Genomic DNA, 71,516 nt, shown 5'->3' with positions numbered 1-71,516 from the left:
ACGTACGTGTCACTAGATTCCGCTTAGATACCTGGCCGAATTCGTGATATAAATAGAGACCACCAATAATTAACCTGATTAATTGCCGCGCGCAATCACCTAACTCTACTTAATTACAGCCTTCCAGGAGGAGAGGAATTAACCTTTCTTCTCCATCAATCTCAGCGTCGTCCGTGTTCGACCGATCAATGGCGGCACCGGCAGCACCGCAGGAGACCAACGCCGCCGCCGGTGAGATGGTCACGCTGATCAGCTCGGACGGAGCTCGCTTCGAGGTGCCAGAGGCGGCGGCGAGGCTGTCGCAGACGTTGCTCGACGAGATGAAGAAGGACGACTACCGCGCCAGCAACGGGATCCCTCTCCCCAACGTCGCCGGCGACGTCCTCGCCAAGGTGATCGAGTACTGCACCAAGCACGCCGCCACCGCCGCCGCCATCAACGCCGACACGCCGGCGAAGACGAGCAAGGAAGAGGAAGAGCTGATGGTGAAGAGCTTCGACGACGAGTTCATCCTGGTGGACAACCACATGCTGTACGGCTTGCTCACGGCGGCGGACGCCATGCGCATCCAGGGGCTGATGGACCTGGCATGCCAGCGATTGGTGGACATGCTCAAGGGCAAGACGTCGGAGCAGATGAGGCAGACGCTGGGGATCACCAACGACTTTACGCCGGAGGAAGAAGAGGAGTTTCGCCGGGAGGACGAGGAACAATGGCTCTGATCCTATTCTTACATGTATTAGATCGATGAGCAACTTTAAGTATATGCAGTTATGCACCATGTGTTAGTTAATTACCGGTTTGGTAGTATTAGTTAATTACAGTCTATGCAGGTTCGTTCATAATATGTTCAATGTTAGATGTAAAGAAACTAATTGGTGCTATAAGTGTTACTATATTTTCCTCTACTAGCAAGGGGACGGTATCACGTACTCATGTCTCCAACGGGATCGCTCGCCCCATGTCTCCAACGGGATCGCTCGCCCCCGTTTCCATTACGATCCTCGAGCTTTCACGTCCGATAAAACCACAGTGAATACTGCCAAAGGACTCAATCGCAGTCAATACTGCCTACGGACCCAATCACAGTCAATACTTAGTTTTGTTTATTAAGGGATATCATATATCAGTTTTCGGTTCAGAGACGAATTTATAACTCAGTGACAAGATAAGAGATCTCAGCGAACTTTTTCCAAAGTGCTGACACAACTTGCGATCAATAATAAAAATAATAATAATAATCATAAGGCTTCCATTCGTCCGTCGTTTGAGTCCAAGTCCTTAAAAAAAATCCCCGAGCTAGATCCCCAAATCAATAAATCAACAAGACAACCAAAAACAGCATGAAAACGCCAAATTTAATCTAGAACTCATGAATTTGATTCCCAAGAAAGCTAATCCCCATCATACGATGATTACTAAATCAACATCCCAAATCACAAAATTCTCAAAATATTCACAAATCAAAACCGCCGCCACGGTGCAGAGAACCACCATCGGCTCCACGTCGGGGAGGTGAGGGGGCAGCTGCTGCCACCACGCCGAGGAGGGGAGCAGCCGCCGCCACTGCCATGCCGAGGAGGGGGAATAGCAGCCGTTGTCGACTCCACATCAAGGAGGTAAGGGGGCAGCCGGGGAGGAGGGGGGGGCAACTGCTGCAACCACGCAGGGGAGGGGAGCAGCCGTTGTCAGCTCCACGTCGGGGAGGTGAGGGGGCAGCAACTGCCACCACGGCAGGGAGGGAAGCAGCCGCCATGGTGGTGTTGATGAAAAATTCGCGATCAGCCGATGGTGCTGGATCTGTGTTGGCGCGAACTAAATCGACAAAAGAAATGGCTTAGGAAATCTGCTTAGCTCTAGTTCAGATCCAAAAATTGATGAGATGCGGACATGCTAGTCAGTTTGATCTAGTAACTGACAAGATATGTAAACAACAGATCAAATAGCCGATCGGCTGACAAGCCGATGGAGTAGTTCCAGCCGATGCCGATACTAGCCGATGTCGATAGGGTTTTGAGCAATCGGCTATATGTCTAATGTAGATAACCATATAAAGACAATCGGCTGATGATAATGTAATATGACAATAATATAACCTAATATAAACCAATCAGCTACTAATAAAATGATAGAATAAGTGATCCGATGGTTAAAGCATATATCGGCTGGTGTTCCGATGTTATTAAATCCAAATGATTAGATAAACAATGAAACCTTTGTTGCAATCGGCTAAATCCAACTTGTATATGATCCTTGTAAGCCGATGCAACGTCCAGATAACTCATCGGCTGAAACCCCGATGAAACCTTTATTATAATCAAAAACTGGTTAGCCTTTATGATTCTAAGCACGACTAGGGATGATGCATCGCAAAGTATGCTAAGAAGCATAAAGTCTAAACAATCAAGTCTTTGATTAATTTTCATGGTGGTGGATACCTTATCTATTCTAATCTGGCAAAGAAATTTAGCCGATATCGGCAAAAGCCCTAAAGCATATCCCAGCGGATACAAGTAAATCTACCTATCAAACTAGATTAACGAAAACATATGATAAATAGATAGGCAAATATATCAACCGAACCAAAGCGATCAAAGAGATCGAAGCGATGCAGCCTTGAACAACACCAACGTAACATAGGAATTACCCCTCCGTCGGAGATCAAAAAGCCGCAATGCAGCCCCGCGTCGGGTGCCAAGTTCCGCGGGATGATAAATAAAAACCTCAGAAAAGAGGGTGGTGATGCGCCGAGAGAAGTTTTATTGATTGAGAGATAGTTTACAATGATCCCGGGTGTATATATTTATACCTATGGGTAGATACTAGTCCTTCTTGAACAAGAAAAAAACTTTCCTAAAGATAAATGGAAAGCACAAAGTCCTTATCGGACACTAAACACACTTTCTTTTTTTTACGTAAAACAGTAGGAGAGACTCCTACTGTACTATATTTTAAAATAATAATATAAAATTTACAATTAATATTTACAAGAAGTTACAGAGCTATTAATTAAAATTGGCTAGCTATGATTGCCACGCTGGTTTATTTGCTTCTTTTGCTCTATGTATATGCAGAGCAAACTCCTTCTGAAATTCAGATTTCCATTTTTCAAACCTAACGGCGACATTGTTGAAAATAAGGTCATTTCTTCTACACCAGATGTGCCAGCAGCCGATTGCCAAGATTTCAAAGAAGAATTTGTGCTGAAAGGAGATTTGAGCTGATGAAATCATGTTCATGAAGTCCATGGCTAAATTCCATTGAATACCAACTTGATGCCAACACTGCTGTGCAAATGGACAGGAGAAGAACAGATGTGACATGTTTTCTGTGGTCATGGAGCTGCACATCACACAATTAGTCCCACCCTGGATGTTGAATTGCTTCTTTTGTAACAGTTCTTTTGTGTGGAGCCTATTTAATAACATAAGCCAAAGAAATACTTTAAGTTTCATTGTGCATTTGCTCTTCCAAAGAAGTGATAGTGGCCTGGCAGTTTCAGCATGTTCAAATGATTTGTAGATTTTGCAGTCTATCAGCTAGCAGCCCCCATTCCTGATTCGCTTGGCTGGAAAGAGGGAGGTGAAAATTCTGTTGAAGGTCGGTTGTCATCAAGAAATTTTGACAAGGGTCTCCTTTCGCATAGGAGAAAAGAACAGGGAACTCATTTTCCATGAGATGGTTATTCCAATTATCTTTCTAGAAAAGAGCAGAGTGTCCAGTTCTAATGGTCACAGATGTGAGACAGTGAGAGCTCTGAACAAGGGTATTAGTCAAAAGTGTGCTTCCACTAGAATGAACCTTTTTCCTTGTGTGCATGAGGAGGTTTGTCTAAACTATTATAGTACTTGTTCCAAATGAGATGAACCCAGTGTACTCTCTCGTTTACCACGTGCACGCTTTTCAAACTGCTAAACGGTGTGTGTTTTGCAAAAAAAAATTATATGAAAGTTTTTTTAAAAAATCATATTAATCCAATTTTTTTAAAAAAATAGTTAATACATAATTAATCGTGTAATAATACATACTCCGTTTTGCGTGCCGGGAAGGAGGGTTCCTCTCCTCCTGAACACAGCCTAAATGTTTCATGAGTAGAGCAGTGTTCTGAATTTCCAAATTGATTATACCCAAACCTCCTTTTTTTTTTCTTTGGTTTGCAAACTATGTCACATGCAGCCAGGGAGTGAGTTATTGTTTCCAAGTTATTGTTTTTCCTCCAAAGGAAGTGTCTTCTTGGTAATTAATAGATAAAGGGAAACTAAAAGATAAAAGGAAACTAAAAGACTCTTCCTAATTAATAGATAAATTGCCTTGCCGCATTCTCTTTGAACTCGGTCTCCTCTGGATAAACTTCCTTTAATTGATTAATTTCCTTAACCGAATCTACCATGGATCCGACTATCGGCGACTTGATAATTCCCATCAGTCGATTTCAGAACTCTGAAGCCGATACTGACTCTTGGCCGATCATGACTTTGGGGCTTACCAAATTTAGATGTTAATAGGTGGTCAGGAGGAACAGCAGCCGCCGTCAGCTCCACGTCGGGAAGGGGTGGGGGCAGTCGGGGAGGGGCGACGCAGCTGCTGCCACCATGCCGGGGAGGGGAGGAGCAGCCGCCGCCATGCCAAGGAGGGGGAGCACAGAAGCCACCGCCGCCGCTTAGGTTTGAGGAGGCGAGAGAGGAGGCGTAGAAAAAGAGAAGGAAAAAAGAAAGAGGTGTGCAGGCGGAGTAAAGGATGGGAGGGAAAAGAAAGAGGAGACGTGCGAGCGGAGAAAAAAAGATTCGCTCGGCTCGATTGGATAAGATCGTGTAGGTTTGTTAACTGGAACCAGCACCTACGATACCTACAATTAAATTAATTGGTATATGTCTTTTTAGCAAACCGATATCTACAGTGTTGGTTTTTAACCGGGACCTATAGTTATGAAAGATTCCAGTTCTATATTTTTTCCATCCCGTGAAAATAGGGAAAAGGTCCATAGGTACCGGTTTTAAATTAACCGGTTTCTACTGGGTACTAAGTATTGACATATATCAGATATCTGTGAAAGAACAAACTCATTCTCCACAGATCTTTACCTCCCGTTGTAACGTACAAGCATTTTTTTCTATATACTAATAGAAATTGCAAAAGATAGCACAAAATTCACCAGTGTGTTATCGATCGATATCGCCAAACAATATATATAATACTTCCAAGAGTCAAAGCATCGCCATCTATATCGATCAGCCCGTTGGGTTCGATTTGAAGAAAACTTGGGAGCCAAATCAATGGCGACAGCGACGGACAGTGGCAAGATGGTTGAGTTGATCAGCTCTAACGGAGAATGCTTCGAAGTGGAGGAGGCGGTGGCAAGACTGTCATAGACAGTGGTGAAAAGGATGAACAACGGTGACCACCACGCCGGTGACAACGGGATCACCATCCCTAACGTCACCGACAACGTCCTCGCTGAGCGGTACTGCATGAAGCACGCCGCCTTGAGCTCCGGCACCGACGACGTGAAAGCAATGCACGAGGAAGAGCTCCATAAGTTCGACAGGGTGTTCGTCAAGGTCGACAACGACAGGCTGCGGCGCTTGATCAGTGCAGCCAATGTCATGGGCATCGACGGCCTGATAGATCTAGCCTGTCAACGCATGGCCAACATGCTAAAGGGAAAAAGGCTGAAGCAGATGAGGCAGACGTCCGGAATCGACAATCACGTCAGAGAAGGAGGAGGAGATCCACAGGTTGGAGGAGAATAAATTTTAAGTTCCACATATGTTAATTTTTAACAGAAATACTATACAACGGTATACCATTCCAACTAAATTCCAACTAAAAATCTGATATAATGATGACCCTAACATGCAAGGTATCATGTCTGATACCGTAGGTACCATGATGATGTTAGCGTGATAATTAGGTACCAGATCTAGTACCTTCGGTATCAAACATGATACTCCGTAGGTATCAGATCTGATACCTATATTATCATGCTGACGGTCTGGAAATATGGTACTGGAGGTATCAAATCTAAAAATTGTGTTGACGTAGCTATTCCATTAGAACGGTATACAGTTTTTTAGTATCTCTATAATTTTAATTACTACTAGTGCTTAGATTTCAGGCACTACTTTCTCTGTCTTCATAAGAATCTAGCACCTGTGAACGCTTTAGTTGCATACCATAAGAAAATAAAGACAACTCACCTATGTCGTAGATTATAGATTTATAGTACTTAGAAGAACAATTTTCACGGAAAACCCTGATCACCCAAGTACCAGATCATAAGTGATCCATGATAATACCCGCTTGTGATAGGTTTGATCTATGGTGGGAGGCACGGGTCGCCTATGTAAAAGGTTTATCATAGGTGGCCCCAGTTCGCTGGCCACCTGTGAAAACACATCTCTTTTCAATGATGAAAGTACTCCCCGCAAGACTAAAAACAAAAAAAAAGCATCAAGAGTGGGTAAAAGATAACATAGTTAAATCCATCGTGTGTATTATATTTAGTTCCCCATGGAGGCTACAAAATCCCACATTAATCGGAGAAAAAAAAGAGAGGAGTTTGAGTAGAAATGCATTTAGGCATTATTGAAATTCGGAACAAAAAATATTGAAAGAAGAGTCCATGTAGAACACAATTAGAGATTAATTAAATTTAGAATAAAAAATATAATAAATTCCAAAATCATAAAAATAACAATGATAAGAGTTCAAGTAAGATTACAATTTACAAACAACAGAAAATGGAAATAAGAAATAACAAATATTGAAAGATTTACTCAATATAGAACATAATACGAGATTAACGAAAATTAGAAATAAAAACTAAAATTAATTCCGAAATTAGAAAAAAAATAAGAGTTCAACTAGGAATACGGTTTATAAATAACTAAATCCGGAATAAAAATAAAGACTCTTGAAAGAAGAGACTATCTAGAACACATCAGGAGGTTAATGAAAATTCGGAATAAAAAATAAAATGAATTCTAAAAATAGAAAGTAATTATAGGAGTTCAAGTAGGAATACAATTTATAAATAACAAAATATTGGAATGAAAATATAAAAAAATTAAAAAATAGTCCATCTAGAATACAACGATGAGAAATTGCAATGAAGAGAAGAGAAGCAACATGCTCGTAAAGGAGTAGGGTGGTGGCAATTGATGGGACATAAGAAAACTATAAACAAAATCCTAAATAGAATCACACTGATGATTAAGAGGAGGGATGATGGCAGGCCGTTAAGTAACCGATCACGGCAGTTGGCGGGACTTCTACAAAGTAAAAAAAAAACCACAACGACAATCATTTTCGATTTTTAAAATCTCAATGATAATAAAAAGGAGAGGCAGTGGACGGGCCGTACAGGAGTACAGTACTTGAGCTACCAATGGTTGGCGGACTTTTACAAAGTAAAAAATGAACTCCAATAATAATTATATTCGATTTTTAGAATCCCAATTACAATAAAGAGGGAGGCAGTGGAAGGGGGGCATAGAAGAGTACAATGATGATGTTTTACAGGACTTCTAAAAATTATAAAAATAAAACCCAACGAAACAATAAAAGGTCTTGTTTTTTAAAGGTTTTAAGGAGGACAAATAGAAAATATGGTAGATCGAGCAAGCAAATAAATGGGCAATAAAAAGTAAGAGGTAGTGATTGGTGTGACATTTAGAAATCAGGGGATGATAATTAATGTTCGGTCTTTCAATGTCCTAAGACAATAAGATAGCTATTTAGCAAATTTTAAGTAATATTATATGTAAAAAAAATAGATAATTTTGTATGGATGCTAGTCGCGTAATTGTACGGGCCACCTAGCTAGTTAATTTATTTACAACTTTTATATATTTATTCTTAGCTACTTAAAAGCTAATACTGAAAAGGAAATTTTGTCAAAAATATTTTAAATTCAACATCAAAATTAAGTTTAAAAATTTAAATTTTGACTTTTGCTTTGATTTATTAGATCAACCGATGTGGCCAGTGTTCAAATGACTAGAGAAAGAACAAGGCGCTGAATTGCTGATCACCTGACGTGTTGGCCAGCCAGTTCAGCCCGTGTCACACGAGTAAAGTGGTCAGTGGCAGGTAGGGGTGAAAATGGTCGGATCACACCTTTCCCATATCCTAAACCATATCTTTTCTTTAAATTTGGAACTAGGTACGGGATAGTGAAAATGGTCGGATCACACCTTTCCCATATCCTAAACCATATCTTTTCTTTAAATTTGGAACTAGGTACGGGATAGTGTCAGATAACATATCACTCATTCGTATCCTATCTCATATTATTTTCTTTGAATCGGATTCGGAAACAGATATTTATTTGTATATTTAATTCATAGATATTTAATGTAAGAAGACAATTAAAGTGCTAAAAGAGATACATCAAGGAACAAATTATATAATAATACATGTGAGCTTATTATAAAAATAATAATCAACTAATATTTTATTATGTTTATGGGTGAATTTATAATAAATTTTCACATATGTTTTATAACATGAGACATATGGACGGATACCACTCTTCCCACATCCTAACCCATATTCTTTTACGGATTCAGGTTCGAACTTGGATATTATCGGGTATCCCATTTTCTCTCACATATTCTTCCCACGAGCCTCAGGTCAGGCGTGGTCGGGAAATACCCCCCTTCCCGTTTTCACTCCTAGTGCCAGGCTCCTGGTGTAGTGGTGTCAAGGTCTTCAGGACTAATGATGAGGACGGGGTCTACTCCACTGTTACATGAAAAAACAATCTAACACTAGATGTGACATATCTTACTACTACGAATCTAGACATATCTTTGTTGTACTAGTATGTGTCATATCGAATCTTATATTCCTTTTTTGGGATGGAGGGAGTATATATTTAGACCTTATTTAGATGGGACTAAAACCTCGTAGTCCCTATCACATCGAATGTTTGGACACTAATTATAAATATTAAACGTAGACTATTAATAAAACCCATCCATAATCTTGGACTAATTCGCGAGACGAATCTATTGAGCCTAACTATTTCATGATTAGCCTATGTGATGCTACAGTAAACATTATCTAATTATAGATTAATTAGGCTTAAAAAATTTGTCTCGCGAAATAGCTTTCATTTATGTAATTAGTTTTGTAAGTAGTCTATATTTAAAACTCTAAATTAGTGTCTAAATACAGGGACTAAATTTAAGTGCTTGGATCCAAACACCATAGTTGAAGTTTTCGTATTATGTGTTTTTAAAATAATTTTTCGAAAAGTGCCAAATGTCAAGGTTGCTTCAACTAGACCAACATGAATAGAACTGTAGGATATATGTAGCATGGATGTTTATGTCTACATCTTCTACAAATAACCTACTGGTGGCAGTGGTACGCAGTTAATAAGATGCAGTATTCAAGGCGCTGACCGCACACAATAGATTTGGAAATGAGGACACACACATTTAGGTATGAACAGCAAGAGCTGGATTTTATTTCATATATATAGCTGCATTCTTCAGCGAGATCGTTGAAACACAGGGAAATTAAGCAAAGGTCCAAGACCGATTCGGTTTATTTATTCCCGAGATGAACTAGTTGTTCACAAGGCAGCAGTTCTCATCGTCAGAGCCACAGCAAGCCTTGGCACACTGGATCATCGGCCTAAGTCTGAAATAGCAGCATCTGCATCCTGCGATCAGTTCATTGCACAAGAAAAATCAATGATTCTTTCCAAATAAACAAGAAAAGTGAAATCTTCTCACCTGTGTATGTATAAAGGAAAACTTCGCATGTATTGCCACTACTACAAAACCCATAACAAACGGCCTAAACCAATACATGTGAGACTTTTCATTCTCTCTCATCCGCTCTTGTGGATCTAAAATTAAAAACTAGCGCAACCTCTTAAAAATTTGGCACCTATATGAGATTCCCAATCGACACCCATGGGATAAGCTATACTAGTGTCACAGGTCTGAACAAAAGTTTAATTTAGCTTTAAAATATACAATATGCGATGGAACAAGGGTAAAATGACCAAACTAACCTTGAGGATGGATCCCCTCCATCCTTGCCTTGGCCGGCATTGCCGCGGCGAAGATCACCATAACCATGGCCCAGATGAAGAGAGCAAGGATGGTGTTCCTCTTCATTACTGTCTCACAGGTAACTCAACCTTGCTCCACTTCCAGAAATGTTGATCAGTACACTGTGTGTGTGAAGTTGCTTTGGCTTTGCTACTCTCAGAGTCACTTATTTATATGGAGCAACAGATTCCAATCCAGTGTATCACATGCAAAATTTGGAAAAAGGGAGTGGACGATAAGATGGACGACAAGATCATGCGACCGCAATGTTGGAATTTCCATCGAAAGTGTATATCCATGTGACACAAGAGACAATGATGAAAGGAGTAGAGTTTGACTCTGTGAGGACATGGCATGGTAGTGCTAGCTAGTGATATGTCCATAGCCAGCCAAGCCATGTTTGGCTCTAAGTTTGGTTTGGTGGAGTAGCACTAGGTCCAATTTAGTAGGCAGCAGGAAGTCAGCAATGTGCATCACTTAATGATGGGTTTCTAAATGATTGGATTTTCTTTTTTATTAGAACTATAAAACAGAAAATGCGTTTGCAGCAATTAGAAAATTTGTTTTTCAAAACTGGAAATTTCATTTTGTTATGAAGACGAGAAACTAGTAGTTATCTTTTTGTATTTTTAATTTAAAGAGATTAAGAAATTTGGTAAAAAATTTAGAATTGCATCGAAATAGCAAGTAATGGCAAGTATTGAATACGTGTAACATTATAATGGCATAGTTACATATAGGTGAATAGCATTGAATTATAATGTTGTGAATCCAAAATTTAACCAAATTTTCAGACTATTTTGTGTATAAATTTATGTTCAGAAATATTAATATACAGATCAGAACATAAATAAAACGTAAATACTTACGGAAGAGACACTTAGTTCCCACGCTGAAAAGAAAGCAGCAACAGAAAAATACGATCCTAGCAGGCTTCAGCTCCACTTCATAGGTAAAACTCGACTGGGGTATAAGTCTTGGTTTTTCTACCACTTCTAAAAAGGAAGAATAATAGCAAGACTGAGTACAACCAACTTACTCAGCAAGCCACGCTAATGATGTAGGCATGCAAGAGGAGACAAAGGAGGGTTTGTGGCTATTTGCTTGAATGCAGTTGTAAACATTTGTAGTTGAAAACAATAAAACAGTTAATTAATTAAGACAAGATTAATGTCCACTTAACAATGCTACACCACGATAAACAGGTCCAGCCAACCACCTGAACTATACCAATTCATTAAGTCAAGTTAAATAATAGAGTGAGACTAAACATGGTGAAGCTGGTCGATCGCCCATAACCGCAAGCATGTCCATTCGAATAGTTTTACTCTGGCTGGAAGTGTACAACTATACCCACAAGACGCAATCCACCGGCATGTCACCGTGCTTCCGCAGGCATGTCACCATGCGAGTGATTGCAACAAGTCCCTTCGCATAACTCCCCTAACCAAGTGCACCACATTGCAGGTTTCACCCGTACCTTTAAAACCAAGGTGGGCAATCCCTCTTGTGCTACAATGAATCCGGAAGCTGCATAGACCGCTGCCCAGTCCATCCAAACTCCATCACGCCCACCCTTATTTGGGTACATCGAAAAGGGAAAAGCTATACTAGAAGTTCAGCAATTGCCCATGCTTTCTTGTGGTAAGCATGGTAAGTCTTATAGGGTTTCACGTGAATGTCCTTTATTGCCATGGGCGCGTGTGTTCGTGACAAACAAAATCATACACCCACAACCCAACATTAAACCATATTTTAGGTGGATAATTATGACCAATAAAGCATGGCTAGATGTCTCGAGCTTGCAGCTCGTCAAGATACTAAATGTAAGTAGTGTGATTATCCCATTAGATGAACTAGTGGTAATTAAGAATGGCTAAGAATATACACAATCTAGTCAAATTATCACCCAAGTATAGCAGTGGAAGAGGAGCAGTGGCCGAGGCGCTACGCAAAGCAGCGAAGCTTATGGCAATGGTGGCATAGTGCGGCGACGGCACTAGCCGTGGCAACGCTAGGTCAGAGCACGGCGGCGAGCGGTGGCGCTAGGGTGGTGCAGTGAGGCGGTGGTTTCAGGGCATGGTGGGCTCGGGATACTAGGGAAAATGGGAGAGGGAGCTCAAGGAATGAGCTTTATAGCCTCGAGAGGGTGAATGGGAGCCGAGACGAGGCGAGAACTGGCGGTGAAGGAGTGGGTCGACAAGGTGGGGAGAAGTAGGGTTTGATCCCACCGGATTTCATGGGAAGAGAGGGGGTGTGGGCGCGGGAGCGTGTGGGGACTCATGTCCACACACGTGCGGGATCTGGGAGGCACACAGGAGAGGCTGATGTGGGGTGGAAGCGGTTGCAGCTGACTGGTCTGAGGCAGGGGATGACCCTGATAGGTGGGCCCTACCTATCGGCGGCTGAAGGGAGAAGGGAGGTGAAGTGGACTTCACGAGAGAGAGGAGGCAAATAGGCCTCAGCAGAGAGTAGATGGGCCAACCAAGGAGAGGAAGGAGAGCCGATCCGTGAAGAGGAGAAGCTCGCTGGACCCGCGAAGATCGAGGAACGAAGAGCAGACTTGGGCCAGAAATGGCCCAAGGAGAAGGGGATGATTTTAATTGGTTTTTTCATTTACTTAATTGATTAAAAGAACTTTTTACTATTACAATTACACTGATATTCCCGACCCTAAAGTACTTTGACTTTTAATATAAATTCTAGACTACATTATTTAATGGTTTTTAATCCAGAAATAAAATTGCGGCGTCGTGACAATTCTTGGTCAGCAATGACAAGGCAGGTTGGCAAGGCGATGCGGCTCCTCTCTCAATGGTGCAACAGAGAGGCTGTAGCGCGGAGGAAGGCGGAGGTGGCGTGGATCTGGTGAGGACGTTGCCCCGTGAGCAAGCGAAAGCCAGGAAAGCGTGGCAACGAGGCGAGGTAAGGAGCCAACATGGATCTAACAAGGAGCGACACGTGACGATCACTGGTGCAGGCTCCCTCGTCAATGGTTGGCTGCACGGTGACGAGAGGTGGCGCCTTAGCATCACGGTTGGCGATGTAGGTTGCCAAATCCGTCCTTGGCCGCAGCTTCCTCGGGCATGTCCCCTTGCTCAGCCTCCGGCATCTGTTGTCGCTACCCACCGAGTCTGTTGTCGGTTGCCTCCAAAGATAGATATCAGTTACTTCTGTGGACAACAGACATCTTCCTGGAGGTGATGTCACAATATCCTTTGCATCCGTGCCATAGGATGGACTCTCTCATTGAAAACCTAGAGATAGTGATATTCAAGATGTCGCAGCCTTCTTGAAGGCGTTGTATTGGAGGTTCCCTATTATTGTTATATCCTTGTGGTGTCTTCATCGGATCGGATTCGTTTGGTGGTGGTAAGATCTGGACTAATGACTGATATACAGTTGAGCTAATCTCCATTATTTCTTCCGCTTTGATTTGACGCCATATGATAATGGTGATAGGTACAAAATTTAATTATAATACAAGTATCGACCATTCATTTAAAAGATTATGCTTTTCTGCTTTGAGGAAGACAAGAACCAGCTCGGTTATACACACTCTAGCCAACCATGCATGGAGATCTATATTTTTAAGGGTGGTTTTCTTAGCGGTTTTATTGTTTCTAACCAAGTTATAATTTTGTATTTTTTTTACTTATTCATCCAGCAATTCTGTAATAATTGGTTGTAGTTTAGTAAAGGCCAGAATGAATTCCATATAAAAAAAGTAACTCTTATTTAGACAATGTTTTGTAATTTATAGTCGCACATCATGAATTGGAGTTGAATGGACTATTTGCTATGGTTTTCTTTAGAGAAGCTCTGATTCACATTTTTCAATAATTATATATATGTGAATTTTTCTCACATACTTTGGCTAGCAATCACACGAATAGTCCCTACATGGCAATTTCTACAGTTTCTGCCTTATCCACCGTCCAATCTCATCGGACGGTTCTTAGTTGCCTTCTCGGCCCATCAGGCCCAGCACCCAAACCGCTGTGCTCCCTTCGTGGCGGCGACGCCGACGAGGCGTACGCGTCTTCTCCGCCGCCGCCGCCGCCGCCGCCGTCCGTCCGTCCGCCCGGTCGGCCAGCCGGCAACGGCCACCCGTGAGCGACATCCGCGACCAGCGAGAACCGCTTCCTTTGGTAGTCCGTGCCCGACGCCAACAAGCGGAGGAGGTGTCCCCTTGAACCTTTCTACCACTTGAATCTTGCAATCTTTTTCTTTTCCCCTTGCAATACGATTCTCCGTTCAATTGTCCCCGCCTCGGATTCTTGTATCTCGACCCGTCGATTGGATCTTGTTTCATTTTCATACGAATTGTCCATCGGATTGGACGCGTGCGCTAAGGTAGTTTGTAGTACAATTTTCCCCCTCTCTATTCGGAGAAAGGCCGTTCATAGTTTCTTCTGTTTATCTGGAATCAGGAGATTCATGAATTGCGATTTCGCGTTCATATTTCTGGAAATGGAGTTAATGCAATTGTGGTTATGCTTCTATTGTTGGTACCGTGTTTGATCAGATATCCCACAATGGGCATCAGTAAGACTGAAGTGAATCTGCTGCGGTTGCTTGACTCGGCTCCGCGGCAGCAGAACCAGGCTAAACTCATTCATGTAAGTATAGCTGTATCTCGGAATCCTAGCAGTTTTATTGTCCTAGTGGATTTCGCCCCCTAATTTTGGTCTGCACCCAGATTTCAGTCTGATGAGAATGGTGTATTCTGAATAACGTGCAACCAGTTTTAGAGGAAAAAGAATATAAACTAATCTTTTGCTGTTTTACCATTTGCTAATTGAATCGGTGATCTGCCAGCTTTTGTTGGATCCTATTTAGTTCATGTGTAACATTCGAGACATGATTTGGTGCTCTCTGTGGGACAACTGCATTTCACGTTTTAGATTATAAAGTTCAATTCCGTTTTCCTCTTAGCATGTGCAACCTTCAATCACAGTATGTCACCACATCGAGGGAACTGTTGGAGAAGCTGGCAGCGGAAAATACGTCAGAAGGGATATCAAGGTACCTGCTAATTTGCTTTTATCATAATGTTCAACTGGTAACATTTTGGAATAATAAAATAGAATGGCGTAGCCTACAATCTACTAGTAGGCTTGTGTTAGTTGGTGCCAATGTTAGTATTGCTGGCACTAGACAAACCATTTAGTCAGATTTAGTCGTCAGTACTTTGGATTGCTGCGTCTGAGGACTGAATCACACAGGAACAAAAAAGAAGCAGTGGATAGCTAGTTGTCTACCAGCAATACATGTTTGGAGCGTCATAATTAAATATTCTTGAAAAAGGGTAACGTGGAAGATAGTGGTAAACTCATGTTATTATTGCTAAAAAAATGACTACAGTTGTTGTTTACTAATTGGGCTGATTGAAAAGTCAAAACATCACATTTAGCTGGAGACTTTCTAGTGAAAATGGACATAATTTATTTCTTTTATCATTCAGAGGTCATGATTTCTTATTACTAGACTGGACATAGTTGAAGGTACTAAGGAACTTCCTAATTTTTTTAAAAAAAAATGACCAATTTTGGCTTCTTACAATGATAGACAAGTTATTTCAAAATTATCATTTATTCATCTTTCTAGAACTGTTGAATGAAGCGATATAATGTAGCCAATGGTTCCTCATACAGATAATTCATGTAAGACTAATTGCAGGAATAGTGATATGGACCAGTTTTAATCATGAATACCTAATTAAAATATAATACATATATATGGAGAATCATTTTTCCGGTGCAGCCTTTAAATAATACTTAGTTTATAAATTAGATATTACTTTTTGGTTTACTGGATTTTTCATACTCTTTCTGCAAGGCAAGCTTCTTGTACCAATATCTAGAGTTTCATATTTTTGTTTCTTCCTTTCAATTCATAATATCTTTTTTACAGATTAATTTCCTATGAAATTTGCTGGAAGACTCATTCCTCCATATGTTTACCTCTACTATCTTCTTGTATTTGTATAACTGTTACATCTTCATTCATGGACAACTTCCTCTTGATTCAGTATTGCAAAAGGAAGGCTAAATGAGTATTCAGAGAGGATTGAGGAACTTGCCGCAAGGCTTGCTTCTCTAGTGGTATGTATTTTGTTGTTCAATTCCTCTTTTTGAGAAACTAGTAGATTTTACTCTGTTCTTTCTTTTGGGTTCAATTTAAACAGTGTCTTCATTACTATATATTGTACCAACCTGTATCTTTTCTACTTCTGACCATTTGATGTACTATGTATAAATAGACTAGACTATAAGTTCTCTTAGTTATGTTTACAATGGCCTAGATTTTTTTTTTTTTTTACAAATTATCCTAATCAAACACAACTGCTCACATGCAAAACATTGTCAACTTTATGTTTTCTGTTCAATCTCTCCTGTTTTGATTCCAAGTTCCAACATAAGTGGTTAAATTGTTGTCTGTTTATTTACCCTGTATAAATGTAGTCCTAGGTCCTCAGTTACCTGAATGCAAAATGCTATTATAATCATATAGCGTGTACGCAGGCACTTTCTCTAACTATGTTTATGCTGGTTTAGCCTGGTTACGAAAATGCTGTTGAAGCCATCAGAAAAGAAGAAAGTTATCTTGAAGGGGAACAAATTAGAAGTCCAATAGCCTTATCCCCTGGATTGAGGAGGCTATTGATGTTAGTTAATTCTGTACCCTTCCTTGCACTAAATTGGTCATGGAGCTCATTCATTTTTTGGTAATTAATCTTATTATTATGGTTAAGCAGAGCTCTGCAAGAGATTGAACAACCTACCAATGCAAAAGAAAGAAATGTTGCAGAACCTCTTAGATTAGATGAAGCAGCCCAGGCAAACATAGAGAAATATAGGTATGTTCAGAATTACTAATTTCTCCTTACGAATTACCAGTAACCATTTTCAGTCCTTTTAGCTGGTCGCACAAACTAAGGTTATCTTTTCTCTTTATTTCTTGCTAAGCACCTGCCGTGAGGGATTTACTTAAATCAATGAATATACTGATTGTTCTTTTATACTGATTGTACTTTTATTGGTTTCATTGTCTTTGCAGGAATCTGCAAGAAGATTTGACTGATGAGATTGTTGAATTAGCACGCCAGCTGAAGGATAGCAGTCTTATGATGAACCAGTCTGTGCAAGCAACAGAGAAGGTAGACTTATTTTTTTGTTGGTACTTGATACTCTTATGTGAGTTAGCTCTTCTGCTGGTTATAACTTGGCAAACATTCAACTCTTTTTACCACTACTATAACTATTCCTGAATGACAATTCCATGATACACCAACTTATTTGTATTAAGCAAGCTATAAAAACAATATGAATTTCCTTGTGTGAACGCTGTTCTAATTTTGAAATATTAGTGTTATGTAACTGAATTTTGATGTTGTTCCCAAAGACCTTGTGGACTTGAATTAATTCCCACCAGCTGATAAGTGATAATGCTGCATCAATTTAGAGCAACAGTTTAGGTGTTTTTAATCAAGAAAATGTGAAACTACCTTAGCTTCACGCATCTTTGGGGAAAACATTGGGAACCGAATTACGTACATTCTTGTATCACTTTCCCAATTTACTGCTCGATAAGTGAAATAAATACTCTTTAACATGTGCACCTATATGTCAGAGACCCAATCATGTACCACCCCCTCCAACTATTTCTATCATTCATGCATATTCTCTTCAGCGTCCACTCTAATATTTAGTATGTAATAAGGGGCAACCAATTGAATAAAAAAAATTCCATTTTATGTTGACAATATTTGGATCACATGTAGGACTTCTGGACTTGTATATAGGTTAAGTTCAATAAATGACAGCTGATAACATGGTTTGATTAAACAAATTGTCATGTTCTGGTGTAAAAGGATCTTACACAAAAAAAATTAAAAAAATATGATCATCAAAGGATTGAAACTTTGAGAACCCCTTGGGTGTGAATGAACTCCTTTTGCTTGCTGAAAGCATATAAAAATTGTCCACTTACTGTTGTTGCAGATACTTGATTCAACTGAAAGGGCTGTGGCATATAGCTTGGCAGGCACTGACCGTGCAAATGCACGAGCTGTGGAGGTGTCTTCGTTAACCTCCAAAACAACTTGTTTCCAGTGGTTTCTGCTTTTTGTAATGACCTGTATGTTCATCATGGTTGTTCTACTTATACGGGTAACCTAAGGCGTGGCATTCACTGAAACAAATGTGACCAGTTACAGTACATTACTGCTCGAAGATAGACCTCCATTACAAAATGCTGTACTGACTAGTATAAGTGATAGATGCTGCGACTTTCTTTAGTCAGCTAGCTAGAAGCTGTTAATAAATGAATATAGCAGGCTTTTGGCCATGTATAACCATGCTGACCGAGTTTGAATCCATTACCTAAAAAAAAATGTATATAGCAGGCAACCGCTGATATGATTTTTTTTCCCTCATTTTTTTGAAGTGAATGAGTTGTTCGGTGCTCATATTTTTGTAAGCCGCTGATATAGCAGGCAGACGCTGATATACTTCTTAACTTCCATTTGATGTATGATCAATGTATATATACTAAATTGCAAGCATATGTGTTGCCTTCAAACGAAAAATGTTTTCTAATATCAGGTCCATTTATAGCTACATTGTGAATTGTGATTGCTGAATAGCCTTTCACAGGTTGGAAAATTGTGTAGTTCTGAGATTCTCAAAGTAAGACTTCTATCCAAAATGAAAATGGTACTACGTTCACTTGTATGATCCTGTAGATTAAGAGTTTCTTTCTTACTTTCTCTTTTTTTCCCCAAAGTGAAGTTTCACCTGGCATTGTTGTGTTTTTTCATATCAATGAATCTTGCTTGCTCTACCCTCAAAGGCATATGACATACTCCCTCTATCCAAAATATAACAACCTATGGCATTCAAATTTTGTTCAAAATATAATAACTTCACCCATATTCCATTTTCAACCAATCACAACATTTCACCATTTAAATTGTCCACCAACTCTCTTGTAAAACAATCACAACTTTTTGCCATTTAATACAACACATATTTTCTTAGGGCATGTTTAGATCCATTTGGAATGGCAAATAGCAAATGGCAAAAGTTTTGGTGACAAAAGTTTTGGCATTGCAAAAGTACTAGTTGGTGTTTAGATGCATGTTAAAGTTTTGCCATTCTCGCACTAAAGTGAGAGAGAAAGAGAGAGGGAGTGGTCCCAAAGCATTTTTTGGCACAATTTGCTACTATGGACTAGCAAATGCCAAATGCCAAATTACCAACTTTTTCTACTAGTGTTTGATCCAAAATGGCAAAAAGTGCTACAAAATGGCAAAACTTTTGCCATTTTGCAGGATCTAAACAGGGCCTTAATATCCATGTCCAAGTCTAAAACTCTATTTTGGGATGGAGGTAGTACTTGTTTACACAAGTGCTAGGTCCCAAATTTTTTATATTTTAATCTATGCCAATGCGTTTTGATATATTTAAAGGCATCTTGTTCCTTTTCTTTAATTTTTTTATTCTATTCATTTGTTGATGTGGGTAGAATGTGCATTCTGGGCATTAAAGGCTTCTCATTTTTCGTTTAGTAAAAGAAAGAATAACTACATCATGAAATAATATTTTTCTATCATTCATTTGAAAAATCTTCTTTCGACTTATATAGGGCTCCACCGCTAATTTATTCCCACAAATTATATTTCACACTGGAGCCTCGAATTCCTAGGTACTGCCGGGGGCTCCTAGCTAGCGCATGCGCGATGCTAGCGAGCACCTCCCCTTAAGGTTTAACTATATCTATTATCTATTAATCTATTACTTAACACTTAACATTAATGATACTAGTAGTAATTAGGAAAGATTCTGAAGATTTTCTGAGAGATATTTTTACTAAAAAATTGAAAAAAATTTAAGTTAGATTCGAAAACTTTTGATTTAAGTTTTAAATTTTAAAGTCAAATTTTGAAAACTTTCAACTCAGATTCGAAAACTTTCAATTCGAGATTTAAAAACTTTCAACTCAGATTTAAAAACTTTCAACTCGAGAATTGAGATTCGAAAACTTTCAAGTCCGGATTTGAAAATTTTGAAAACTTTTAACTTGATATTTGAAAACTTTCAAGTCCGGATTTGAAAATTTTGAAAACTTTCAACTTGAGATTTGAAAATTTTCAACTCGAGATTTGAAAACTTTCAACTCGAGATTTGAAAACATTCAAGTCCAGATTTGAAAATTTTAAAAACTTCCAACTCAGATTCGAAAATTTTCACTTGAGATTTGAAAATTTCAAGGCCAAACTTGAAAATTTTCAAGTCAATATTTAAAAACTTTTAACTCAAAACATTTAAAAAAACACGTGTGCTAAAAGATTAAAAAAAGCGCAAAAAAAAAAGCAAAAAGAAACACCAAAAGAAAAAACGCGGAAGAAAAAAAAGGAAAAAACCGGCATTAGAGAATGGTTACAGAAAAAAAAATCTCGCGCGCGCGTGTGGGCCTTGTGGGCCGGGCGTGCGCGCCGGCACAGCGCGCGAGTTTGCAAAACCAGGTACTGCCCTGGTTTACACTTGCTAGATTGCTCCCATAATTAGCGAGCACTTTTGTGTGCATCACAGTTGCTGGCCTATCACTTTTGAGCTCATAGATCATTACCTTATCACCAACTTAAGTACGGTCAGATTAGCAAGTTACAACATCTTATAAGTACTAGCTAAATATCCATACTTTACTATGGATTACTAGGGATAGATATGAATTACATGCATGCTATATTATCTAAAAATATAGAAATAGTCATGCCTTTGAGGGGACCTCGCCTGATATTGCTCTTGTGCAGGATATTAGGGATGAGGCCGTGTTTGGCGGGATAAGGGTTTTATTAGTTTTTTACCATAAAGTTTGCTTGGTCCTGGACGTAATTTCCTTTTCTAGTTTCTGGTTGATTGTTGTGTTTATAACCCTCTTGTAGGAGAGTTTCTTGACTCCCCTCCTTTTTTTTTTCTTATGTACTTTTTCGAGGAAAAAAAAGTATTATTTAAAAACAAATTAATTGTGAGGTTTAAAGAACAATCCGTCACTAAATTATATTTTAAGATGAAATAAGACAAACAATATATGGAAGAACTATTTTTGTAATTTTAAAGTAGACGCAGGAGTAATTGGTAAACAAATAAGGTTAGTGGGGTGGTAAATTCACTGTGAAGAGCATAGATAGAAATCCTGAAACACAGGATCTTGGATTCAAAAGATCTGCTCGTAAGCAGGAAAGAAATTGTGAAAAATGACAACGCAGGAGTCCACACCGACACAGACAAAACTTGATATCTGCAGTCCAACATCTACAATGGACCAGTCCAAGTCCAGCAAAGCGGCTACATCTTATCAACAAATTTCAGGTATGGCACATCACTTACAAATGCTAACTCGGTCATCCTTTACAATATATATACACCGCAGATCACTGCCATATTTGCATAGAGATCTCCTGAAAGCTCTGCATTCTGAAGCATCAAGAGAGGAGAGAACAAGAAAGAAACATGAGGAGGAACACTGTTCTTGCCCTTGTGTCCTGGCTCATGCTGCTTGCACTCTTCATCACCACCGCCACTGCATCGCTGCGTATGTCATATATCAGGAAATTTCCTGTTTATTCATCTATTGGATTTTTTTTCTATAAGTGTTCCAGAAATATAAACATGTCAATCATAATGTCAGTTAGATGCTCTCTTCATTGGAAGTTTGATTCTTTTGTGGTAATATTGCAAGCTGGCAGTTAGAGAGTCATGCTCCTCTGCTGTTGGCATGTTAGCATCATGTCATGTCCATTTTATGAACTTCATCTTGGAAACATTTCTTTTCAGCGTGCAGGTGCTGCTGGCTGGTGCAGCATCCAAAGGTGACCTGTGGCCATGCCTGCTGTGGCGAAAACTGCTGCCCTCCTACTCCACCGCCATCGTCGCGCTGAATGGAAAAAAAAATGCCTCAGGCTTGTTAGTCAGTAATATGAAATATGAAATAAAGTCTACTGGAATAATGTTGTACTCAGCTGCTCTTCAGTGAACATCTACACTGATATGCACCAATGAAACACCTTACATCAAGAGCTTAAGGCTGCAAGAATGCAATATTTTCCTTTAAACTGGTGGCAAATACACAAATGAGAAATTTCACCACCAGGTCAATTTTAATGCCCGACACAACAATCTAATCTTCAATTCTTCATATATGGCTAGAATGCAATATTTTCCTAAAACTAGAAGTCAATAATACAATATACTTTATATTCACAAGGACAACATATCATTCTGGTATGTTCAACAGATCATTTTCGACATCAGGCTGAACATATCATTCGAAGGTACATGAACACCCAAAAAAACTAAGATCTGTTAAATTGTAAATTGCTGGCAAAAACATGTTTCTTCAGAATCAGGAGAAATTTCAGCACAAATCAACTTTCATATATATATGGCTAGAATCTCTTTTCCTAATCTCACACAATCTAATTTTCATATATGGCTAGAATGCCGTGGTTTCCTAAATCTACTAGAAGAATACCTTCTATAACACAAGGCCACAGAAAGTATGCCGATGTGTCCTAACAGATCATTTTCGACGTCAGACAGAACCCAGCATTCTAAGGTACATGAACACCCAGAAAAATAGAACCCACACCCCACAACAAACCCCACAACCGCAGCCACAGGAGGAAACTGCAGAGCTTTTACTATCATCAATTCCAACAAGAAAGCGACACTCGCCCATGGATGGATCAAGGTAAGTTATCATCCCATTCCCATCGAAATCGCAACTCTTAGCATCCTGCTTCTGTTGCTGATAGTAGCTGTTGAAAGCATAAGAAACGTTGGCCTTCTCTCCAATGCCATAGCAGGAACCTCCATAGTCGAGTGTGGTACAATCAGCCATAGAGCAAGCAAGCTTTAAGTGATTTGCAACATTATCAAGATTCTGGGCAGGGTTTGCGATGCACCACCGTGATGGAAGATATGGCACCTCTCTAGCATTCTTAAGTACCGGATTCCCTAAACCAAGATTCAATGGGTACTTGGCTTGTCCATCAAATGAGAAGATCCCCCAGTGTCTCTCAAAGTTTCCAGGTAGTATGCTCTTTTGCTCTTCATCAAAAAGGCTGAAAAGATAGACATCAGCTGGAGGTACACCAGGACGAAGCGGAGTTCCTTTGTTGTTCATAACACGATTCATAAGACCTTGGTTGAATGCCCTTGCTGCAGTTAAGTTTGCACTCGGTGCTCCTTCAGTTGGCCAGCCAACTTCACCAATTGCAATCGGTAGCTGTCCGTATCCAATTTTACCCAGCGCAGCAACTAATGTGTCAAAGTTGCCATCAAAAGCATTGTAGTATGTGTTAGGACCATCTACAACCGGGTGAGTAGATCCCTCGAAGAAGGCATAATCTTGTGGAAAGTCAGAGCTCTGATAAAGACTGAGAAAAGGGTATATATTGACCACAAATGGCGCTCCACTAGAACTGAGAAAAGCGGCGAGCTGGGTCATTATCTGAGTCAGTTCAGTCCTAAAAACTCCTTGTGATGGGAGAGAAGCACTCTGATAAGCATCAGCATTGCATGGGACAACAAGCTTCACATAGCTAGCAAGATTAGCCTTCACCAGCGATTGCTGAATGTTTGTCATTGCTGGAATAACATATGACTGGAATTGACCCTGGTAGCTCGTCAAGAACGGCTCATTTCCCACGGCAATGTATCTGTATAAAATTCATAGGGTAATTACTCAACAGCACATAACTAAATGAGATAAAATGTAGTAATAGCCAATTCCAAAATGACATTGCCAATAACAAACCGATATACTATTGATATTTCTAAGATAAAAATAGGCAATTACAACTAAATCAAATCAAGATGATGCAGATTTCCACCCAATCCCAAATCGAAGTTTCAATGTAATTATTGAAGGCAAAAAAAGTTGTCACCAATCTTCATGTGTACAAAAAGGTGAATGAGATCTTCGACATAAAGCGATCAAAATAGTCTAAAGCAAAGCGAATGTACATTTAAGTAAAGCTAAAGAGATCCAGGAACTACGCCCAAATCAAATCCAACAATTTGTAACCAAACTAAATGCAAAGAATCCTACATTGGCCACCCAAACCACAAAAAGGAACAGTGATAAGTACCCTGATCTACAGAGAATCACTGCAGGAGATCTCAGAATCAAGACTGAAGCGGCGGGAGGCACTCACCGGATGTCGACGCCGCCGCGGCCGACGTAGCGCGAGACGTTCTGCGCGACCCAGGCGTCGGCGGCGGCGGGGGATCCCGCGACGGCGGCGAGCTCGGCGTTGGTGACGCCGACCATGACCTGGAGGCCGCTGCCGGCGAGCGCGCGCAGCACGGCCGGGTCGGCGTCGAAGAGCTTGACCTTCCCGATCCGGTTGGCGCGGAGCAGGTCCACCACCACCGGCGGCGGGACGCGGTGGGACGACAGGGTGCCCCAGTTCACCCCGACCGCCGCCTCCGCCGGGGGCGCGGCCATCGCGGCCAGCAGGAGGGCCAGCAGCGCCGCCGCGAAGGCGCCCATCGCCGGGCGTCGGCGGGGTGGGTGGGTGGATTCTCGCGTTCTTGGATGGAAAAGGGTTTGGATCTTTGGGTGGGATTCGGCGAGAGCTTTGAGTTGGTGAGAGAGGAGAAAGGGACGAAGGGAGTGTGGTGAGAGTGAGGTACTCCAGTACCACTAGTAGCTGGGATTTGTGTGAGCTCGAAGCTTCTCAAATGGCGAGCTAGTGGAGTGGAGTGTAGTAGTGGAGAGAAGATAATTTGGTAAAAAAAGGTTGTCGCTGCTTTGTCATCGGAGTGAGGCTGACAGCTGCAACAGTAGTGTATGAATGCGAGAGCCGTTGGGTTGGAGAATCGAGGAATGCAGTAAGAGCAAATTCAACAGTAGAGTTAACTGCCGGCTTCAAAATTCAGTGTATCATTTAAGAGATAACTAAACCACGGTAGATATAACAATTGACTACACTCATGCTTTAACCAAGGCATCCTGTCAGGTATTGGTAATTTCTGCATGTTCAAGTTCTGATTCTCTATTGGTTGTCCCAAACTGCAGGGGGCCAGAGTGCCTAGGCGCTCGTGCTTGAGCCGGCGACTGGATTGTCGTCCCATTTGCTCTCTCTGATTTTTCTCTCTCTATCAGTATATGTTAAAATATTAGATAAGCAGGCTATTAGACCTGCTATGTACCTGCTCTAAGGGCACTGGCAGGTGAAAAATGTCTCCTTCCCTGCTATTGCTCGCTGCTGAAAAAAAACAATCAGTTCATTTTTTTAATAATGAAAATGATTCATTTTGGTATTGCTTTCGTCCTAAAATATACACCCTATGTCTAAAATGACAACTTCTAGAGATGAATCTGAACATATGTATGTCCAAGTTTATATCTAGAAGTTAGTTTTTTATAGAATAGAGGGAGTAGATATTTAGTAGAGGATGTGTTTATATTTTGGGACGGAGAAATTATCTGTTAATAGACACACGGTAAAAACAAGATAAATTAAAAAAACTCCATGTTATGGGACAACTCTCAAATTCCTCATGATGATATCCAACTGAATATCTAATAAAAAAACATAGAATCTAAAATAATATTCTATATGAACTACGTCATCTAAACGGTAACAAAAGACCCGTGGCTACCAAATTCAAAACTGTAGTTCTACTATACATAGTATCCTACTACTCCTATGAAATCATCAAGGATCAAGAATGCATCTAACTGAAAGACACGAAGATAACCTATATGAGGTTAAACAATTTTTTATTGTTGACAACTATATTATTGCAACAACACCAAATTGATCAATATAAGACACTACTTCCAAATAAAATCAGTTTTTAGATCTAGACACTTCCCTTAGCCTATTACCAAAAATATTTTTAGCATTTCAAGGAGGGGGTGTTGAAAGCAAAAGGACGCATCCCCAAACACAATGTGCGACATGTTATCCAAAGAAAAGATGTTAAAGCAATCATTTCACAAATGTCGTGTTCTATTGTTTTCAGCGTTCAGTGATGGCTTACGGGGACAGGACAGCCTAAGCCTATCCTGCTTGAGAGATTGTGTTTACACCTGAATTTGACACGTAAAGTCGAAATAGGGAAAATTACCAAAGTTTGAAAATCTACCGGTGTTTCCTCTTGGAGGCCGGCTGACTGCCATGTATAGGCCGGTCAGACCGCCGGCATGTGGCCGGTCTGACCGACAGAGTCCGAGCCCGAATCAGTTTTATCGGGTCTCGAGTTTTCTTTGCTTGGGAAGGCATGTTTCGGGTTTCCTTTGGTTTCTATCCCAAGTTGGACGTGGAGGAGGGCCTGTAGAGGGCAAGACCAACCCCTATATAAGGGACAAGGCCCGTTCAATTGTAAAAAAATATCCTACAATCAATCAATCGAATCGTTTTTTTATATTGCTTCTAGTTCTAGTTTAGTTTGTGCATCTTTGTCGAGTGCGCCATAAATCGTCCGTCGCCACTGCGAGAGTGCGACACCTCTTTGTAGGTTTGTCCTGAAAACCTTCCGTTTTGCCCACGAGTTGGGTAGTTATCCACCATTTCATCTAAATCGGCTCCGTTAGCCGATTTAGTTTATCAAAACCCATCTTGATGTAGCGCTTGCTAGATTAGGGTGGTTGGCGACTCTACGATCACCGCAAGACGTTTAGGTGCTGTGATCGTGCTTGTCAACTTCACAAAAAGTTGCCAACACAATTTTTGGCGACTCCACTGGGGAAATTTGCTCAACGTCATCTCAACTTCGACTCCGCCATGTCAAAGCAAAGCAAGCCGGAGGTGGATGGATCCAATGTCATCAAGATTTCTTTGGATGATCTAGATAAGGAGCAACGTCAAGAATATGGAGCGTCAATTCAAGGCGTGGCAAGAGGAGGCGTTGACCACCAAAATTCATCAAGGAATGATTCGCAAGCCCGGTCCTCCTCTCCAACTTGCTACTAAAGAGGTAAAAGAGGTAAATCCTGAAGAACTTGCAATTCCTGTTCAAAAACTCGTAGCAAGTACTGTTGTTGTTAATAAGAAACTTCATACTGCTATGAAAGCTTGTTTTAATGAGAGCATTAAGGATTATATGAGTTCTAAATTCGGCTCTTTCATAGCCGATTTACCACCTAAAACCTCTGCAAGCACTAGCCAAGCCCCTGTTAATCAAATATTTAACAAATCCGACGAGGCAAATATGCAATCAGTCGGTGAGGGAGAAACGGCGCAGTCGGTCGGTCTGACCGGGCCTGGTGGCCGGTCAGACCGCGGCTTCTCTCTCAGTCTGATTGACCAAACGGCCAGTCCGACCGGGCAACCTCACACTGGTCAGACTGGACAGATGGCCGGTCTGACTGCTCTGACCGCACCTCTGGACGTCGGTCAGACCGGGCCCTAGGCTGGTCAGACTGGCGTAATCGTGCTGATACCGAGGATTGATCCTATAACTAATAATGGGCTTTTATACCATATTCCAGTACATGATCCTCCTGTAGCTACTGTTAATCCCCAAATTCCCCCACATATCCCTAATGCTTACAATGATCCTAATAGAGGGTATCCTCATCACATTGGATATGGCCAATATAATAATATTGTGCCACAACAACCACTTTTTAGGCCACCAAACCCACCACCGAATCCACCAAGGCCTGAAACTATGGAGGATCGGATTAGGACTATCATTAGGGAGAATTTTGGGATTGAGGTAAGGTATTGTGCTAGGGTTTACCAAAAGTCGTATCCTGATTACTATAATAATGTCCCATATCATCGTGGCTATAGAGTTCTCGAATTTACCAAGGCTATGTTCGGGAGGCATGGAGATGATGGGTTGAAGAAGACCAATATGATTCTCAATGGTTTCAATAGTGAACCAACGGAGGCGAAAGGTGTCTTTTCGGTGGAGCTTACCGTAGGAAACAAGACGTTGCCAACTGCTTTCTTCATCGTCGATGTGCAAGGTAACTATGGTGTTATTTTGGATTGTTGTTGGATTCATGCCAATTGTTGTGTGCCCTTTACCTTGCATCAATGTTTATTTCAATAGGACGGCGATGATATTGAGATTGTTCAAGCGGATACATCGGCCGAGGTTGCAATGGCCGATGCTTCAATTGAGTGGCAAAATGGGAATATTCAATGCTTATCGGGGTTAGATCTCTCTAGCTATGATTTTATTAGTGTTTCTAATGGTAGTTTTTGTCATGACCGGAAATAACCCAACGGGCGTTCCTTACGTGCGTGTATTATTCCTTGTCCCAGGAGGCAAGGTACACCAAAAGTTGATACAATTCAGAGTTTAACAAGCGGAAGCGTAAATAATTAATACATGGGCGGCGAAGGCCCAGCACACAGGAAGACAAACAAAAAACAGCGGAAGACTAGGGCGACGACCACAGGCGCTTGACGGCAGGCACGAGCTAGACACCAAAGCCTTCATCTTCCAGGAACTCCTCTTCTGGGTTTGGGAAAAAATTGAGCAAGACTGAGTACAACCACCGTACTCAACAAGACACACCCACGAGTGCAGAATAAATGCAAGGGAGTACAAGGGAGCCATAATATAGGGGGTTAGGATTTGCAATAAACAGCATTAAAAGTCACTTAGTTGCTCAAAGCTATTTTTTAAATACGATCCTAGAGCTATGCAATATTATTAATCAAGGCCGTGAACCCACACGAACCTGCCTTAACCCAAGGCCTACGATGATTCAGACCGAACTGGCAACCCGACCCTGGGTCCCAGCTCGTCCCAAGCCAACCCAGGCCAACCATTCCACCTTTTAGTTGTTAAGTAGGTTTTAAGAATTAAAACACTAACTTGGGTACATTGCTAGGCTTGCCCATAACCGAGGGCGCGGCTATTCGAATAGGTTATACTCTGATCAGAGGTGTACATCTTTACCCACAAGACACATCTTCCTCACGTGTAACCACGTGCCACATACCACCACGGTATACGGGCGGAAGACGTGACATAGTTTCCAACCCATCCTAGCCATAGACAAGAGTACCGACCCAACCCCACCTACGGCCAGAACCTCCGGGACAGGTAGGCAGGACTGAGCCCCTAGCAGCAGGACACCAGCCCTGTGCCATGACATCTCGACTACCGGGCCGCAGCTCGTGTAGCCTTCATATGCCCTAGAGATGTCCATCGACCCCCGACTTCGTCCATCTCCATCCGTGTACTTTTGTTTATAACCAGACTGAGCCACAAACTAAGCCTTACCCACTAGACATGTGGAAGTACGGTAGTGCTTTGCAACAGAGGCCCGAAGACCGGTCCTTATATGGCCGAGGTGCTACTATCAAAACCATGCACCCCGAGCCTAGCCTAAAACCATTTTGAGGATTTTGAATAGAGGGGGAGGTATGAATCCAATTCCACAATAATCCAACCATTCCATAGTGTCCAGGTGATGAGAATATTCCCAAAGTCTAGAGTTGTAAAACCACCTAATGTTGCCTAATTAACCAGCGAAGCATCTACCTAAATTCATACTAGTGGTACCATGAGTAGAGTGTCCACTAGTTGGGGTTTTGTTTATTCTAGGGTGAACAAGGTAATAATAACAATAGCAATAATAATAAGGTCATAACAAAGGAAAATAGGCATGGCTAAATAAAACAGTGATAATGCGGGAATTTAAATAAAGCGATAATGCAATAATTTAAATCAAAATAATTTTATAAAACGGGATTCAATATGTTCAAGGATGATGTGACTTGCCTTGCTCGCTTTCCCAAACGTCAGCTTCAACCTCCACGAAGAGCGGATCTTCCGAAGTTGCAGCGTCTACACGACCAACGGAAAAGAAAAAGACTTTTACTCTAATAAACTCCATATAACAAGCAGGAAAAAAGCACAAAAATGGGTTCTTGACTTCTTAAGGAAAAATTAGAGACTTGAACGGTCCAATTCCGAGTTCAAATGGCCAAGTTATGGCCATTTGAAGTTTATATGCTCTTTAAATGAATATTTGCGAATTTCTTCATTTAAATTTTAATTTAAAAATGGTTTATTGCGTCAGCTGACGGGGGGGGGGGGGGGGGGGGGGGGGCGCGCGGACCGGGTCGACGGGGTCGGCGGCGTTCCGGCGGTCGGCGACCGAAACGGAGAGGTGGACGAGGTCGGCGAGGATGCGGCGAAGCCGAAGGAGGCGGCGCCGAGGCTGGAGACGGTCCGGGGCGACGACGGCGGCGGACCGGAGCTCGGCGGCGGCGGCGGAGAGAGAGAGCGACGGCGCGAGCTCGATTCCGGCGAGGAGACGGCGCGGCAAAGGGTGGAAACGGGCGAAGGAAGTGCGGGGAGGGTTTAAATAGGGTTGGAAGGGGGAGAGGGCGGCCGGGGAGGAAGGAAACCGGTGCGGGAGGTCCGGCCGCCATCAATGGTGCCGGCGAGATTTGCGGGGGCAAATCCGCCCGTTTGAATGCGAGAGAGAGAGAGGGAAAAATGGGGGGAAAGGGAGAGGGGATCACGGGGAATATTTCCCCCCACTTTATTGCACGCGGGGACGGCGGGAGGCGGCGGGATTCGCGGCGGCGGCGGCGCTAGGCGCGGGCGAGGCGGCGGGAGCGGCGGGAGGACGGGGATGACAGGTGGGCCCCACCCGTCAGCGAGGGTGGCGGGCGGGCCTGCCCGTCAGCGGCGCGCGCGCGGAGGGGCCGTGTGGGCCGCGGGGAAGAGGAGAGAGGGGGAGGGAAATGGGCCGAGCCGGCCCAAGAGAGGGAAGGGGGGAATTTTAGGGTTTTTCTTTTTATAAAACCTTTTCAACTTTGTTTATTTCTTAACAATTATTATTTGTGCTCTGAAAATTCCACTAAAATTTATTTACACATTTTAGGCTTTTAGGAAATATACAAAAATCCTCTAAGCCTTATTTGACTTTTACTTTGCACATTTTAATTTTTTTTGGAGGCTTTCACAAGGATTTTAATTATTCTAGGCATAATTTTAAAGGATATATTTTAGGGTCGTTTTGGGACGTGACAAACCTACCCCCCTTAAACGGAATCTCGATCCCGAGATTCGGAGGAACTGGTGAAGAGATCTGGATGGGCTGCCTTCAGCTCGTCTTCATGCTCCCAAGTAGCTTCTTCCTCGGCATGGTTGCTCCATTGGACCTTGCAAAAACGGATTACCCGGTTCCTGGTCCTGCGCTCCATGCTGTCCAGAATCTTCACCGGCTTCTCTACATAGGTCAAGTCTTCGCGAACTTCAATTTGCTCTGAATCGGCCTGCTCGGACGGCACTCGAGGACATTTCTTGAGTTGCGACACATGGAACACATCATGCACGTTGCCCAAGGAGGCGGGCAGCTCCAACTGGTAAGCAACTTCTCCGCGTCGAGCAATGATGCGGAAAGGTCCCACGAACCGAGGTGCGAGCTTCCCTTTCGTCTGAAACCTGTGTACTCCCCGCAATGGCGTGACCCGAAGGTACACAAAATCGTCCACTGCGAATTCTAGGTTACGGCGTCGGTTGTCTGCATAACTCTTCTGCCGGGACTGTGCCACCTTTAGATTATCCCGAATGGTTCTGACTTTAGCTTCAGCTTCTCTCAGGATATCAGTCCCGAACACTTGGCTTTCCCCAACTTGGTCCCACAATAGCGGTGTTCGGCATTTGCGGCCATACAACGCTTCATAGGGTGCCATTTGTATGCTGGCTTGGTAGCTGTTATTATAGGAGAACTCGGCATAGGGGAGACTCTTATCCCAGGTCTTCCCAAAATCTAGGACACATGCGCGAAGCATATCTTCTAGGATCTGATTTAGACGCTCGGTCTGTAGATCTGTCTGCGGGTGATACGCGGTGCTGAAATTTAATCGGGTACCCAACTCTTCTTGGAGCTTCTTCCAGAAGTGAGAGGTGAATTGGCTTCCCCGATCAGATACAATTTTCTTAGGAATGCCATGGAGACTCACGATCCTAGCAAGTAGAGTTCAGCTAGTTTTTTCCCCCCATAGGTGGTCTTTACGGGAATGAACCGGGCTACCTTGGTTAGTCGATCCACGACTACCCATATAGAATCATATCCGCCCTGGGTTTTTGGAAGTCCGGTGATGAAATCCATCCCAATTTCATCCCATTTCCATTCTGGTACTTGGAGAGGTTGGAGAAGTCCGGCCGGTCGTTGGTGCTCTGCCTTGACATGCTGGCACACATCACAAAGGGCCACGAACTCTGCAATTTCCCGCTTCATACTAACCCACCAGTATTTCTCTTTCAAGTCTAAGTACATCTTCGTGCTGCCAGGATGGATGGAATAGGGACTTTCGTGAGCTTTCTGAAGTATCAACTGTTTAAGTTCCCTGTCATCTGGAACGCATACCCGATTTCCGTTCCATAGGGTTCCGTGTTCATCCTCTGTGAAACCAGCGGCTTTACCCTGTTTCATATTCTTGAGGATCCCATGCATATCTGGATCATTCTTCTGAGCCTCGCGGATTTGATCGAGCAAGGTAGGCTTGGCTTCCAGCGTAGCCAAGAATCCACGACCAACTATGCTTAGGTTCAGGGCTTCCATCTGTTGATTAAGTTCCGGTGGAATGCCACGGACGCCAAGAGTGTTGCAATGACTTTTTCGACTTAGAGCGTCGGCGACCACGTTGGCCTTGCCAGGATGATAGTGAATTCCCACATCATAATCCTTGATGAGTTCTGACCATCTCCTCTGCCGAAGATTCAGATCCGACTGAGTGAAGATGTATTTCAAACTCTTATGATCAGTATATATTTCACAGCGATTCCCCATGAGATAGTGCCGCCAGATCTTCAGAGCATGAACCACAGCGGCCAACTCCAAATCATGGGTAGGGTAGTTGCCTTCATGAGGCTGAAGCTGCCGGGAGGCATAGGCTACCACGTGGCCTTCCTGCATGAGCACGCACCCCAATCCTTGGCGCGAAGTGTCACAGTACACCAGGAAGTCCTTACGAGTATCCGGTATTATTAACACTGGCGAGGAAACCAGCTTCTCTTTGAGAGTTTGGGACGCCTTCTCGCATTGCGGGCCCCACACAAATTTTTCTTCTTTCTTCAACAACTGTGTCATGGGTCGAGCGATTTTGGAGAAGTTCTCGATGAACCTCCGGTAGTACCCGGCCAAACCCAAAAAGCTGCGGACTTGGGTGACTGTCTTGGGTTGCTTCCAATCAGTGACGGCGGTCACTGTTTCGGGGTCCACAGCAACTCCTTTAGCAGAGATCACGTGCCCTAAGAACTTGACTTCGGACAACCAGAACTCACACTTGCTGAGCTTGGCATACAATTGGTGTTCCCACAACTTTCCCAACACCAGACGGAGATGCTGCTGATGGTCTTCCTCTGATTGTGAGTACACCAGGATGTCGTCAATGAAAACCATAACAAACTTATCCAAGTATTCCATGAACACTTTGTTCATTAAGTTCATGAAGAAGGCAGGCGCATTGGTCAGACCGAACAACATCACCGTGAATTCATACAGTCCATAACGCGTGGTGAACACGGTCTTCGGGATATCTTCTTCACGAATACGCAATTGGTGATATCCGGAGCGAAGATCGATTTTTGAAAAGACAGTGGCACCTTTAAGCTGATCGAACAGATCGTCAATCCGGGAAAGAGGGTACTTGTTTTTGATAGTAACTTCATTGAGAGCTCTGTAGTCAACACACATCCTCTTTGTCTTGTCCTTCTTTTCCACAAAAATCACGGGAGCACCCCAGGGGGAAGTGCTCGGCCGTATACACCCCTTTTCTTTCAACTCTTCCAACTGTTTCTTGACTTCGGCCAGTTCATTTGCTGCCATACGGTAGGGTCGCTTGTACAGAGGAGTGGTTCCTGGAGTAAGATCTATCCGGAACTCAATCTCTCGCTTGGGCGGCATACCAGGTAGCTCTTCCGGGAACACATCTCTGAACTCACTGACGATGGGTATTTCTGACAGTCCTATCTGATGAAGTTCTGAACTGCCGACAAAGGTTGGGGGTGCAAAGAAAACAACCGGTTGATCAGGCCCCCGGTACAGAGTGACAGTGCGTCTTGCGCAATCCACTACTCCTTGGAATTGAGCCAACCAATTCATCCCGAGGATCACATCCAAGTTCTTGGCGTCTAGAAGAATCAAATCCGAGGGGAAAGGGATTCCCTGGATTTCTATAGGAACGGCAGGGCTATAATACTTTGCTGTCATAACCCCTCCAGGGGTGGTGATGACCAGAGGGTTCCTAAGCCGTTCTACCCCCAGCTGATTTCTCCCCATGAATGGCACAGATATAAACGAGTGGGAAGCTCCAGAGTCGAACAAAATGGTAGCAGGGATGGAATGAATGAGGAACGTACCAACGATGACGTCTGGAGTTGTCAGCACATCCTCGGCAGTCACGTGGTTCACACGACCCCGAGTGACATCCTTACCACCGTTGTTAGGGCGGGGAGGCGCTTGGCCTTGCTGGCGCAGCGGCTTCGGGCATTTGTCCGCAAAGTGCCCGGGCTCAAAGCAGTTGAAGCACAGACGCTGCTGACCTTGAGCGTCTCTGTGGCCTTGACCAGGCTGCACAGCTGGCGCAGGAGGACGGGGTGCACGGGTCCCTTGCTGATTCTGCTGCTGCTGCGGCTGCGGGACGCGCACCACGAATTGAGGTCGGGGTGCGGAGCGAGGTTGCTGCTGCTGCTGCTGCTGCGAGGAGGATCCCCCTGGGTAGGGATTAGTGTAGCGGACCCTTTGGTTAGCCCCCTGTTGGTTGCGGAAATTCGCCAGGCGACGCTTGTGCGACTCCAGCCTCCTTGACCCTAGGACGAGCCTTAGATCCCAAGCTTTAGCAATATTTTTGAAATAAAAATCATTTCTTATTTGTGAAAATCCTCTAGTCTCTCTCCGTCTTGCTGCTTCATTTATCATCAAAAGCTGATCTCTAAAATTTTTTTTTCTCTTTTGTCTTTGCTTGTAGATGGCTGGCAGCATCAACCGTCATGGCCTGGACCTGACTGGCTTCGTTTTGGAGCTGCGGGGCATGTGCGTTGTCCTGGGGTATCCGCATGGAGTGGACTACCAGGGCAAGCAGCTCCCGGAGCAGGAGGGTGACGATGCAGAGCCCCACGCTGTTTGGGAGGTCACTGCAGTGATCCTCACCGGCTCTCCCGAGAGGACATCGTTGGCAGTCACCACGGGTGGAGATTCTTTCTCCGCCGCTTGCCAGAATGCCGCACTCCTCGCCATCGGCACTCTTCACCAGCGCTACCCGGACGAGTTGCAGCACTCGCCCTACCGCTACCACCCTCGCCGAGGAGGAGCCCGCGACTACGCCACCTTCAGGGATGCTAGCTCGGAGGATGACGCTACCATCATGCACCTGGCACGCTTGGTGGAGGCGTACGACGCGGCCCGTATCGACTTCCATCTTATGGTGCGCCGTGGGTTGGTCGAGAACAACATGAAGATCCTGGAGCTGCGTCAGGAGAACTTGCAGCTGAAGAAGGACTTGGACGCAGTGAAGGCGCAGCTGTGTCAGCTCAAGATCGCCTAGGGAGAGGTCTGTCGCCCCAAGCGCCGCCGCGTCTGCCGCAGCCTGAAGATCACCGCCCGCAAGAGTACCTCCAGGCCTGAGCTTGTTCGTCAGTCCTTGGCATGGACTTGCTTCGTGGAGACCCCTCGCGCCGAGCCCGCGCCCTCGGTTCCTCAGGAGGAGGGAGCCTCTGGCGTTGGTAGCTCGGAGGATGTGCTGTTGCTCGCCTTCCGCCCTGGCCCGTCGCAGAAGTAGACGAGCAGTTAGTAGGCTTGCGCGTGTGTTCTCGTTTGTTTTTTCTGCTGGAGTCGTGTGGGGCATGGTTATACTGGTGTGTGGTATAACTGTGTCGGAGCCTGTTTTTATTTTATTTGCTTAAGCAACTTGAACCTTAATGAACCAATTTAATAGCAGAAATAAATTCAAGAATTATGGTAGTCGTGGGTGGTTGGTTTTAATAGTCAGCTCTCTCTGTTTGCTGGTTCTGTGTGGGATTTTCAGATGGTGACAACCAGCAGAAGTGCTGCTACCGGTGAAGGCAGTCACCCCGAAGGCAGCAACCACAACAACCATGGCAGCCCACCTCCACCTCATCTCCCGCCACCACCACCACCACCTGACACCAACCCCATCCTCACCCAAATCCTCGCCCAGCAGGCCAACATGATGGCTGCTTTCCTCCACCACATCCAAAATCCGCCACAGCATAATGCTCCACCTCCACCACCACCCCCGCAACATTCTAAACTCGCCGAGTTCCTCCGCATCCGCCCGCCCACCTTCTCTAGCTCCAATAACCCCGTGGATGCCTTGGATTGGTTGCATGTCGTGGGGAAAAAGTTGGATACCGTGCAGTGCAACGATGAGGAGAAAGTCATCTTTGCCGCTCACCAACTGCAGGGGCCCGCATCTCTATGGTGGGACCACTTCCAGGCTACGCAGCCAGAGGGGCAGCCTATTACCTGGGCCCGCTTCACCGCCGCTTTCCGGAGGACCCATGTGTCCGCCGGAGTCATGGCCCTTAAGAAAAGGGAATTCCGGGAGTTGAAGCAAGGCAACCGCTCCGTGATGGAGTATTTGCATGAGTTTAACAACTTGGCCCGGTATGCCCCGGAGGATGTTCGTGAAGATGAGGAGAAGCAAGAGAAATTCCTAGCAGGGATGGACCCTGAGCTGTCCGTGCGTCTGGTCTCTGGGGATTATCCGGATTTCCAGCGTCTGGTGGACAAGAGCATCCGCCTGGAAGCCAAGCACAAGGAATAATACACGCATGTAAGGAACGCCCGTTGGGTTATTTCCGGTCGTGACAGTTTTGTACCTATTTCTGTAAAGCCGGCTTGTATAGCACGGCTAGGTCATATTACTTTGTATCATGAGTAAAGAAGCTAATCTAGAGTGGTTGCAAAAGAGAGTGCAAGAATATCGGTCTACATATTATATGTGTACTCTTTTGTTGCCCAAGACTGTAATTGACAATATTGATAGAGCAAGAAAACATTGCTTGTGGAGAGGTTCAGAGGTAAACTCTAATAGAAAGTTGTTGGCTGCCTGGGATAATGTATGCAAACCAAAAAAGAAAGGAGGTCTTGGAGTCATTAACCTTTCAATCCAGAATCAGGCTTTACTCCTAAAGTTTCTTGATAAATTTTATAATAGGAGAAAGGTGCCTTGGGTTGACCTCATATGGAATTCTTACTACTCTCAGGTTGTGCCTCATTTTTCAACCTCAAAGGGTTCTTTTTGGTGGAGAGACATTTGTAGGTTGATGGATTTATTCAGAGGCATTGCCAAATGTTGATGGTTATTCTTGTTCTTTTTGGGAGGATGTTTGGTCTGAAAATCCACCATTAACCTTTCTAATGCCTAGGTTGTATTCTTTTGCAAATGACAGAAAGGTTTCTGTACATAAATATCTCTCGACTGATATGTTAGATAATTTGATTCTTCCTCTTTCGCAGCAGGCTTATAATGAATATTTGGAACTGACCGAGTTTCTCAGCAACATCAACTTGTCTCATGAGAATGATGTTTGGTCTTACATTTAGGGTGGCCTTAAGTATACCTCCCAAAAATTCTATGCCCTCAATTTTAGATTACTGCAGCCTCCGAGGCATTTCCTCTGGTTATGGAAGAGTAAGGTTTTCTCAAAGATTAAGGTTTTTGGTTGGTTGCTTCTAATGGAAAGATTAAATACCAAATTTATGCTTGATCATAAGCACTGTGCCCCTCCCAATTGTGATCTCTTTTGTGTGCTTTGTCAACAGAGGTGTACTGAAACTCTTGTGCACCTCTTCTTTTGCTGTCCTTTTTCGGTAGCCTGCTGGAATCATATTGGCATCTCATGGGATTCTTCTCTCAATTTGGAGAACATGCTTCTGTCGGCTAAAGCTCTTTATCTAGGAAAATGTTTTATGGAGAAATTTCTCTTAGGTGCTTGGAATATTTGGAAGCAAAGGAATGGGTTCATTTTTGAGGATAAATTGCCTTTGTTCTCTTCCTGGAAGCAACTTCTTAAGGGAGATTTGCTTCTTTCGCTGTTTAGGCTCAATGCACAAGATCAAGATGTAGTCAGGGACTGGATTTGTCTGTTGTAATCTCTTAGTAATTTCATATTTTATTTTTCTTAATAAAATTATTCTAAAAGCGGGGGCCTCCCCTGCTGTGTTCTCTTAAAAAAAATATCGGTCTACAAAGAACGATATTGGAGAAACTATTGAAGATTTTGATGAAGTAGAAAAGCTTGGTCAAGGGTTTACATCGGCCGATCCATTGGAGGAAGTAGACATAGGAGATGGAACTAAGCCAAGGCTTACTTTTGTAAACAAAAACATGAAAGCCGATTATAAGGTTAAAATAATTGAGTTGCTTAAAGAGTATGTTGATTGCTTTGCATGGGAGTACCATGAGATGCCAAGTCTTAGCTGTGATGTTGTTGAACATCGTCTTCCAATTAAACCAGGTTTTAGCCTTATAAACAACCACCTCGTCGTTTTAATCCTTTGCTATATTATCGGGTCAAGGAGGAGATAGACCAGTTATTAAAAGCGGGGTTTTTTAGGCCATGTCGTTATGCGGAGTGGGTATCTAGTATTGTCCCGGTGAAAAAGAAGGGGATTGGTAAGATTAGAGTTTGCATAGACTTTAGAGATTTAAATAAAGCTACTCCAAAATATGAATATCCTATGCCTATAGCCGACATGATGATTAATGATGCCTCGGGTCATAAGGTGATTAGTTTCTTGGATGGTAATGCCGGCTACAATCAAATCTTTATGGTGGAGGAGGATATGTATAAGACGGCTTTTAGGTGTCCAGGATTTGTTGGTTTATTTGAGTGGGTTGTTATGACTTTTGGATTGAAGAATGCCGGTGCAACATATCAAAGGACAATGAATTTGATCTTCCATGATTTGCTAGGTATTATCTTAGAAATCTATATTGATGATATTGTTGTCAAATCGGATGGTATGGAAGGCCATAGAGCCGATTTGAGTTTAGCTTTTGAGAGGATGCGCCGCTATGGTTTGAAGATGAATCCACTCAAATGTGCTTTTGGTGTGTCGGCGGGGAAGTTCTTAGGATTCATGTTGCATGAGAGAGGACTTGAGCTTGATCCTAAGAAGATAGAAAAGATTCCTGATTTCAAGGCGCTGACATGCAAGAGGGAAGTTCAAAAGTTGCTAGCTAAGGTGAATTATTTGAGGAGATTTATATATAACCTAGTGGGTAAAATCGATGCTTTTGTCCCTATTCTTCGCTTGGAAAAAGAAGCCGATTTTACTTGGGGGGCAAAACAACAAGAGGCGTTTGAGGGATTAAAGAAGTATTTATCTACTCCACCTGTGGTGCGAGCGCCTAAAGCCGGAATGCCGTTTCGGTTTTATATTGCCGCCGAAGACAAAGTCATTGGTGCTGTTTTGACACAAGAAGAAGATGGCAAGGAATACATCATTACATATTTAAACCATCGTCTTTTGGATGCTGAAACAAGGTATGTCTTTATAGAGAGACTTTGTTTATATCTATACTATTCTTATACCAAATTGCGGCATTATTTATTATCTAGTACATGCATAGTTACTTGTCAATCCGATATTATTAAACACATGTTGCAAAGGCCAATTCTAAGTGGGAGAATTGGCAAGTGGGCGTATGCTTTGATTGAATATGATTTGGCTTATGAACCATTGAAATCTATGAAAGGCCAAATTGTAGTTGATTCCTCGTATCCTAGGAGGACTCATACAAATATATTTGTTATTCTTCAGTCTAGTCTTAATCGAATCCATGTAGGTCTCCTGCAGCCTTGCCGGAGTTAGTCATGTTTTCCTTATTGGGTTGGGACTTACGAGGAAACCCCTAAACAGGGTACGCTTGCAATATTTGTATAGTTATTCCTTGAGATTTCCAACATTATAGGAGTATACCATATTTTTTACACCTAGAAAAACATGGAGTGTAATATCATGCATTGCTGAAGTTATTTTGGTGGAAACCACGGACAAATACTCATTTAGAAAGTGATAATCTTGTGCACAAATGCATCATTTCACACATTTGCGAGGTATTTGGGCTTGTGAGATGTGTGCTGGATTTGGGCCTAACAACAACCAGGCCCATGGACCATTTTTTTGATACCGCTTCAATCCTAGCATTGGCTCGGGAAACCGGACACAGTTTGATGGAATTAATTAGCACACCGGTTTCATCTAAACCATGAGCCGCCCGTGGTTTTGGTATTACAGATATGCACGCCAGATACTTGTGTCCCTATCACGCATATATCTATATGTCTATATATATTGTTTCATTGGATAGAAAACTTACTCAATCTTTTCCTTCATCTCTCCCTTCCTCTTCACTATTCCAACGGTGCAGATCTAGAGGGAAGCAATGGATAGAAACACCTTGGGACATAGCAACTTATTAGAGGAATTGAAGGAATCAGTCAAGCATACGAAGGTAGGTCACTCATGTAGAAATGCAAGTTAAAACATACCGATGACTAGTAGTGAGCTTATTAACATAGAGTTCCAAACTTTCTTCATTCAGTGAATTTGATTTGATTTTTAATTGTATTTGCTCAGGGAAAACAAGAAGATAGTTTTGGAGAGACAGCAAAGAATGATCATGTTGATCATTCCGATCTAGAATCCTCAAACTTACCTGATCCAGGAAAGAAAAACGTACCAAAAGATTTGGAAGCTCTAGCTGGGGCTAAAAAGGATGTACCTGAGGAAGTGGAATTTATTGAAATGAATTCCAATGATTTAGACAATAAGATGAGGAGGAACATTGGAAAGAGAAATCGTCAAGATGATAATGGGAGTAAAACAAAGGTTAGTAACTTTATATCTCAGATATGTTTTTTTAAGATCAGATGTATATGTTTTTGTTCATATTAATGCCATATGGTTTGGCCATGTTCATTACTATAGAATATTGGGAAATGGGAAGATAGTAACCGATTAATATTCATATTGGTGAAGTTGTGATGTTTAGAAAATTAATGCTAATTTCTTATAAGTGTAAATGCATGACACGATGCCTTTCATATAGCAAGAACGTTTTTTATCTTTTGCTTGGAAAAAAATATATTGACATTTTTATATATGTATTGATATGCAGAAATCATCTAATCGTAATGTGCAAGGTCACGGTATGTATGAATATTATTTATGTTATTATGTTTTTATTTTTTCAGTTTTTTCTCTTTTGTATGTATGAAACTTAAACATATTTAACAACATTATAGGGAATCAATAACTATATTGGGCATAATGAAACCGATTTTCACTATTTTGTAATAAATTAAATGTGGCATAACTTTTGATGCTAAAAAGGTAAAATGGTGTTTTATATTTTTTTTCTATGTAGTTTACTAACCTAGTAGTACTTAACTTAGGAATTTGAACTTGTTGATGCACAAGTTTGTAGCTCTCGATGCCAATAATATTATATGAGCTTACTTTAATATGCACAGGAACTAGTAGGTCCGTGAAAGGAAGGACAACAGAACTAACTCCAGGTAATTATAGTAAAGTGGCATTTATTTATGAAAGAAACTTTGTAATTTGTCAATTCTTATCCAGTAGTAATTTCATCTAAATCGGTCTAAATTAAACATATGCAGATCCTACTGAACACGCAATGGGAAGGGGGGCAACCAGACTCACACTTCCTCACGGTTTTGTGTAGCTGTTATTGGAGGATTTGATATGTTAAGAATTAGTGTCTGCACTGAAGTTTCTGAATATTGTGCAATTGTTGCTGGAGTATGTAACTTCTTCTGAATTGGTGCCTTTGCCGATGTTTTTGAATATGCTTCCTCAGTAGCCACCTTGAGATGTTAGCATTTGGTTTTAAAGTTGTATTTTCATTGTCAAGTACTTAAGTTCTTTATTTATCAAATCAAGTAATTTTGCAAAAATGCCATCTTTGTTAGTTTCTGAGACTAGTTATTCATTTGATCAGACTAGAAATGGTAAATTATTTTATGAGTCGGTCTCTTAGCTTGATGAGAATTGTCAATTGTTACCAATTAAGCTAGTAGGATCATTGTGGTGAATCCTGCCCACATGGGGTTTTCTGCAGCCACATAGCACGTAAGGTTATGACTCGAATCTTAGTATTGAATCTCAAGAATTAATACACGCTCACATGGGTTGGTTTACCATTATATGTTCAAGGCGTGTACCCATGCCACGTAAACTTAGACCTGTCTTGTGTATGGGAACATGAGAGGGGTGTGTTAGGCCTTCACTTTTGTGTTAGGCCTTCACCTTGGAATATGAAGTCACACCAAACACCAAACATGCAACCTTCAAATGAAGTCTAGCACTTTTCAACTCTTTTTCATTTTTAATATTTTTTAGTACTTAATCTACAAGTGCTCAAAAATGAAGTCTAGCACATTTCAACTCTTTTTCATTTTCAATATTTTATTGGTACCTTGTATGCAAGTGCTCAATTATTTATCCAGCTTCCTTAGTTTTGTACAAAAGTTAGGGGCTGGTTCCATAGAATTCTAGGATCCCTCAAAAATATGCCCCACAAAGGCTCCCATAGAGAATGCTTACATGTCAGCAGTATAATGTCCTTATGTCCACTGACAACCTTGCCTTAAGGATCTTCCTTAAGGACCTTGACTGATCAACAATCTGCATGTTTTCATTGGAGAGGAAGAAATACTGGTCATACATGAAAAGTTCAGTATGAGCTAAGGCAAAAATATCAAAACGCTGCTAAAAATCATTTGATTTTTCAATACACAAAGATCGTAAGAATATGTTATCCATGGATACACAGTAAGTAAATATGTTGTCCGCCGGTACTCAGTAAGTCAAATAAAAGGAGAGAACATCACATCAAACAAAACAATGAAAATAAGACAGAGCTATTCACAACCCTTCAACTGTCCTAAAATACCGTCAATTGATTCAAAATTCAAGTTCAAACCAGCCATGAGTACTTTGCATGCTTGGCCATATTCCTAAAGATGCAAAACGTCAATCACTACACTGGATCAAGCCATCTCTGACGTGTCCAAATGCTCATGTTTAATGGGTTTGGCTTTGGTTAGAGATTAGTGGTCACTAATAACAAAAACTCACCTGTGACAGGTGAACACCCGTCTTTTGTGACGGGTGAGTAAGTCATCTCTGACGGGTGATAACTTGTCACCCGTCACAGATGAGTCATCAGTGACGTGTCATAACTTCGGTCTGTCACTGGTTACTCATCTCTGACGGGTTGTAACATACGACCCGCCACTGATGACAAAACAAGAATTACGATTTTTTTTATTTTAAATGCAACAAAAAAAAAACTCAAACTCCACAGAGAGCACCCTTACCAACTCACCTACTCAGCAAATATTGATTACTCATTGAATGTTATTATTTTGTCTATGCTTGTGTTAATCATTTAACATATATTTAACACTCTAAATGACATCAAATGAAAATATTATCAACTAAATAGCTATAGATCTTATAGTGTTCTATAACTTGTAAGTAGAGAATATCTTCATCTGATGTCATTTGAAGAATTCAAAATTTCATTTTCAAAATAGATCTCACCTTATAATGGATATTTTTTGAAAGGACATTATAATGGATCTTCGAACATGCAAACAATCTCAAATGAACATATTGTAAACTAAAATGTTGTCAATCTGGTTGAGTTCTATGACTATCATATGGGGCATGTTTCCATCCACGTCATTTGATAAAACTCAAAACTTTGTTTTTAAAAGTAGATCTCAACACTTGTAATGCATATTTAGGGATGTAAACGACCTCTAATGAAAATGATGTTAGTTATAAAGTTATATATGTCATCGAGAGCTCCAACTTTTATATAGGGCATGTCTCAATCCGAGATTTTTTTTGCAAAATTTAAAATTTTAAATTTTCACTTATCACTAACGAGTCGTAAGCAACCCCCGTCAGAGATAACAATATGTGACGTGCGGTAGTTAAAGACCTGTCAGAAATGAGTGGTCTCATTTATGGTGGTTCATAATACTATACTCGTCACTGATGACATCTGTGATGATCCATGGTTATGACCCGTCACAGATCATCTATGACGGGTTACAACTATGACCTGTCGCAAATGACCTCACATCTGTGATCGGTCCTCATATGATGAGTCACGTTGACCCATCACAGATGGCCCGTCACTGATACCCGTCACGTTAGTAAGAGATCCCGTTGGCCAACGTGGCGACCGGTCAGGCATGGTGGCGGCAAAGGAAGACGACGACAATCAATGGCGGTGGAGTGCGAGGTGGCGTATGACGAGGATGCGGACTAGTGGTAGGACGGTGGCGGTGCCCGGTGTTGTCCGTCAAAGCTTCGTTGTGACCCACATGTATCAAGACAGTGGCAAGGCAAGCTCAACACCGATAGCCAGGCCTCTGGTGATGACAACCGAAGCACGTCTGACCATGGTGTCTCAGTGGAGTGTAATCCAAGGTCGGCGCCCATTCGTCCTATCCACCTCCCACCATGGCCCCAAGCGTGTCGTCGAGGGTTAATAGCGGAAGTTGCCTGTCCTCTGCATTGAGTCCAATGATGGCGGCGACATGTATTTTTGTCCTCGTCGTCATCGACCGTTTCCCGCAACAGCACCGCAATCGATGGCATCTCTAAGAGCAAGACTAATAATACAGCCGATCTATTGGCTATAAAATTTTTTATAGCTTTCTCTTAGTCTATCCATATAATAGTTAGCTCTTTATAATTAATACAGGGTCCATTTGTCTCTCTCACAGAGTTTCTTGGTTCTTGTGTCCAAGCCGGCTATAAGTTTACAGCCCGTTTTTCCTCTCTCTCCTCTCTTCTCTTCTCTACCTCAGCATTTAGCTAGCTAATAGCCTACTATTATACTTATACTTGCTCTAACAGTGACAGCGAGCAGCCAGGCAGCCAACACGGAGCCAACCCAGCAGCGTGGTCGGTCCGGCAGTGGCGGCACGTGCTCCCGGTGTGGCTCCGACGAGGGAGTGGTTCCCGAACCGGGTTCAGTCCCAAAGAAAGGCATCCCGATCAATTTTTCGATTAGAACACATGTTTTTCTTCCAGTTTTCATCTTAAAGCAATAAATGAATATAGATCTAAAGCAGGAAACTTCTCTACTGCTAGATCAGAAGCAGTAAAAACAAATCTACTGCTATTATAGCTTGAACAACATGATGAAATGCAAGAAAACCTAATAATGTACTAATTGCAACCAACAAATTTTTACCGTAGATTGATCTGCGCAATAGGACTTGAAGCAGTGGCGAGTCGATTGCGGTGACGAGGAAGCATATGTAGCCGTAGCTGCCCCATCAACATTACTCCAACGGTAGAGCTGCTAATAACGTGTTGTGGAATGACTACATTGACGGATCGCCCAAATCCGCTCCCTTCACTCCTGTAGAAGATGAGACGCCCAGTAGATGTAGAAGCTCGTATCACATCTCAATAAATCACACCATAAGAGATAACAACACGAGATGTAGGGGTTGAGCTTTGTTTTTATTATCAATCATTATGTGTATAATGATAGGCTATTTACAGGTAGAGGGAGGCTTAGAGATAAGAACAAATTTATGTCTAAAATTGGTTCTGATTGGTTTATAAGAAAATAGTATTTATCTCCTCTTAGAGATAATATTCGTAACGGATAGGATATTAGGAGAGCTAAGTGGTAATAGCGGTCTAGTGGCTGCGCTATGCTTTGAGCCTTTGTTGTTATGACCATCCCATCCCATTCACAAAAGTTTTCCAACCCCTTTCACAAAAGTAACATTGCAAGCCAGCAGGAAACTAACCAAAAAAGGTAATTAATATTTTTTTTTACATTCAGATAGAGATGCATATTTCTGTTGGACTTTCTACCAAAGGCTGGATCTACTGTTTACAAAAGGTCTTCGGCCTTAAAGACTTAAACCACGGATAATCTTTGTTGCTCTTGATCAGTCCTGCAGCTGTACTCCAAAGTTATCTTTCAAATCTTATGATATTTGAAAAAAAAAGTTTGCATTTACGGTTAATTTATTCAGTATTTTTTTTGTTCGTGCCTCAATTTGTATTTTTACTCAAGAGTTCGTATTTCTTAGAGCTGTCTACTCCAAATATTTCTTGGAGCTATATTAGTCTATTAAAATTGTATTAGATAGTTCAGTACTACTTCTATAGAGCCCTATATTCGTGATTTTGTTTTTTATATTAAAACATAAAATTAGAAAATAGGATAGCTCATAATCACTGAAGTGGCACTCGAGAGGTTCACAGAAATTAGAAATCATGTGATGCACACAAAAGAATTTATATACATGCGACAAAAAGAACAAAAGTTGATGCAAATGGACAAAAATATTATGGAGAATAGAATGAACAGAGTATAAGAAGAACTTATGACAAACATGATGCTTTCTAGCCTCCTATATATGTTGTCTCTTATGGTGGAACCTATCTATACAGATTTAAGTTTCAGAATTAACACGAGTATTCATAAAGTATTCATATTTATGGTTAATTTATTCTATCAGTGATAGGGACTTTGTCATATGTCGACCTAATTTTTTGAGGTGTTTATAGGGGTGTTTGTACACGCATATATACGAGCATCTATGTCTGTTACGTGCTCTGAAGTTTTATTTCAAACTAGGAAGGTAGCCCGCGTGAATACGCGGACATGCGTCGTACGCTAAGTTTGAGACATTTGTAAGAGCAAACTATTAACCGAAGAACATTTATCATGATTTCTCCGTAAAATGTTTTAGTAGGCGTTAATTGCTTTTATAATTTTTTAGCCTATTAGCTTTATATTATATCATATTTAAGTAATACTATCTATAAACAATTATTTATAATCTTTTTCATCATTTGAAAAGAAGGTAGACTTATTTTCTTTAGAAAACATGTCAACGAAAAGTAAGTGTAAAGTAAAAGTAAGGTGTTTTTTAATTGCATATATGTTATCATGGTTTATTCGAGGATGAATTGGGTGGGACATGAACCTCCATTAAATGTATGGGTTTATATAGCCTAATATGATAGATGTAGTTTGACAGCCAGTCCATCTATGAACATTTCATGTAGAGTGGGTCAGAGGTTCCACGCAAGCTAACGTGAATACAATAACAACGAAATATAATTGCGCAATAATACTTTTGAAATGTGATGTACCATGAATACACGCTTTTTTCTTCTTATATAAGATAGTTATAATGGTTAGAAATAATAGTTCCACCGGTTTAAAAGTCATAGGAGTATTCCAGAAATATAGCTTAAATATTATGGTTGTTTTAATATCGAACATTATTACGAAGTGAATGTAGCTCAACTGGTTAGATTCTTTATGGTGGAACTTGCCCACTCGGGTGCAAGTCCTAGACTTGACAAATTCTTTCAATGGTAGGTGACGTATCCGTCGACAGTAATGTTCGTGGCGACCTCGTCAATGTCAAAAATATGTCAGTCTAATCTCTCAGAAGTACTCATAAGGGTATATGCATGTGTGTGGTGGAACTTGCCCACTCGGGTACAAGTCTTAGACTTGACAAATTCTTTCAATGGTAGACGACGTACCAATCGACAGCGAGGTGCGTGGCGACTTCGTCAATGTCAAAATATGTCAGCCTAATCTCTCAGAAGTACTCAGATGAGTATATGCATGTATGCATTAATAGGGGGTGTGTGTGCGCGCTGTGAGTTTTTGCGTTTGTACTTAGTTTCTAAAAAATATCAAACATTATTTATTGTTTCTCTTTTAATTTAAGAGATAAAACAATAGGGAGTGGACGACAGTATTGTGTACATGGGAGGGTGAGGAGGTGGTGAAGATTTTATTTTTCTATTTTTCTAAATGATTTAAGTGAAAGCTGATGATGGGGTGTTTCATTTTTTCTAAGAATTTCTATGGTTTTTCCTTTTTTTTATAGGAGGTGACCCATGGCAACTTAAGATTTTTTTTTAAAAAAATAGATCTAATAGTTAAAAATAATAGATACGTCAATTTAATTACTATTTATTACAATTTTACGACATATTATACGGTGATTTATTAGCGCTCTAGAGCGTGTTTAATTGATTTTTGTTACGTACAATGAATGATTTAGTATAACATAATACATAATACATATGTACAATTAATTTTCACTTGTTATTTAGTTGCCATGTTAACTTCTATGTAGTAAAATATAGTTAATGTGATCTTATTTATTTATTTATTTATTTATAAATAAAACTATAAATATTTATAAAAAAACATACTTTTTTTTATACCCGGATGGTATGGAATAAAAGTACAAAGCCACTGGCAAGTATATCTATGTACCATATACTAAAAGATCATTAAATACTGTCTAATAGTCATTTAAATGATAGCATAGAATATATTATAGAGCACTTACGTAGAAGATCGTGTGGCACTCTTGGATTGGATTGTTTCCTCTAACTGGCAGAACTGCATTTTTCGATCAATCACAAATAAAGATATAAAATTATAATTGTTGTGGTAGCTAGAGTCAAAAGCCGACCTTAACCAAATATGTCATTTTGGATATGTATTGGGAGTGACAACATAAAATAAACATCGATTGTGCCAATATAGAGCTCGAGGGGCATTGAATGTATGTACATACGTACACCATAGCCCAACATCCACCCCCTCCGCCTCATTCATCCCCTCTCCAAATGTACTGTCTCTCATGTTTTTATCATATATTAGTCAGGAACCCTAATTTATTATAATATTTTAAAATAAATAGCTATTTTTTATCGACTTATGTCGTTGGACCATTATTAACTATGTTTGAACTTCTTAAATAAATATGTTATTTTTGGGTTATATTCTAACTATTTTCATATCATTTAAATAATTATTAGAAAATATGAAAAAAAAACCAATGATATATACTTTACCTGTTGAAAATATTTTTGGTGAATTTTCTTTACATCTATGTATAATGTAGGATTTATTGCTATTGAAATACCAACCAAACAGTTTCGAAAAATTCCAAAATGATTTGAGAATGTTAATCTCACACAAATTAAAATTTAAATTGGATCTACTTAAAAAACACAACTAAATTACATGGTTTGCATTTTTACATAGTTCAAATTACAGTTGTATATTTATTAAGTAATATTTTATACCATAAAGTATATAGTTTGATGCGGGTTTTTTTTTGAAAAATTGTTATGGAGTTAATTAATACATGTTGATTTCATTTGCTGCATTGTATTTTAATTATGTATTTTTATTAGTAAGATGAATAATCAAACATATGCTCAAAAGTCAATAGCGAAAAAAGTAATATAAAAATATTTAGGAGTACCCTAGGTAAAAAAAATAAAAGTGGGGTGAATGGGAATAGAAAAAAGAGTAAATTTCACAAAACTACACGTTTTATGGTCCAAGTTAACAGGATGCCACGTCCTCATTCTAGGTGGAACAACCACGTCATCTCACAGGTGAATCCATTCATTGATAGTGTGGTTTTGTGAAACTACACTAACAAAATATATGTACTTGAATGCCAATTATCAAAGTGTGTGTGATTTTTTGTAATTTGGACCACAAAACGTGCAAGGAGAGGAGAGGAAGGGAGGTTTTAATCTAATCTAATGGTGCAAAATAATGGATCCACCAGTTTAAATGAAAATTGAGGGCCAGATGTTTCCCATCTATTAAAACGCCACGTGGCGGTTTAGGAACGTTTGTAGAAAGTTTAATGGACTTTTAGTATATAATATTAGATAGATTTAACTAAATTTATTTATATTTGTGAAGTTATATATTTTATTTTTATATTGTAGAAATAATATATTAAAGACCATTGATTTTTATGGATGTATGTTTTTTCTGTCTTTTTCAATATATGTGCATTTTTTTCTTCTAGCGAAGAATAGGAAAGCTTTATCGTTTTGTTTTCAGTCACGTGCGTTTGTACGTACGGAAAGACAAGAAATAGCGTTTGCATTGTGTAGCGCTGGTACGTTATAAACATGAGAAAATTATTTTTTTTAATAATAGATCTAATTTAATGGTGTAAAATAACGGGTCCACCAATTTAAGTGAAAATCAACGGTGAGATTATATAGTGCCATGTGGCGACTTAGGAGCGTTTGTAGGGGTACACGTGGTGGCTTGACAGCAATCAACGGTGAGATTATATAGTGCCATGTGGCGACTTAGGAGCGTGTTTAGGAGTATACGTGGTGGCTTGAGAGCGTTTGTAGGAAGTTTAATGGACTTTTAGTATATAATAGATAGATAGATGGATGGATGGATAGATAGATAGATGGTAAAAAAATATAGGAAGCATCTAGTCACTTACCCAAATAATTAACATGTCTCTTTGCAACTTAAGACTCAAGAAACTGTGCGCTATGAATAGACTAATTTAATTAAGCAAACAATCCCACAATATATAGTATCTTACTAAAACATAAGCATCTTGTGCAAATTGTCAAAACACCGCCCAACAACTTTGCAAGCGAAGAAAACAACTTTTTTGGACGCAAACGTAAGCCACTAAGATCGACAAGAACGTCAATAAGTCATCGCATTGTCTCCTTCAGGATCTTTTTGTTTGAGCAATTTTTGACAATGCAGTTTCGTGTACCGCTACATATTTTAAGCTAGTCCATCCATCCCTCATGTGAAAATATATGTCTACTACACCCAACGACAATGACTCTATTAGGAACAGATGAAGGTTTGAAGAAATTTTGTGGGAAAAATTTAACTAACAAATTAACCAATAAAGTTCCTGGTTTTCCAAGAAAGTCTTGGGTAATTAGCGAAGCAAATGAAAAATTCACTTTAAATGGGCATGCAAACACCATTTTTAGTATTCTCTCTATCATATAACACGCAACTACCACGAATAAAAAAACCAAGAAATAATTATTATCACCTATTTATTTAAATCATCTTAGTAAATGCATATACGATGATACACCTAATAAGATTAGGGATATCTGGAGGGTAGATGATTTAGAAAAAGTATTTAAAAGGAGAAAGTATATTTATGCACGTTTTCTATTAGTAGAACATTGGAAAAAATAGTTGTGACATATATTTTGAAATAAATAGAGCACTAAAATTAGGCTCCTTTGGAACATACTCTCTCCGTTTCACAATATAAGTCATTCTAGCATTTTTCACATTCATATTGATGGTAATGAATTTAGATAGATATATATGTATAGATTCATTAACAACAATATCAATCTGGAAAATACTAAAATGACATACATTGTGAAACGGAGGGAGTATATAATAATTATAAATGATTTTCACATAAACTAGTTCAAGTTCTGTGAAGTTACTCCAAACGTTCTTCATTCCCAGGGAGGCCTTGGGTTTTGTTTTGGTCTCCTTTACTAAATTTTTATGAAAAAAAAGGCGCACGTGGCAGAGCCTAGCAAATTGATATGTCTATGACACGTGGGGTAATATTAAAATAACAAAGTTTGGCATGCTTAGAAAATGTGCACTACTACAATAAAGGTTTTCCTGGACACCGGGCCCTTTTGTTTCCAGGCAGACCAAAACTGGAACCGCACGGGAAAAAGAAGAGAACGGCGCCGGTCTGTCATCCGCATGGGAAAATGGATTTTCCCGTGCAGGCGTCTTAAGAGAACCGCACGGGATAATCTGCATTATCCCGTGCGGGCGACTAAAGAGGGCCGCACCGAAAAATCTATTTTCGCATGCTTTTTAAGTTGACCGCATAGAAAAATACCCTTCCACTTTTCCCTCTCACCCATTTCAAATTTTACAATCTATCCCTTCTTTTTTTTTCCTTTTTATTCTCTCTCTCCTTTACACTCCTCGATCTCCTCCCCATCTGCCTCTTTACTCTCCTTCCCACCCCTCTATGTCCTCTGTCTCTCTTTGCCTCTTTCCTCTCCTCCCCTCCTCAGTCCCCACCGATCGAGCACCGCTGCCCCCGCCACCGACGGCGCGGGAGGCGGCGCGGCGGCTGCTGGCAGAGGCACGGCGGCGGCTCCGCGAGTGAACGACTACGACGAGGCGCGACGCCGATGACGAGGCGCGGCGGTGGGCGCTACAACGACGACGAGGAGGCGCCGCCGCCCCGGATCCAGGAGCGGCGAGCCCGGGCGGCGGCGGCGGGCGCGACGACGACCGGGCGGCGCCGGCGCGGATCCGACCGGAGCGGCGAGCTCGGGCGGCGGCGGCGTGGTTCTCGCGGCGTTGGGCGCGGCAACGACGACGACGAGCAGCGCCAACACGGGATAATCCGGCTAGGGTTAGGTTTTTTTTTATTTTTTCGTTTTTTTTCCGTGCGGTTCGCATTATTTGATTATCCCGTGCGGTCCACTTAACCCGACCGCACGGGAAAATGATTATCAACCCGACCGCACGGGAAAATGATTATCCTGTGTGGTTGGACTACCGCACGTAAAAATTTTCATTTTTTCAGACGACTGTCTCCGGACAGGCAAAATCCCCGCTCGGAAAAATGAATTTGACCGTCCGGAAAAATAGTTCATGTAGTAGTGGTGGTTTTCACTAAACACTGGCCAAAGAAAAGTGTCGCGATGTTTAAAACAAACTTTAATTTTCAAGTTCCTCATTACGTGGACGCTAATGTAATAGCACATGACCTCATTCGAGAAAATAGAGGAACATTGTAAATTGAGATGAACACCAAAGAAGTGTTCTTTCAAGGATACTAAATCAAACGGATAAACAAACCAAGATGAAAATTTTAAAAAACGAAAAGTACTGTCAAATTACTATTCAAATTATCAACCGTAACCATAAATTTAAAAATTAAATATTGTACATGTTCTCATCGTTTACTTGTCTTATCAACTTATCAACCGTAGGTAAACTTTAATTTTAAAACTTAATTTTATTGATTTTGTGATTCTTCGTTGTACTTTTCAGCATTTAGAACACAGATATAAGACTTTTAGACACAAATTATTTGTATAGCTCTGTTTATTTTTCTAACGGCCTATCGACCGTAGAGAAAGCTACAATGAGAATATAACTAGTACAAATTAATGGGACTTTTCAGTTTTGTTTAGTACTCCTACTACTACTATATAATGTCAGGCGAACTAACTGGATCGTGCCAAAATCGAATACTCAAGTAGTTACACGTTGTTGGCTGTCAGGTGTCTCCCGTTCCTGTGGCTGATGGAAGATGTGAGACCAACACCACAACGTTGTGGTGTGTACGGAGTGGTCTTCTCGTCTTCGTGCCGTCTCCAATGCTGTCGCGACAGAAAGGCAGAGCTAGCACGGTAGCCACAACCTAGGCCGGCTGGGCAGGACCAACAAGCAAATCATGGTGTCCAGAAATTTTCAGCATCACTGATGGCGATGCGATGCTAACACTGCTGGAAAAAGGGGCTTTACCCGCGTTTGGTAACCCCTATATTTTTAGTTATGTAACCGGAACCACGATCCGAGATTAAAGATATCCATCTTCAATCTCGGCTAAAATAACTGGGACTAAAAATCCTAAAGATGATAGTCCCGGCTAAAGTTTATTTCATTTTTCTTCATTGTTTTTATAGTTTGCACCTATTGATTTTGACCAAATCCCAGCAAATCATAAAAAATATGCACAATAGAATCATCCACAATTCACATGTCCATTAACGGAATCATCCACAATCCAAAATCATTCACAGATCATCCACAAAATCATCCTAATCTAAAAAAAAAATCTACAGATCATTGATAAAATGTAAAAAAAAGAATCATCACAGGCGCCGGCACTGTCTGGCCGTCGTTGCCCGCCTGCAGCCGCCCGGCCGCCGCCATTGCCTCGTGCGCCGCAGCCACTGCCCGGCCTCCCCTCCCACCAAATTTCGCAAAGGGGAGGCCGTCGCCCACCGTCGCCAGAGGAGTGGGGAATGGAGGGAGAGGAGAGGAGATAACACCAACTGAGATTAAAAATAAATGGGGTCTCACATGTTTTTGAACCAGGACTAAAAATAATCTTTAGTCCCGACTGATGTTACCAACCGGGACTAAAGATTAAAAAGTTCTAGTGGGCTTTTTAACCGGGACTAAAAATCTTTTAAGTTCTGGTTCCTATTGGAACATGACTAATGTGATTTTTTGGCAACCCATCAAAGATCACTTCTCCAGTAGTGTAACTTCACGACAAAAAACACTTCCAACTCAAGTTTGTAGTACTAGCAATTTATTTTTCGAGCGAACCAGCACTCAGACGCAAGAAAAAGTTACAATACTATCACCCCTAAAGATTATAGTTAAAAAATGGAAAAAAATGCATCATCACCACACACTGATGTCGCTATCCCACACAATCGAGGAAGGGACTAGCACTAATCCAGACACTGCTAAGCATGACCGGCTGCCACTGGACTAACGAAAGAGCTATAGGTGCACCCCCAACGCCTACTAGAAACAACTGAGCATATGCTCCTAGACGTTGCCGGAGGATGGTTGGAGGGACAAAGGGTGAGAGAGAAGAAAGATCCTTCTCCGTCGTTAGGACGACCCGCCACCATGCAAGGGCTTCACCCAAACTGTTTGAGTGCAGTTTTAGCAACAAAGATTCCTACTAGCCGACATTGGCAGGGAGAAATACAACACAAAAGCATTGTCGCCATCCGTCGAGGTCTCAAGGAGATCCAAGACAAGACTATCACCCGGTTGCCCCATTAGAGAGGGAGAGGGATGTCTCGACAATGCCCCCAAGAGGGAAAACAACGCCTAAGGTGCCACTGTTCTCGACGAGCAAGACCGGGCTACGCTTTTGCCTATCACCTACCCATATCGATATGCAACTACTGTAAATTTTGGCGTTAACATGCTCCAATGCTCTAGTGACATCCACTTACCGTCAGCACATCAACACTACTGTATCGAAGCCTACCGCTAGCCATCTTCCGCTTAACCCCACATGCTAGCATGGCCCACACATTGTCCCTGTTGCAGGCCTCCACCTCGGGGGTCATCATTGCCAGCCACCCCCAAGCACCGTATGTCACGCTGCCACCCAAGGAAGGGCGCCGTAGTACCCCAGCCCACCAAGCCAGCCGCATGCTACGCCACCTTCATGGTTGTTCACGCCTTTCCTCCAGCCGCACCATGCCGCCTCACTCCATGGCTGCACGCTGCCTTATCTTCACAGCCTCCTAAATCCGTAGAGCCTGCGCACGCTTACCGTCATGTTGTCGCCTGCTCCCCCGGTAAACCCTAGTGAGAAATGCCACCGAGGCACCAAATCTGGCCTCCGTCCGCCCCCTCGCTCCGTTTCCATGTTGCCTTCACCGCCCACGCGCTAAAGGCTGGGAGAAGCCCCCATTGTCCCTGTCGGCTATTTTGCCCACGGGCACGGCAACCACAGCCCGCACACTGCCAACGTGAGCGCGGGCCCTTTAGATCCACGCCTCCGCCGTCTCTGATCCGTTGCGCATACTCCAGATCCATGTCACTGCCTATCCTTCTCTTTTGGGAGAGAGGGTGAGTCTTGTGGATTCTTCCCCTCAATGGCGCGCCACTCTGGCCGACACCATTATTCGTGTGCCGCCCTCATCATCACGTCCATTTCAGGCGCTAGAGGAACGGGCTATAGCCTCGCCGCCGCCATTGATCTTGGCGCGCCATGTGGTTTATGGCAGCTCGCTCTGGCGGCAGCGAGGCCACGGAGGGAGGGATGGCGGTGGCGACGGCAGCTAGGGTTTGGGTGCGCTCCCGAGCCACCCATACGGGAGCGGCATGGGGCGGGGTTGCCGCTTTGGACTTTGTAGTAGCAATTTTTGGTGGTAGTAAAATATCACTTCTGTTCATTATTGAATTGGCTGCGAACTAGACACCAAAGCTGTTGTAATGGAATACTCCGCTGATTTGTCACCACGAAACGAAAGGATTTTCTCTCATGTTAATTATTTATTATGTCAGTCTAGTATTTTGGATGTGCTCATAAGTGTAGGATGTGCATGTATTCAGGGGATTAATACACACACGTGCGTTGGAAGTGCCTTAAAAGAAAATTCACCACCCTAACATTGTTTTTTTTAATTTAGATGGATGTTATAATGTACATTAGTATATGAAATATGTGCATGCACAGCATGAGTGTGTCCTAGATTGTACTTTAAAAGGTTCACAAAGCTTAAATTTAGTACGAAACTTATTTGTCACCCGCACAGTTATATATTATATACATACTCAAATTGTGAAACCGTACGTATCTATAAACAATTCGAAAACATCGAGTTGTCATTAAAAAAACAAATTGTGACATTTAACAAATTTGAGTATGAATATTTTGGACAAAATAGATATTTGTAATCTTTCTTTAATATAATAAGAAACCCTAAGAATATGCGACAGCCGGCTCGATTTGTCAGCAAGCACATCACTGGAGACACCGTGCTGATTCTTCTTTAGTTTAATTTTCCGATTCGTCGACACAACAAAGCAACGATACAAAGTGAGCTTAATTTAACGCAATCTTGGAACATCAATCAACTGTACTAATCTATATTTTAATACATCACCCACAGAAATGAACGTTCGACAGCATCCATTTTTTTTAAATGTTTTTCTATATATCTATTTTGTCCAGCAAGATTAACGATTCCGTATGAAACCGTACCTATCCATAAACATCAAGTTGTCATTAAAAAACAATTACAATCCGTACGTCAAGTTTATTAAGTTTCTACCAGTTGACTGTAGCATTTTACCATTGTATACTTTAAGTTCACTGTATGAGTTAACCTCTCAAGTAAATTGCAGCTATTGGTGCTTGGCAAAGGACGTGTTTTGTGGTGTCCTGCAATTATAATAATACTCCTAGTTCAACAAATATCAGCAAATAATTAGGATTGCTTCGATAGTGAAATGCTTCTAAAAATTCACACGAAGACATCATCAATATAACTGCTCCGGTAACATCATCAATAATATTACTCTGCTAAAGGAGAACGTTGACCAAACTAATTGAACCAGAGATTTTGGTAGAACTGTTTTTAACAATTATACCCACCAAAGCATCATCTTAAGAGGGTTTTCCTTTTTCCCCCATATATATTGTCTGATGCTTAATTATTTGGGAATAATTATTCTTCCTTAGTTGTGCGAAAAAGGTTTGCTCATCTACCTATAGTTAATTTGATCAGAATTATTATTTAGACATAAAAATGCACTGTCCCTTTTTTATTATTAATAAGATGCACTACCGTTAGAATTCACAATAGTAAGTCCGTCATGCCTTCAAAAAGGAATTAGTACTACTCACATTATCATTATCGTGTTTAATAAACGATATCAGGTAAATGGGTTTTACATAAGGGAGGAGGTATCAGAGATAACTAGATAACACCCAGCGCTTTGCTGCATGATATATGAATGAATGAATGAATGTTAAATATTGTGGTAATGAGATATGAATGTATGTTAACTATAGCGGAAATGATGTAGGATGATGATTCGATATGTTTGCAGCTTAAGTTCTAGTATAATAAATTATAGACGATGTGGCATACGGTAAAAAATCTAGAATAAAAATTACCATGTATCCCATACCTACTTAGGAACACCGAACACATATATAACATTCTTATACGCTGATTATTGTGAATTAATATTGAAGTTGCAGATTTTACCCGGTGTTCTAAGCAGCACAAAGTGGAATCGCCCCTGGCGGCATGCTTACATTAGCTTCCATGGATATATACATCATATATATTAAGATTGGTTGTAACCATGTAAAATGTATAATATTTGTATATTATAATTACAATTAACATGACGAAAAGTTCAATGAGCCTCATTTTCTTACGCACCATATTTTAAATTTGTTCCTCAATCACGGCCCTGCTCACTGTTTGAACGGAAAATGATAGAGATATAAATCTATATACTGACAACAAACCACGGCCCACATGATTGTTGCTATATTCCTATCAAAATAATTTGTGTTAGTGACCAAATGAAGAGAACTTTCAATATGAAGTCTCTTTCAATAAATAGCTTTACTAATCATTTTTGATAAATATGAACAATCCTAAACTAAAGGTTAGTAATCCAATGATCAGCTAATAGCTGGCCCCAACTTCGACAACTTTATGCCCATATAAACAAAGTGTCAACCAGAAGATCTTTCATCTTTTCATCCCTCAATCTTGATATCTTTAACTCCACGATCTTGGCATTTTTTTACTGCAGTTTTCTGAACAAATATTTCAGGCCATGACACTTCTAACACACATTCTTTACTTCTTTTACCAAATACCGCCGTCAACTTTCTCTTCCCTCTTTCCCCAGAAAAAAAAAACTTTACCTCCGCTCTCCCTTCAGTTCACTATCCCATGTTTATAATTTGAATGTTAAACTTAATTTGGAATTATACTGTGTGTTTCTTCTTTGTTTTGTTTTTAGTGTTAATTTTTAAACCGCTAAGAGTAGAAAAAAATAAAAGCCCTCCTCTAAAATTTCCTTTTTGTCTTGTTTATTTTTTATGCTTATAAGTCGAAGCCAACCAATGTTAGATTACATATAATACTTAGTAGTGAACAATATCTTAAAAAAGTAAGTAAGAAACGTTGATAACATATTACTCTTTGTCTTATAATATAATAGATTTTGAAGAGATGTGACACGTTACAGTACTACGAATATGGACAGGACTTAGGATGTGTCACGTAACTTCAAAATCACTTATATTATGAGAGGGGGAGTATTAAGAAAATTGATAGTTTTAGAAGCATATGACACGAATAATTTGGTGACGATCTGCCCCCATCCTATGAGCCCATTCGAAGGAGCTAGTCGCGAAAAATGCCAACATTAGACTGATGGAATACTACGTATCATCATCATCCTAAAGCAAGAGAGGAAGAGATCAAAATTGTGTGCGTGAGTGGCTTGCCCTCTGTTTGTTGTGACCAGAAAAAAAAAAAACACTAACAAATTCAGACTTGCGGAAACTTCTTCCACAAATACCACCGACCAGGCCCTACCAGCCACTCACTCAGCTGGATGTTGAGCATTCAGCAGCAGCAGCAGCAGCCACCTCCATCATGAGTTGTGCACTTTGCAACAGTGCTGGCTTCTGCATGTAGACGTGTTCACTCGCACAAAACAAATTAAAAATTGTGAGTGTTTATGCTGTTTGATGATTGGTTGTTTGTTCTGTTTGGACATGCTTGTTAATTAGTTTCTCTCTCTAGACTCTTCCTTCCTTGATCTTTCCTCTCTCTTCTTTGCCTGCCTATATAAATGCTGGTACTAATATCTTGCTGCTCATAGCAGGGGAGTGGCTCAGCTTATAGCTTAAACCATCAGAGCTGCAAAGGAAATTAAGTACCAAAGTACTGTACTGTACTGTACTACAGTTTCAAGCCAAGAAAGGCAAGACTTGTGAGAGATTTTTGTGCAAAGCAAGATGGCTAAGGTTGGTGGATTATTGCTAATCAATTAGGCTCCTTCTGTTGTAGGAATAGTCTTTGGTATAATTGCTTGGTTTATCTGAAATTTGTGTGGGTGTTCTTGCTGCAGCAAAAGATTGTTGTGAAGATGCCCATGGATACCGAGAGGAAGAAGAGGAAGGCCTTCAAGGCCGCAGTTGGCATGACAGGTATCAGCAAATCACTACTTAACCGTAATTAGCAGCTCACTAATTGCATCTTGATCATCCTCATCATCATAACAAGATAGTACTGTATATAATTTCTGTTAAATCACTTAATCATGCATGATAAGAGATGCTGAATTTATCTGAACTCTGATGCAGGCGTGACATCCGCCACGTTGGATGGAGACAAGCTCATCGTGATCGGCGACGGCGTGGACCCCATTGCGCTGACGACGATGCTCCGGCGCAGCCTCGGCCACGCCGAGCTGCTCAGCGTCTCCTCCGGCGACGACAAGAAGATGGGCGGCGGCGGCGGCGGCCACGGCGGCATGGGCATGGGCATGGGCATGGGGTTCGGCGGTGGCCACGGCGGCATGGGGTTCGGCGGCGGCCACGGCGGCAAAGAAGGCAAGGAAGGCGGCGGCAAGGTCGTCGTCGACGGTGTCCACCACCACCACCAACAGCAGCTGCAGCAGCAGCATGCGATGGCGCCGCCGATGCAGCCGTACCCGGCGGCGCCGGCGTACTACAACGCCGCCGCGCCGTCCTACCCCGTCTACCCCTCCTACGCTGGCTACCCGCAGCAAGAACAGGATCCTGGCTGCAGCATCATGTAAAAGATTGTGAGTATCAATCAGAGGAGCTAAAATCTGGCAAAAACTATGGAGAATTATTAAGGTATTTGAGTTCAGAATCAGGCCAAGGTTTGTGCATGGCTTGAGGTGGATCATGCAAGGTCAGGCCAAGATGATCCAAGAAGTTTGCGAGTTTGATCTTTGATGAGCTGCATCATCGATCTGATCTGCAAAGGTGGTGAAAAAAAAGGCAAAATTCTGTCGAATGCTGCAGCTGAAGAAGTAGCTTTCTGTTCATGCTTTTTTTTTTTAAATGTGAAGCACTAGTAGACTAGTAGTAGTGTTTTCAATTATCCTTTTTCTTTCTGCGAGTATTTAGTGTTATTATCCGAAATAGAGGTTGAAATAAAGAGCATCTGTACATTATGCACTCAGTTTTTTCTCTGAATTTTATCAGCTTTCAGAGAAGTGCTGAAGATTTGGGACTTGTCGTGTCATCTCGTGTATATTGGGTTTGGATGTTTTTAGTTAGGAACCAGAGGTCTTTCTGCTTATATATTTGATTGGTGCTGTGTTGATAGAGATGCAGAGGCTAGTGGACCTCATGCTGTCTTCACCTTGCTCTATGAAACATTATTTATTTTTATTTATATGTGTGTCTTTCATGTAATAAAAAATGACAAATTCTTCGGTGGTAAATGAAACCAGCTGAATCGACGGCGATGGAATTGTTTATATTTTTGATTTAGATAGAATTGTTCCACGCTAGCATTAGGGAATAAACCCAGCACATTATCAGTTTATCACGATCATGCTTCCAATCAAGAACTCACCAGCACATCTAAAACAACATTTATTTTAAGGTTCCACATAGTTCAGAATAAAAATATGCTGTTAACTAATTCATAGAAAAAAACGAGAAAACATTTTGGTAAGTTTTTAAACAGCGAAAGATGCCTTTGAACGCATGAATTTTACAAGATTTTCACATAATTTATATTAGTTCAAAAACCATCCGAAATTTCTCCATTCCAAGGGAGGTATTAGAGTTCAAGATATGAGAAAACAAGCAGCCATATATACTAAGCCGATTAGCCGAAAAATATTCTAATCCACAAAATGCAGAAACAATGTAAGCAAGATAGAGGTAAGAGAACAGAGATGGATTACCGAAAAGATAAAAATGAAAAGAGATGTTGAATAATTTTATTATCGTTAAAAAATATTATCTTGTGCTTTCTCTCCCCATGTTCACATAGAAATGTTAGCTTTCGTCAGAATCACTCCTCGGTTTAAGTACCAAAAACAACTTGTACTCTTGTAGTTACAAAGGTATGATAGCAGTTTCCTTTTGTACTTTGTACATTGTAGTTAGTCAAAGTACCAGACATCAAATGAACATTAAAATGTTAAATGTCCATAATTCAGGAAAACACAAAGGAGGAAGTGCAGAAAGATGATCCCATAGTGATAGCTAACAGCAGCAAAACACAAAAGAGGAAGTGTTTCAGTAATATGTTAATGTTTTCAACTTCAGCAGTAGTGTGAGAGCAGTGCTGGAGATTTGGGACGACATATGATCTGATGTCATCTTGATTTGGTTCTGGATTTTATCTTATTGTTTATTGATCGAAATGATCAGTACGGTTGGATGGGAGCCACGGCTTTGCGCCTATTGCGCCTATTGATTTGCTTGCTGCCGGCTGGATAGAGAAACAGACAACAATGGGCATGGGCCTTGTACTTACCTCACCTTTATTATATGAATCTCGTTTTATTTTATTATTTTCCTCAGTTAGTGAACTCTTGAAAAGTAAGTCAAAACAGGCTGAATAAATGGCGATTGCACAATTGTTTTCTGAGGTGCGTCCGTGCGTAGATAATGTTTCGGCACTTACGTCAGTAGGGGAGCAGATAAACACAGCAACTCACTGTCCTGCCGCCGGTCCGGAGCCCCCCAGTTTTGCTATCTCCCATCGCATCAAGAAACCTACCAATGGAAGTTTAATGATCAATGCATACTTTTTTTCGTTGACACTAGTTAAGAGTTCATGCGTTACAGTGGGAAAATGATTCACACCAACAACAATTCATAATATATAAACGATGTGTCAGGAATGGAGAATCGAAATGGAGAAGTCTGAAGATTCAGAGATTCAGAAAAGTTCACAAACGAAGTGCCAAAGAGGAGGACAACGATTCAGCGCTTATGAAGATCCAACGGCTCCAGATATATATGAAGCGGTATCTACGACATCTAGCCGTCGCTGCTTTTCAGGAGACCTTTCCTGATTATGTCATTTGTTGTTGTTTTCTTTTCTTTCTCGCCGTACTCTGATCGCGCGACATGTGCTCTGGTCCTCACTTTGTAAAACTCTATTTAATCCTAAGAAATGAAAGAGAAGCATCAAGAATCATATTATTATTCGTCTCTAGGAGTATATAGATCTAGAGCCCTAATTCTGTCTTGCCGCGACCACAGAATTAGGGAATTTTTGCTCTCCATGGGAGTTTTGATCTATTTTTCATCCAGGATCTTGACAAAGATAGCAGAGTGTGCTCGATTCTTGGCTCTTGATTCCTTCCGGTGAAGGTTGGTGGAAGCTGGCGGCGAAATCCACTATAAATCCCTGAGCTTGGACGGAGTTAATCCGGAGGCGTGAGAGCGGTCACGGACTCACGGATCAACAGAACAAAGGTTGGGTGCCATCCAGTTGGGCGTGCTCCTGTAAAATCTCTGTTGCTCGAGTTCTGAGGCTGGCGGCGATAGACACACCTGTAGGAGACAAAGGGGAGGAATTAGCTTTCCAAACCAATCCCGCAGAAGACGATATGGTAAGTAAAACTCGTTCCAACCAATTAATGCATGGAGGAAATGAGCGAGTTTCGGGTGGACATGGCGACGTTGAAGAAAGATGTGGCGGATCTGAAGGTGTCTGTAAGGGAGTTTAAGGGCCTGTTTGGTACAGCTACAACTCCTAAATATAACTCCAGGAGTTGAGTCTGGAGTGGAGTTGTGGAGCTGCCTAAACCCAGCTCCACAACTCTAGTATATTTTGTAAAAGAGCTCCACCCAACTCCACTCCTAATTTTAGTGGAGCTGAAACTGTTTGGCTGAGCTCCAGCTCCAGGAGGGGTGGAGTTGGAGCTAGAGCTGTGCCAAACAGACCCTAAGATTCTGAGAAGCAGCTGGTTAATAGTTAGCTTCTGAGAATCTGGAAAAGCTAGATTTTTCAGCTTCTGGCTTCTAGTTCATTTTCTAGATTTTTACAACTGTTAGAATTAATAGATGGGCCTTAGCCCATCTGAAGATTAATTCTTTGGAAAATCATAGAAGCACACCTCATGGGATGGCATGCATGGCGAGTTTAGTACCATCTTGCCTATTCTAGGAGAGGGAGACCTCATTATAAGGGAGGATGTTCTCCTAGCCACGTGAGGCATGAGAGGTGGAAAAAAGAGGGGAAACAAATGTGCGCGTTCGGCATGGCATATGGTGGAGCGCGTGCACAACGCACGTGTCGACTGGTTCGCCAAAATTAGTTCCTCACCCTTGCATTCGGTTATGCGGAGTGGAGATCGAGCAAGCACCTTGACCAAGTGTCCTGATATCTCTATATAAGTTGAGCCGCCGTCTCCACGCAACACGCACGACCCGTCTTGGCCAACGTCCTCCTCCACCTAGGCTGCCGCCGCCTCCCGCCATCCGCGACCCTGACTCCTTCGCCCCAACCTCCATCGTCATCTGGACTCCGCCGCCTCCCCCCGTCCGCGACCCCCCAGCCTCCGCCGCACGACATTCCCGTCTCACCATAGCCTTCTACTCGACCTCCCGTGGGCGGAAGGAGGGGGAAGGGGAGGAAATGATCGAAGGAGAGGAGAGGAGAGGAGTGGAGGAGGAGGAGGAGGAGGAGGAGGAGGAGAAGAAGAAGAAGATAAGAGGAGGGAGGATTAGGGGTGGCAATTTCCCCATTGGGCCCGGGGACCCGGTGGAGACCCACCCCTATGGGGGCGGGGGCGGGTGGAATTTTCGACCCACAGGTGAGCAGGGACGGGTGACCCGCGGGGCCCCAGGAAAGTGTGTTACCTCCTCTAAAAATAGCTCATCTCAAGATATAAAGCTGACCTGCTAAAGTGACAAAGAAATAAAGCCCATTTGGCCCTATATGTGACTCATATATAAGGAAACCAAAACCTAAATCCCCACCTCCCTCACAGCCGCTAGCACTGGAGCCTCAAGACGTCCAACCCTATCTCCAGATGTGCAGGAAATCGTTGGGAACCAACACGGCGGTGGCTACTCCTCCGTACAGTCTCATCTCCATTGACTGGTGCCCCACACCATGCCGGCCACCTACCTTCCTCACCGCTGTGCCGCCTCGATGCCCCGATGTCGTGCCCTCTCTTTGCTGGCCACCTCGACGCCGCGCATCCTCTTCGCCGGTCTTCTCGATGCCTCGTCCCCTCATCGCCACACACCCTTCTTGCCGAAAGTCTCATCGCCATGTGTCCCCTCGTTGTCCCTGCTCTCAGCTAGCGCTGCCCAAGCCGATGCCCCGATGGAGCTCGCCCGTGGTCGCCACATCCAACTGGGTGTTGCGGGGCCCCGCTCACCCGCGGGTTCCCTGCGGGTACGGGGGCGGGTGAGGTTTTCCACCTAGTCGGCAATGCGGGGGTGGGGGCGGGGGAGAAAAGCGAGGAGCGGGGCCGGGGGCATTCTTGCCCAACCCAGCCACACCCCGCCTCGCCCCATTGTCACCCTAGGGGGGATGCAGGAGAGAGGATGCGGTGGATAAGGACGAGGATGAGGGAGAGAGATAAGGACGATGCGCTCTCAATCCCTCCCCCATGCGGTTCGGCTCTTTTTTTTCTTTAGTCCCAGTTGTTATATAAACAACTAGGACTAAAGTGTTGATCAAGGCCTGACAATTTTTGATATTTAGTCCCGGTTGGTGTTTCCAACCAGGACTAAGGATCAGAAAGTACCGCTAGGCTTTTTAGCTGGGACTAGTCCCGGTCCCTATTCGAAACGAGATTAATGTGATTTTTGATCAACCTGAAAAGATCACTTCGTCAGTATTGATACTGCCACGGGACCAAGATTCCACAGTTTTGTATAGTTTAGGGGTGATATTTTTTTGGTATTGATGATAAGGGATGTTAATTAAACTCGCTGTAAATTCAGGGAGGTAATTGGACTTATTCCTTGGAGATTTAGAAGCTCGATCGCTGGCAATGTATGGCTAAATTCTACACTACTGCATTTGGGCTCGACAGTATCATATCTTGTCTCTATGTAGCCTTCAAAATTATCCTGGATTTTTCTCGCTACATCTCTCAAAAGATTTCTCTTGCCTACACGAATTAGACTGGCCAGACGTCCCAAAGCATCATATTAAGAAGGTTTTCTTCTTGTTTCCGTATATTATCTGATTGTACAACAAACAGCCTCACCCCCCACATCGCTCTTGGATTACGTTCGACGTGTTGCTCCCCTCTGCGTCAGGCCCGCCCCCTGAACCGCCGCTCACACCCTCATGCGAAGGCGCGAACGCGAGATCGCGGCCGCTGGCACCAGCGCCGACGCAACACCTCAGCCATCTCGTCCGAGGCGCAGCCGCCGAGAGCCGCGGAGGTTTCTTGCCGTTGCCGTCGCCGTCGTCCGTTGTTCTGCACTTCTATTGATGCCTTGCTGTTGCTGATTTGCTGAATCACTGCGATGATCACTGATTCACTTCACTGATCAAGTGAGCAGCAGCAACACCATTGCTATCGCCATATGAAAATTTAAAACTATATGGTTCCATGTGTAAATTGTAATCTGTTGCTTCTTGGCTGTTTGCTAATTCAGTTGGACGAGTGTTGGATGAACCAACAAAGGCACAAAGCTTCACTAGTGTGTGTCCCGACACACTTGCGGACTTGCCGTGCGCTGAGCACTCGGACGCTTCCGACCAACTAATTGGTAAGATATACTAATTCTAGATTTGAATTTTCTAGTATACTAATTGTGTTGATTTTTTCTGTTATTAGGCCATATTGTCGAGAAATTACGTATCAAGTAGCGAGAAAAGGGAAAAAAAGGAACAGAGTGGCTGGTTTAATAGAATCCCGGCCAGAAGTGAGCATTGGACAAATTTTTAAGAGGTATAAGGGTGCTTTTTAAGGTAATATATACAATGTTTTCTATATAATATTATTTCTAAATGCAATTTAAACGTATATAGCAATAACTCATATATATATGCTAAGTGCCTCTACGAAACGTATCGTACCGGGGCCTTGAAAAACTCAGGACCGGCCCTTCTCTGCATATGTGGCCCCGTCGGGCCTCTCCGCCTGCCCATATAGCCATTAAAAATGAATTAAAGAAAACATGAAAAAGAACTGATTAAGAAAAAACTGTTGACAAATTTGTGTGTATGCTTTATTATAAATAAATAAATTTTGTAAAACCCCACCTATTATGATACAAGTTCCATAGAACTACATAAACTTTGACTTGTGCCATACTCCCTCCATTCCAAATTGATCTACATATTTCATATGTACACCAAGACCAAGAAAAGCTAATAACTCTCTCATACTATATTTACTCTAGCAACAAACTCGATGCATGCACCATTCCCACTCTAATAACAAATCAAGATATTGCATGTGGGTTATAAATACTTGTGTGCATGCATGCATCAATGTCCATTTACTACAATACACAAATAATGAATAGACTTAATGAATGAATACAAATATGTAGATCATTTAGGAATAACCTAAAAAAAATTATATGTAAATCAATTTAGAATGGAGGGAGTATAACCTAATGTATTATGGTTCTAACTATTCACAAAATCACATTGCTAATTATTTTCACTTCCATCTATTACACTTTTGAGTTCTACAATCACATCTTAAATTTATAAGCATTTTATCCATCATATAAATATTATATACATTTTTTTATTTTGATATAGGAGTATGTCAAAATGATTAACAATGTGGTTTTGTGAAACTTTAGAACTATAATAATACATGAGGTTATGTTTCACGTACCAAAATATATGTGGTTTTGTGCGATTTAGACCATAATAGGTGAGGTTTAATAAAATTTACTCGACAGAAATAAAGAAACTCTGTACACGTAAACTTTATGTATAGAAACATTATGTATAAAAATATTGAATCCATTTACAAATTTAAATCTTGTATTGTTAATGCAAAACACAGCAGCCTGAAAGATTTGCTTAACTTTAGTGCAGGTCCAAAGCTTCGGGTTCAGGACATGCCAGTTAGTTTGATCTTGCAACCAACAAGATTGACAATAGCACAAGTTAGTAGAGGATAGTCAATCGGCTGATTGGTCGATGTTATATCGTATTAGCCGATGCACAAATGAATCGGCTACAAGTATGAAGGATACTACTCATAAACTAGATTTGGATCAAATATAATTATGAACAAATTTTCTTTAACAAAATCGATCTTATTGGTCGAACCCAATCATCATAAGGTTGATAAAGTTAAAGTCAATCATTAGATAATTATATGACCTAAATAACTAGCCGATGGACAGATGTTTGTGTATTAGACCTAAAATACTTGCAATAGGCTGTAGAAGCAAATGACATGCAATTACTAATTCGATCCTTTTCTTAAATATAAGCAATCACGATAGATTGGACCTAACCGAGACAGCATTAACTGCTTATGCCCAAGAAAAAGACAATTAATAATTATATGGATTTATATCGTAGCCGCTGAAGTAATTTAGATGATTGAAGATAAGGTGTATCAGCTATAACTCTGATACAGCCTTATACAAGAATATCAAGTTTCAGTTAAATATACTAAACAAGTCTCAATCCCAACAGATCGGACCTAACCGAGATAGTGCAAGATTGGTTGCAAGCTTAATAGATTTAAGGGTTTGATATACTTATATAAGATGATAGATATAAAAAATTAAGCAAAATGACAGTAAACAATCTTAAAGCAAAACATATATATCAGGTAAAACCGGCTGAAACCCAGATGCTACCCCTATCAGCAATCAAATAGTAAGTTAGTCCTTACAATTTCAACTACTATTTATTAGGTCAAACTTAACTAATACAACACCAAGTTGTAATGGAAGTTGTAAGGTCTAAACAAAGCTATGATTGTTTTTCAGGGTAGTGGTTACACTAAACAATCTAAACCAACGAGAGTAATGTAGATGATATTGGCTAAATCTAGGTTGAATCAGCCAATATGGGTACGTAACACTGTTTGACTTAAATTGGATAATGTATATGATAAATTAGCGCGCATCGACCGGTTTAGAGTGTCAAACATAACCAATGGAAGCCTTATAGCCCCGCCGATAGAAGCAACTATTGGCAGAGCTCACCTCTTGCCGAAGGTCGAACTACACCGACGCAGCCCAACTCGTAGACAAGAACTTGTCGAGAGGAAAACCTAGTAAAACTAAGGTGGCGATGTACCGAAAAGTGATTATTGAACTGTTGTTCTTTACAAAGATTCTAAGTGTATATATTTATACCCATGAGCAAATACTAGTCTGTGTTGGACACGACTCAAACTTCCCTAAGGATAAAGTAAAAATTACAAGCCCATTTAGACTATAAAACAAACTTTCCTATAACATAAAAGGGAAATAACCGACTCAACCTAATTAATATAAAAATCATCCTCTTCAAACTCGGATTTTCTTTGATAAATCGCCAAAATTTCTTAACCAAATCCGATAAGAACTCGACTTCCAGCCAATATCGGCTACTCCTTAATCCTACTGCCAGTACACCTCAGCCGATGCAGCCCTTTCAGTCCTGGCCAATGCAATCTTCCGATGCTATAGTCACCGTCAAACTCGATCCGGACCCCTTCCTCAATTAACGGAATATGCCAAAATTTGCCATTAACAGGTATATAAGCTTTTTTTTATAAATAGACTTAAAATACATAACATTCTACATACTACACATAAACTCCTTTTAAATATATGCGTACAAACTTTATATATACAAATTTAAAACGAATTTAAAAGGCACTTTGAAAAAAAATGTGTAAAACGTGTATGTATACGTACAAACTTTGTACGCATAAATTTAAAAAAATTTCAAAAAAGAAAAGTGCGGCCCAAATTAATCTAGTGAACCATAAATAGAAAATCGGGCTGTCAAGTGAAATCCACGAAGAAAATTCAAGCATTTGACCCATGAAAGCAATGAAATTAGCCCATCAATATTCTATAATTATCAACAAAGGAAAAAATAATGCCCAATAAACCCCACCTGGGCAAAAAGGCAAGCGGGGCTGATCGCGCGAAGAGCGTGCAACTGATCGTTTGTATGTTTGAAGTACAGCTACCGTTCTCTAAATCCATCGATCTGCATGGTAATTTGTTTTTTTATTAGTTCAAGTATGCAACATATATAGTAGGCATGCTTACTACTGTATGTAGCAACATATACTCTTATTACAATCGGTGCTATTTGGTTGACAATATTCGGATCACGTCAGCTCCTCAACCATATCCGATTAAAATGGAGAGAATTTGTAATTCACACAATTTATTTCATTATATAATGCAGAGTTATGTGTGATTTTATAGTTTAATGTTTTTGACGTTTATTGCTAGCTAGTTTCAGATCGATACCAATATGTTTCTGTTCATATAGTTCCGATTTTGGTTTTCAATATTTCCGATATCATTTTTATTTCAGTTTTTACCATTTTTTATTCTATTTTCAAGAAAAATATGATCAGAAAACTGGTAGAGATACTTTCGAACCATTTTCATCCGTAATATCAGGCATATAAAGAACGAAGCCCAATTAGAGTTACGTGCTTTCTTCGTGAAATATTTAACTATTCATCACTTTTGGATGTGGCAATTAAGGATTTGTTATTGGACCTAATTATAAGTTATAAATAGTTAAATGTCACATCTTAAAATGGCAAATAGGTAAATGTTCCCTTTGTCCCCACGCTCTCCTTCTTGCAATCTCGCTTGTACCTTCTCTCTCCCAAGTGGACACGTACTCATCTCCTTCCCTTTCCCCAAGACATGTTCGTCGTCCCCTCACTCTGACGATGCTCTGGCCTGATCCCCTTAACTTCTGGATTATGGATTCGCTTGGTTGCAGTGGCTGCGCCGGCACCACAGTTGCTGCAACATGCAATGCTGGGCTGCAGCCAGGCAGCAGCAGCACGATAAAGCGGAGCTAGATTTGAGTTTTTACTAATTACATCATACTACCTCCGTTTCACAATGTAAGTCATTCTAGCATTTTTCACATTCATATTGATTTTAATGAATCTAGAAAGTATATTCTCTCTTACTTAATTTTATTGGGACACCTTTTATTAGCAATATAGTATTTCGCTTTGGACTATCCCTATTAACCAATATTTTACTTTCGACTAGCTATTTTTACCTTTATAGTTTGTTCATATACATCAAACTTGTCATATGTCAAAGAAATAGTCTTACATAGCTGTGGGAGTTTATTGACGAGTAGAAACTGACATACTCGATATTGTTCATATGTTTGAGAATTGAGTTGGGATGGTCCAAAGTGAAACGAAGACAATTTTTTATACAATCCAAGTGAAAACATTTGTTAAAAGATGATCTAAAGTGAACTATCGTTAATAAAAAGTGACTTAAAAGTGAAATTTACTTTAATATTTTCCAGAACCATGGATGTTTAGTTGAGCCAGCACCGAACCTTAGAGCTCGTCGTGAAGTTCAAATCATTTCAGAGCATGGCAACCTAGGTTGGGCAAAATTCTCGCACATTGCCGTGGGAGGAGGGATGCTGCCAAAGCTTGCAGTGCATATTGGCAGAAATAATTAAATTGTTTTTCCGGTATATATATCTTGGCACAAATTGATCTTCAGACCGAAATGTCCCAGAGTCAATTTCCAGAAGCAAAAAAAAAAAAAAAAAAAAAAAAAAACAAGAACCCAGCAATCTACATACTCCCTCTATTTTTTAATAGATGACGCCGTTGACTTTTTCTCACATGTTTGACCATTTATCTAATTTAAAAATTTTATGCAAATGTATAAGATATAAATCACACTTAAAGTACTATGAGTGATAAAATAACTCATAACAAAATAAATTATAATTACGTAAATTTTTTGAATAAGACGAATGGTCAAACATGTGAGAAAAAGTCAACGGCGTCATCTATTAAAAAACGGAGGTAGTATTATTCTGCAT

At 41.3% G+C, this 71,516-nt stretch overlaps 6 protein-coding genes and 1 long non-coding RNA gene across 7 annotated transcripts; 5 read left to right on the top strand and 2 right to left on the bottom strand.

Annotated features, from left to right (window-relative positions):
- The first annotated feature begins 95 nt into the window (after nt 1-95).
- On the top strand, nt 96-893 carry LOC127785338 (SKP1-like protein 5). Its single transcript, XM_052312772.1, has one exon. The coding sequence runs from the start codon at nt 189-191 to the stop codon at nt 720-722; it is 534 nt and encodes a 177-aa protein (XP_052168732.1). The 5' UTR covers nt 96-188; the 3' UTR covers nt 723-893.
- Nucleotides 894-5,384: 4,491 nt separating this feature from the next.
- LOC127784686 (SKP1-like protein 5) lies at nt 5,385-5,750 on the top strand. The gene has a single exon (XM_052312032.1). The coding sequence runs from the start codon at nt 5,385-5,387 to the stop codon at nt 5,748-5,750; it is 366 nt and encodes a 121-aa protein (XP_052167992.1).
- Nucleotides 5,751-9,445: 3,695 nt separating this feature from the next.
- LOC127784954 (uncharacterized) lies at nt 9,446-10,303 on the bottom strand. Its single transcript, XR_008019629.1, has 2 exons — nt 10,031-10,303; nt 9,446-9,673 (listed from the first exon to the last, which is right to left on the bottom strand). It is a non-coding gene; the product is annotated as an uncharacterized LOC127784954 (long non-coding RNA).
- A 3,743-nt stretch (nt 10,304-14,046) lies between these two features.
- Nucleotides 14,047-18,510, top strand: LOC127783645 (uncharacterized). The gene is made up of 8 exons (XM_052310838.1): nt 14,047-14,254; nt 14,599-14,692; nt 15,031-15,098; nt 16,105-16,177; nt 16,631-16,740; nt 16,831-16,932; nt 17,133-17,232; nt 18,077-18,510. Exons 2-8 carry the CDS (start codon nt 14,609-14,611, stop codon nt 18,251-18,253), a joined length of 714 nt encoding a protein of 237 aa, XP_052166798.1. The 5' UTR covers nt 14,047-14,254; nt 14,599-14,608; the 3' UTR covers nt 18,254-18,510.
- Nucleotides 18,511-22,491: 3,981 nt separating this feature from the next.
- Nucleotides 22,492-24,870, bottom strand: LOC127785186 (glucan endo-1,3-beta-glucosidase 5-like). The gene is made up of 2 exons (XM_052312612.1): nt 24,298-24,870; nt 22,492-23,799 (listed from the first exon to the last, which is right to left on the bottom strand). Exons 1-2 carry the CDS (start codon nt 24,633-24,635, stop codon nt 22,671-22,673), a joined length of 1,467 nt encoding a protein of 488 aa, XP_052168572.1. The 5' UTR covers nt 24,636-24,870; the 3' UTR covers nt 22,492-22,670.
- Nucleotides 24,871-40,497: 15,627 nt separating this feature from the next.
- Nucleotides 40,498-41,802, top strand: LOC127784018 (uncharacterized). The gene is made up of 5 exons (XM_052311195.1): nt 40,498-40,566; nt 40,692-40,943; nt 41,233-41,263; nt 41,588-41,632; nt 41,738-41,802. Exons 1-5 carry the CDS (start codon nt 40,498-40,500, stop codon nt 41,800-41,802), a joined length of 462 nt encoding a protein of 153 aa, XP_052167155.1.
- Nucleotides 41,803-59,385: 17,583 nt separating this feature from the next.
- Nucleotides 59,386-60,719, top strand: LOC127784001 (uncharacterized). The gene is made up of 3 exons (XM_052311169.1): nt 59,386-59,530; nt 59,635-59,713; nt 59,870-60,719. Exons 1-3 carry the CDS (start codon nt 59,522-59,524, stop codon nt 60,325-60,327), a joined length of 546 nt encoding a protein of 181 aa, XP_052167129.1. The 5' UTR covers nt 59,386-59,521; the 3' UTR covers nt 60,328-60,719.
- The last annotated feature ends 10,797 nt before the right edge of the window (nt 60,720-71,516 follow it).

The sequence above is a fragment of the Oryza glaberrima genome, chromosome 9 (assembly GCF_000147395.1).
Source record: "Oryza glaberrima chromosome 9, OglaRS2, whole genome shotgun sequence".
In the NCBI taxonomy this organism is placed as follows: Eukaryota; Viridiplantae; Streptophyta; class Magnoliopsida; order Poales; family Poaceae; genus Oryza; species Oryza glaberrima.
This window is presented reverse-complemented; position numbering and strand designations above follow the sequence as displayed.

What these genes read in the sequence shown, in the direction of transcription:
- LOC127785338 (XM_052312772.1), top strand. Translation starts at nt 189, where the DNA reads ATGGCGGCACCGGCAGCACCGCAGGAGACCAACGCCGCCGCCGGTGAG.
- LOC127784686 (XM_052312032.1), top strand. Translation starts at nt 5,385, where the DNA reads ATGAACAACGGTGACCACCACGCCGGTGACAACGGGATCACCATCCCT.
- LOC127783645 (XM_052310838.1), top strand. Translation starts at nt 14,609, where the DNA reads ATGGGCATCAGTAAGACTGAAGTGAATCTGCTGCGGTTGCTTGACTCG. An exon ending in ACGTCAGAAGGGATATCAAG is followed by an intron (nt 15,099 to 16,104) that starts GTACCTGCTAAT and finishes CTCTTGATTCAG; the next exon opens with TATTGCAAAAGGAAGGCTAA. An exon ending in GGATTGAGGAGGCTATTGAT is followed by an intron (nt 16,741 to 16,830) that starts GTTAGTTAATTC and finishes ATGGTTAAGCAG; the next exon opens with AGCTCTGCAAGAGATTGAAC.
- LOC127785186 (XM_052312612.1), bottom strand. Translation starts at nt 24,635, where the DNA reads ATGGGCGCCTTCGCGGCGGCGCTGCTGGCCCTCCTGCTGGCCGCGATG. An exon ending in CGCGGCGGCGTCGACATCCG is followed by an intron (nt 23,800 to 24,297) that starts GTGAGTGCCTCC and finishes AATTTTATACAG; the next exon opens with ATACATTGCCGTGGGAAATG.
- LOC127784018 (XM_052311195.1), top strand. Translation starts at nt 40,498, where the DNA reads ATGGATAGAAACACCTTGGGACATAGCAACTTATTAGAGGAATTGAAG. An exon ending in AATCAGTCAAGCATACGAAG is followed by an intron (nt 40,567 to 40,691) that starts GTAGGTCACTCA and finishes GTATTTGCTCAG; the next exon opens with GGAAAACAAGAAGATAGTTT. An exon ending in ATAATGGGAGTAAAACAAAG is followed by an intron (nt 40,944 to 41,232) that starts GTTAGTAACTTT and finishes ATTGATATGCAG; the next exon opens with AAATCATCTAATCGTAATGT.
- LOC127784001 (XM_052311169.1), top strand. An exon ending in GGCCGCAGTTGGCATGACAG is followed by an intron (nt 59,714 to 59,869) that starts GTATCAGCAAAT and finishes ACTCTGATGCAG; the next exon opens with GCGTGACATCCGCCACGTTG.